At 39.2% G+C, this 72089-nt stretch overlaps 4 protein-coding genes and 1 long non-coding RNA gene across 5 annotated transcripts in view; 1 reads left to right on the top strand and 4 right to left on the bottom strand.

The window, feature by feature from the left end:
• The first annotated feature begins 9623 nt into the window (after positions 1 to 9623).
• LOC117289693 (snaclec purpureotin subunit alpha-like) lies at positions 9624 to 10336 on the top strand. The gene has a single exon (XM_033770932.1). The coding sequence runs from the start codon at positions 9686 to 9688 to the stop codon at positions 10223 to 10225; it is 540 nt and encodes a 179-aa protein (XP_033626823.1). The 5' UTR covers positions 9624 to 9685; the 3' UTR covers positions 10226 to 10336.
• A 13627-nt stretch (positions 10337 to 23963) lies between these two features.
• LOC117289162 lies at positions 23964 to 40793 on the bottom strand. Its single transcript, XM_033770159.1, has 14 exons — positions 40727 to 40793; positions 35112 to 35351; positions 33499 to 33756; positions 33039 to 33296; positions 32402 to 32500; positions 31017 to 31121; positions 29850 to 30113; positions 27970 to 28080; positions 26765 to 26848; positions 26048 to 26293; positions 25357 to 25428; positions 25295 to 25324; positions 24855 to 24947; positions 23964 to 24220 (listed from the first exon to the last, which is right to left on the bottom strand). Exons 1-14 carry the CDS (start codon positions 40791 to 40793, stop codon positions 23964 to 23966), a joined length of 2184 nt encoding a protein of 727 aa, XP_033626050.1.
• Positions 40794 to 46172: 5379 nt separating this feature from the next.
• On the bottom strand, positions 46173 to 53086 carry LOC117289161. Its single transcript, XM_033770158.1, has 11 exons — positions 53024 to 53086; positions 52322 to 52370; positions 51615 to 51740; positions 51231 to 51320; positions 50578 to 50820; positions 50244 to 50381; positions 49245 to 49334; positions 48468 to 48722; positions 47634 to 47762; positions 46744 to 46833; positions 46173 to 46402 (listed from the first exon to the last, which is right to left on the bottom strand). Exons 1-11 carry the CDS (start codon positions 53084 to 53086, stop codon positions 46173 to 46175), a joined length of 1503 nt encoding a protein of 500 aa, XP_033626049.1.
• A 13666-nt stretch (positions 53087 to 66752) lies between these two features.
• LOC117289721 lies at positions 66753 to 68737 on the bottom strand. The gene is made up of 4 exons (XR_004518966.1): positions 68726 to 68737; positions 67998 to 68063; positions 67447 to 67489; positions 66753 to 67263 (listed from the first exon to the last, which is right to left on the bottom strand). It is a non-coding gene; the product is annotated as an uncharacterized LOC117289721 (long non-coding RNA).
• A 2212-nt stretch (positions 68738 to 70949) lies between these two features.
• Positions 70950 to 72089, bottom strand: part of LOC117289160 (adhesion G-protein coupled receptor D1-like) — a 20519-nt gene continuing 19379 nt past the window's right edge. Inside the window, exon 24 of the mRNA XM_033770157.1 lies at positions 70950 to 71026. Coding sequence (XP_033626048.1) covers positions 70950 to 71026 — 77 coding nt within the window. The remainder of the gene's footprint in view (positions 71027 to 72089) is intronic.

Genomic DNA, 72089 nt, shown 5'->3' with positions numbered 1-72089 from the left:
GTACTCTTTGTATCAATGCTACCAAAATATTAAAATAATTATTGTGTGGATTTTGTTGAAAACAAAACAACTAATTATGGGAGGTATTTATTAATTTAAAGGTTGCAGAAATCGTAAATTTGGTTAAAACATCTGAGTGTTTTACTAACATTCGGCCGTCCATGTCAACCAAGGCGGTTTGTTTATCAACAAATGAAGGGTCTATTAATTCCACCCGTAGCCGAAATCATTTGATTCGAACACGGTCTTGTAAATTCATGCTTTAAATACGAAGTGGAAACAACATCGCACACTTAACCTTACACAGGAGACTTGCAAAGTAAAACCATGTAAAGTTAATCCAGGTTTTGTTTCTTCACATTTCTATTTTGCAATAAGCCAACTGATAATTTGATCTAACTGAGAATATAGACAGCTATCAATATCATGTTACTTCTTTCGTAACGATGAAAGGACAAAGTGGTTAAAAAAAGTTGGGCAACTAGTGGTGCATCAATTTTCCTAAGGGGCATAATAATTCAAAATGATAAGGGGGACACTTCTGGTAAAACAGGTTCTGCAAACATTGGATTTCGGACACGCGAGGCCAAAACTAATTGTTTTATATTGAATTCTCAATATCTTTAGCATTTTTGGTAAATTCTGAAGAAAATTATGTAACTAATTAATGTTGTTCAATTTTTGTTCACCTGAACATATTTTAAGCATTGTAGCGTTTTATAAATAGTATCAGTAATTAACAAGTTTTTCATCTTTCACTTAATATACAACATAGTTTTTTGTATATTCAACATATTATTTATATCATGTTGTTTTTCTTGAGAAAACAAAATTGTTGCTGCAAGAACGATCTTAGAAAAAAATCAGGGCACTTTTTAAAAATTTGTTAGCAGTTTTTTTTATTTCAAAACCCTTGGGCAAAACAATTTTCCAAATTTTAAAACACAAAAATATGTTGTCATCTTACTATCTAAGAGAAATACAAGCACCAAATAATAACAATGCATTTTGGGGAAAGATTACAAAAGAGATTCTATAATTTTGTGGATCAAGTGTAAGAGGGTTTATATATGTTTATCATTGTTCATCAAATCAAACCAAGATGGTGAAAAGGAGGGATCCACTGCTCCTCATAACAAGCCGAAGGGAAACAATAATTGATGAATACTTTGTTGTTCAATCTCAGCCGAAAAGAGATGAGGCGGTTTATTTCTACATGTCCTTTGTTAACACGATTATTTGTTCTCTTGTGAAACCATGTTGAGACTTTTAAGTCTTTTAAGACGTTTAATTTATTGCATATTATTGTCGAGATATTTAAAAATATCTTGACAATAATATGCAATATATTGCTTAAAAGAGTATGGAATTCGTTCATATTTAAACATGTTGCTTTAAAGTCATGATTGGTAGCAATTTGGGCTGTAATATAAATGTTAACCTGTAAATTTGAATAAATTAATTTGCTGAAATATTTAAAAATTATAATATATATATTTTTTTCTTGCGCTATCTTTATTGAATTATTTTCTTTCTATTTTGAGGGGAGACTGTAATTTTGTTTTCATGATAACATTTATACAAAGATAAATAATTCTTAAGAGTCAGTTCAGGTAAATAATTGACATAGTTGCTCACGGTCAAAAAATGATTTTTTTTTTATACTTTGTGGGTGGAAGGGCCTTGGGGTGCAAGTAAACAAAATTGCATTTTCAATTCTATATATAGCCCGTTGCCATGGTTACGGCTCATTTGGTTTTTTGGCCATTTTAGGCCGATTTTGGGGTCTGAAAAACTGTTTTTTAGCTCATATTTACAACTCCACCCCACCAAAATGCTAAATTATTTCAAAAAACCTTTTATATCACTACAAAGTATCATCCTTGGCCTTCCTTGAGAAAAAAAAATTATTGCTTTAAATATCACCCTTGTGCTATTTTTGCATCATGCATTACAGTATGTTTTTAGAACTTGCAAAATCGACATTTTTACCCTATTTTTGGACCCCAAAATGTCAACTTGCCAGGGGTCTCAGAAAATTTTCCTTTCGGCTGTGATTAGGGCCAACATTGGTCTTTCCATATCTGGTGTCAAAAACTTGGGCAATTGTATCCTGTTGTGACAGTACTGCCTCAAAACTAGACTTTTGTCCAAAAAACGTGAAAAACTCCTTTTTAAGGGTCTTTTCACATAATATCGACATACGTGTCCATGGTAAAAAAAAAAGGAATATTTTTCTTATACTTTGCGGATGGTAGGGACTTGGGGTCCAAATAAACAGCATTTACATTTCAAATCATAATATAACACGTTGCCATGGTAACAGTTCATTTGTGTTTAGGCCACTTTAGGCCGATTTTGGGGTCTGAAAAACTTTTTTTTTAAGTTAATATTTACAACTCCACCCCACCAAAACACAAAAATATTTCATAAAACCTTTTACATCACTACAAAGTATCATCCTTGGCTTTACTTGAGACAAAAAAATATTGCTATAAATTTTACTCTTGTGCTATGTTTAGAACGTGCATTAAAATATGTTTTTTTGAACTTGCAAAATCAACATTTTTACCATATTTTTTGCCCTCAAAATTTCATTTTTTTCAGGGGTCTCAGAATATTTTCCTTTCGGGTTTGATCAGGGCCAAAATTTGTCTTTTTATTTCTGGTAAGAAAAACTTGGGCAATTATATCCTGATGTTAACAGTACTGTCTCCAAAATAGACTTTTTTCCCCAAACAGAACAATGCATTTTGAATTGTTTTTTCTTCATAATTGAATTTATAGCATTAAAAAGTAATAATTCTATCAATCTTGCAGCTTTTCCTAAGCACTCTATAGGCTTAGTGGATTACCCAACATTGATCAGGAACTGTTGATGACCTTAATTTTAGAATTTGCCCGGCCCAGCCCCAATCATATTTCTTGACATTGCATAAAACAATGTTTTGTGAATAGCGCCTCTTTTTTTGAAAGTGTTCCCTTTCGGTTGTTATTGGTATTTTCATGTCTTCTGGGTAGAAACACTGTGTTTATTGTATCTTGTTGTGACTGATCATGCCTTAAGTAAAGTAATTTTTCCAAAAACAATGCATGCTTGTTAAAAATCTGGCACTGTTTCCATGCCCTTTGAGTAATGAATACAAAGTTTTTATTTAAACATAATGGTATCCAACCAAACCATAACCAATGCTTTGCCACCGAGAGTTCTTGATTTGGCTACTTTACCTATTGTACAGGTATGATTCCCATTGCAAGTAGAGTGCGATGAGCATTCTTTACAAGTTGTCTTTAATACAGTGCCTACTCTCCTTGGTCCCTGCCTGCTACCAAATGTAAAACTTTTCATAGAGATAGAGATCATAAACAATGTAGTTTCTGTGCTTGAGGCAGATGGTTTTGAGCATCCAATCATGTCCAACACAAATGTGGGAAATTAAAAATGTTGATTTTGCAAGTTCAAAAAAACATATTCTAATGCACGTTCTAAACATAGCACAAGGGTAAAATTTATAGCAATATTTTTTTGTCTCAAGTAAAGCCAAGGATGATACTTTGTAGTGATGTAAAAGGTTTTATGAAATATTTTTGTTTTTTGGTGGGGTGGAGTTGTAAATATTAACTTAAAAAAAAAGTTTTTCAGACCCCAAAATCGGCCTAAAGTGGCCTAAACACAAATGAACTGTTACCATGGCAACGTGTTATATTATGATTTGAAATGTAAATGCTGTTTATTTGGACCCCAAGTCCCTACCATCCACAAAGTATAAGAAAAATATTCCTTTTTTTTACCATGGACACGTATGTCGATATTATGTGAAAAGACCCTTAAAAAGGCATTTTTCACGTTTTTTGGAAAAAAGTCTAGTTTTGAGGCAGTACTGTCACAACAGGATACAATTGCCCAAGTTTTTGACACCATATATGGAAAGACCAATGTTGGCCCTAATCACAGCCAAAAAGAAAATTTTCTGAGACTCCTGGCAAATTGACATTTTGGGGTCCAAAAATAGGGTAAAAATGTCGATTTTGCAAGTTCTAAAAACATACTGTAATGCATGATGCAAAAATAGCACAAGGGTGATATTTAAAGCAATAATTTTTTTTCTCAAGGAAGGCCAAGAATGATACTTTGTAGTGATATAAAAGGTTTTTTGAAATAATTTTGCATTTTGGTGGGGTGGAGTTGTAAATATGAGCTAAAAACCAGTTTTTCAGACCCCAAAATCGGCGTAAAATGGCCAAAAAACCAAATGAGCCGTAACCATGGCAACGGGCTATATATAGAATTGAAAATGCAATTTTTGTTTATTTGCACCCCAAGGCCCTTCCACCCACAAAGTATAAAAAAATTCATTTTTTGACCGTGAGCAACTATGTCAATTATTTACCTGAACTGACTCTTAAAATGATTTGTAACAAACAAATCAATTTAAGAGAGATACGTATACTTTTACATCGATGTTTCCAAGTTTTGCAGGGGAAAGGGTCTACATTTTACTCTAGTAAGAGTCGAGCTCATTACAACTATACATGTCATGCCAAGCAAGGCTTCGACTTTGACACCAGGGGTATGTGGGGGTTTAGTCCCGGAGGAATCAGAAAATACTGAGGACCTCCAATATAAAAAAAAAATGAACGATCTTTATTTCTAATGCAATATAAGTAAATGTATGCTTATGAGTAACATAGTGGTGTGGGCGTAATCAAACATTAAAACATCCAGAAGCTGTCTCTTATTTTTATTAAAAGGCAGTGGACACTATTGGTAATTGTCAAAGACTAGCCTTCACAGTTAGTGTATCTCAACATATGCATAAAATAACAAACCTGTGAAAATTCGAGCTCAATCAGTCATCGAACTTGCGAGACAATAATGACAGAAAAAAAAACATCCTTGTCACACGAAGTCGTGTGCGTTTAGATGGTTGATTTAGAGACCTCAAGTTCTAAACCTGAGGTCTCGAAATCAAATTCGTGGAAAATTACTTCTTTCTCGAAAACTATGGCACTTCAGAGGGAGCCGTTTCTCACAATGTTTTATACCATCAACCTCTCCCCATTACTCGTCACAAAGAAAGTTTTTATGCTAATAAATATTTTGGGTAATTACCAATAGTGTCTACTGCCTTTAAAGGCAGTGGACACTATTGGTAATTACTCAAAATAATTATTATCCAAAAACCTTTCTTGATTACAAGTTATGGGGAGAGGTTGAAAGTATAAAACATTGTGAGAAACAGCTCCCTCTGAAGTGACGTAGTTTTTGAGAAAGAATAATTTTCCATGAGTTTGATTTCGAGACCTCAGATTTAGAATTTGAGGTCTTGAACTCAAGCATCTGAAAGCACACAACTTTGTGTGACCATGGTGCGACAAGGGTGTGTTTTTCTTTCAATAATATCTCGCAATTTCGACCCTCGATTGAGCTCAAATTTGCGTAGGCTTGTTTTTTATGCAAATGTTGAGATACATCAACGGTGAAGACTAGTTTTTGACAATTACAAACAGTGTACAGTGTCTTTAACAGCGAAGATAGTTACTAAAACCAGCAAACACATCATTAAATTACTATATGTATTTCTTAGAAGAAAAGAAGGAAAAGAAGACACCTTTTTTCAAGGGGAATGCTGGGTTGAAGGGGTCATTTCTTGCTTATCAAAGATGAAGTGAAGAGGTAAGCAGATACAACAAAGAAGGAAATGCGAATGCTTCTATTACACTCTCAGAACTCCTGGGTCAGAAATTACCCTGATTCAGGGGAGGGGGGAGGGGTGCCCTGACCCAATTCGGAGTCAGGGTGACCCAACAAGTTGTTTCTGAAAAGTGGTTTGGACCTGACTTGTGCTCCAGTTTAACCCATTTTGGGGGTTATTTTGACTCGGATTCTGGATCACACTGACCCAGAATTGGGTCAAGCGACGAGACCCAGATACGGGTCAATTATGACCAGTTGTCTTAGAGTGTACCTGCATACTTTGGGAAATCTTCTGCTTTCTTTCCGCATGAACAATGGGGGATGGGGGAATACAAACTTCGGCCAAGAAGGGCACGTGGTTCAGTGGTTCATAGGAACCAAAGATGCCAGCGGGTACCATCCGCAACCCTGGTCGCAGCATTCGCGAATGGACACCAGCCCTCTGAAACCCAAACAATGAAAACCAGCTTGCTGCCATATTAGTCGATGATGTCATCGTCAGCCAATCATCCGTGCAGGAAAACCATTCTGTATAATAAATGATTTTTTCTTCATGGAAGTTTTGGATTAACGGTGGACATCGCTGTATCCTTACTGGACTAGGTACGATCCGGTCTCGCTTTTAACATTTCCAGGTAGAATATGAAATAATCTGTCCATACATACTAATTGGGGACTGTTTTCCACATTCATAACGGGAAAATTTGCGGTGTTTTTGTGACTTGTTTTCTCTGGTTTTGAAGCCTTTTTCTACGTACAAATTTATTTTTTAAATATTTGAGTTGCACCGATTTCTTTTGAAACATAACGACAGATATGCTCTCCGTTTCAATTTTACTGGTTCATTATTTTGGTTGAGACTTTTCAGAAAAAGGCTGAAAATGACCGCATTCCAGAAGCCCTTTTGACTAATTAATATTCACACAGAGGCACGCACGAAAAATATGCACAGGAATTTAGTGACCTGCGGGTAGACTGTTCGCAAATAATTGATGCGAGAAGTATGTGCATCTAAGTGAAAACCACATAATTATTTATACGCGTTTTCCCGAATATTTATCTACAGGTAGAAGTCGATGCATAATGAAGAAATGGAGCAACTGGCAAACCCAGGGCCGTGTAGACTTGATGACAAGTCGTTAGGCGCTGCCTATTTGTCTGCCTTTCATGCAACAGTCACAGTGCGATGTTACACATGCAACAGTCGTAGGTAGCGCGAGGCAGCTCCTGGGATCGAGGGTGTGTGTATCGTCCCAGCAGCTACACCGCGCTGTAACTACATGTGGTAACCTTGTTGTGGTAAGCAACGTTTAAAGGAACACGTTGCCTTGCATCGGACGAGTTGGTCTATAAAAAGCGTTTATCACCGTTTGTTATAAAATGCATATGGTTGGAAAGATGTTTTAAAAGTAGAATACAATGGGGATCCACACATATTTGCCTCGAAATTGCGTGGTTTTCCTTTTACTTTGCTTACTAACGGTCGGCCATTTATGGGAGTCAAAAATTTGACTCCCATAAATGGCCGACCGTGTTAGTCGACGAGGTAAAAGGAAAATCGTGCAATTCGAGGCGTATTTGTGTGGATCATTGTATTCCACTTTTACAACATCGTTCTACCCATATGCATTTGATTAAAAACGGTTACAAACGCTTTTCAAAGACCAACTCGACCGATCCAAGGCAACGTGTTCGTTAAATGGTGCTTAGCTACTTTCGGGACTTGGAGCAGCTTATATGAAATTGACCCCTGAATGATTTTTCTCTTCCGAAATTCATCGATTTATACTTATATAAAGAACTGATAGAATGTTTCTCATGAAAATCGCCTGACGCATTGTAGTGCATAGGAAACGAAAGCTACACAAAGAATATTAAGTCACTTTCAAAGGGACTTGGAGAAATTGTGATTAATTCAAATTTTCAAACAAACTGTGTGTTTTTAGCGCTTAGCCTCAACGCCATGCCATTTAAAATAAGCTGGCTTACATGTAATAAATATGACAACATTTATTTTGATTTTGGAGTACGCAGCGCCGGCAACCCATTTTACTCGTAAAATGATGATTAACTATTATGTGTCTTGCTCAGGGGCACAATGGACCGATCCGGCCTGTCAATCAAACTGTGCGCGTTCACCCATTTAACCAATCACACCAATGATTGTGGTCGGACAAACTCGGTCATGCGTGCGCGTATTATTTGGCACGCGCGGCAGAACCGTGCAGAATGTCATTGGGAGTGCTCATTGGGAGTGCTCGTGTCTTGCGAGCGCGGTGGGCGGAGCTTAGTGGAAAGCCGGAACGGTCCATTAATATGACAGGGATTCGAACCCACACTCTATACTAATGACTTAACCACTAGAACGCAAATTCCAACCCTGTATTATAAAGTAGATACAGTACAATACGTCAACATTTGCATCGCTTGAAATGAAGCTCGAAGGTAAATGGTTTCAAATACTGATTTTTCTTCAACAAGGGATACGAATAACAAACATCTGTTTAAATTTGTCTACGTAACAGTTCAATATTTTTATTAGCAAGGAAAAACAACAACAGCTGTTTAGTTTCAAACTCTCCAACTTTGAATGTGTTATCTTAATCATTGGATTTTGTCTTTTCTTTCCCGTCACTTTTTTTTGTTATCAAGTTCTTCATGGAAAAATTAAATAAGCATTGAAGCTATTCTTACACTTGTTTTTTTTTTATATTGATCAGAATCAATTACTGACGTTAAAGCGCACGAGAAAGCAAAACAAAATAAACACATTGGAAATTCATTAAAACTTTCATTAAAGACACTGGACACTATTGGTAAATGTCAAAGACCAGTCTTCTCACTTGATGTAAATATGCATAAAATAACAAACCTGTGAAAATTTGAGCTCGATTGGTCATCGGAGTTGCGAGATAAATATGAAAGAAAAATACACCCTTGTCACACGAAGTTGTGTGCGTTTAGATGGTTGATTTCGAGACCTCAAATTCTAAACTTGAGGTCTCGAAATCAAATTCGTTGAAAATAACTTCTTTCTCGAAAACTACTCCACTTCAGAGGGAGCAGTTTCTCACAATGTTTCATACCATCAACCTCTCCCCATTACTCGCTACCAAGTAAGGTTTTATGCTAATAATTATTTTGAGTAATTACCAATAGTGTTCACTGCCTTTAATAACAAATGTCAAACGCTAGTTGAATGTGATTTATTAACATTAAAAGAGAAAAGGGGTGCTTGTTTGTTTTGTCAACTAAACATCAGTCTTTTAAAACAACTTTTCCCCCCATTGTGTTCTTTATTATGTTTTTTTACAAGTCACTTATAAAAACTACTGGTTTAATTGAGTTAAGCGTATAACAAAAGCCGAAGTTGACACAATGCAAATTCACTAACACCTGCGTTCAATATTAGCGTCAAACCTTAGGTATGATTTATTTGTATTATTAAGAATAGAAAAGAGCACCTGTTCTATCATTTGAAGCATTATACAACAACTTCAGTCTTTGAAAAACTGATTTCCCCATGATAAATTGCTTTATATATTTGACCAGTCAGTTATAAAAACAGTGGTTTAATGAAGTTATTAAGCGTATAATAACAAGCTGAAGTTAACACAATTGAAATTCGTTCTTGGCTATGATTAATTTACAATAATATTGGGGAAGAGAAAAGAGCACCTGTTTTTGTACATCATTTGAGACATTATAAAACAGTCTTTTGAAAACTGTTTCTTTTTTCACATGTAATTGATCAAAGTTTGTGTAATGAAGTTATTAGGCGTATAACAAAAGGTGAAATGGACACAATATAGAAGTTCATTAAAACATTCATTAATTACAGTTGTCGCCTTAGGGACTGGGACAATCATCGAAATGCTTTATAAGTCGCAGTTTGTTCCCAGGAAACAGACAAGTTCGTCTAAAGCAGAGATATCCACCCGTTCCTATATTCTGCATAGAGTTTGAATTCAGTTCGGTTAGTCTGCGATGGCATTTTGGAAGGTTTGTTTCCTGATGGGGCAGTTGATTGGTCTTGGAGTGGCCCAAACTGATGGTCCAGTCCCACCGGTTGAGCTCAGGGAGTTCGAAGAGATACGCAAAGCATCATGCCCAGAGTCGTATCAGGTGTGCGGTAAGTTCTGCTATAGAGTATTTACCGATCTGAAAACATGGACCGAAGCCGAAGCCCAATGCAGTTTTCATCAAGAAGACAACCCAAAGGGACCGGCTCATCTTGTGTCCATTCTGAACCAACAAGAGAACGACTTCGTGGTTGATCTTTGGCGTGCAACCAATCCACCAAAAACAGGTTGTTTCAATGCACCATGGATCGGACTCAGCAATACAAATGATAATGATAACATCGGTTTCATTTGGTCTGACGGGAAGCCGTTTGGGGACTACAACAATTTGAAGTGTCAGCCCAACACAAATCCCAACAAATTGTGTGTGTCTCTCCGTAGAGGCTTTTGGAAAACCAATTCCTGTGAGAGAAAGATGCCCTACATCTGCAAGGTTCCGCTGTGAATCAGTGACTGATTGCTGCAGAAGCCAACTCGACGGTGTCAGGACACTTCGTACCTTTGCCACTTCGTACCCTGGACACTTCGTACCTTTTGAAGGTACGAAGTGTCTTTGGACACTTCGTACCTTGGACACTTCGTACCTTCCCTTGAGACACTTCGTACCTTCCCGTGAGACACTTCGTACCTTCTCACGAGACACTTCGTACCTTCAGACGAGACACTTCGTACCTTCAGGATTTCTGCATAGTTTCTGAATTTCTGCATCAACTGAAGGGTCACATTGCTAGTGTCGCGACATGTCGCCAATAGACTTATTGCACCGATTGAGGGCGCTGGGAGTGGGAAAGGTACGAAGTGTCCGACATACAACTCGACACACCATCATGGTATCTCCGTAATCACTCAGAACTTTCTCAAGTTGCTTCCTGAATTATCAAAATATAATTGCTTTTAATAGTCAGTCACTTTAAGGCACAAATTGAGTCATCTTTGGTGTATTTATTTTGGCGAATTTTATTACATAAGCTTGAAAGGTTTCAACTGTTGGGTTCATTCTTTCTTAATATTTTAAGTATTTGAATACTTTAGTATATATTCAAATTTGTCACGTATTGAATGTATATGAAAGGCACTGGACACGTTTGGTTTAACTGTCAAAGACCAGTATTTACATTTGGTGTTTCCTAACATAAATGCTAACATATCAAATCTTTGAAAACTTTGTCATTATAGTTGCAAGAGAATAATGAGAGACAAAACACCCTTGTTGCATATACATTTGTGTGCTTTCAGATGCATGAGAAAGGCTTCAGATTTGAATATTCTAATGAGTGACTACTTCTTTCTCAAAAACTATGCAAAGGGAGCCGTTTCTCGCAAAGTAATTTTTACTATCAACAGCTCCGTTGCATGTTACCAATTTCAGGGAGCTGTTGACAAACAGTGTGAGAAACGGCTGCCTCTGAAGTAACGTAGTTTGTGATACAGAAGGCATTTTTTCAGTAAAATATTTTATTTGATTTCGAGACCTCACCTAAGGTCTCGAAATCAAGCATCTGAAAGCACACGACTTCGTACGACAAAGGTGTTGTTTCTTCCATTATTCCCTCGCAAATTCGACGACCAATAATATTGAGTTCAAGTTTTCACAGGTTTGTTATTTTGTCATCCAACACCGCTCTCATGAGCGCAATTTGGCGAACATGGGATAGACTAGCCTATAGACCTCCATCAAGGTGCAGTCATCTTGAATTTCCCCCATTGATATCAATATTACCAGACCGTAAGGTCTTAAGTATGCAAGGGTTGACTTTGCTTTCGCAGCTGAAGTAAAGTGTGAACATATTGCGACATCAGTTTGAAAAGGGTGGGGATAGTAATTCAATACACGAGTATAACAATATGAACTTATTTTATTAATGGAAAAAACAATTTCCAAAAAGAAAAACAAATATGCATTTTCTTAGACTGTACTATATCTGTCATCAACCATCGTTTACCAGTGCCATGATTATTAAGCGTCACTTGACCAGTTAATTCATATACATTGAATGTATGTTTTGGGTTTCAGTCATTTTGGGTTTAGCGGTTACATGTTTCCTTAGGCAGAAGGCCTAAAAAGCATTTCTATTTAAACTTGAATTCGCTGTTCAATATTAAGCAGATGATTATTATAAAAGCACATTGTCTATTAATATTGATTTGTTTCAAATGATAAGGAAAACAACGGCAGTTGGGGGTCGTGTAATTTATACATTGATTTCAAATGGACAAAACGATCAATTGATGCTTATTAGTTGGATTAGATGTCTATGTTTTATCTTGTTTTTATCTTTGTTTTGGGTTTTCTCTGTATTGGTTTTTTAATAGAAACATTTATTTTTATTTTTTTAATATAATTGCTTGGACCATACAATGTTCGAGTGGAGATCGTCGACGGAAGGGTACAAGTGGAAAAGCTTTCATCCAAACATAAAACGTGACGTCCTTAGACCCCAATCATGGGGCAATGCAGGATATGTTAAAAATAGGCAAGAACAAAAATAAATTCTCGAAATCTTTTTGACCCACCATCCACCCGACCCCAAACTTTGATTTTTAAATATTGAATAAACAAAGTTGTGCCTCACACGAACCAGATATTCGTTGTCAAAGGTATAAAACGCTGTTTTGACTGAGCGCCTGACAGCAGCCACTCAAATCAGCTCTGTGTTTGTTTGCTAATTTCTTAGTATATTGCTCAATTTGTGTTCTTATTTTTATACAACTGGATTTGTTACTACACCTGGAATCTACAGGACCTTTTCTGTGTATCCTGGAGTCATCTGAATTGTGAAAATAGTGTTTTTCTGTTGGAATTGTTCACTGTCTCAGTTGAGAATTCTGGTGTATAAAGCTTACACACACTTAAGGTGGTTGCATCCTGTGCAGTCATCCACCTAGTCCATGGACATTGTTCGCCCATCTGGGGACAATGGAGGTAAGTATCCTTTTCATTCTCTCCCTGCTTGCTAGACCATTGTACTGTACTGACTCATCTGTGGTCAGCTTTGTTCCATCAGCATCAATTGTGTCTGGTGCTTGCATCCTGCCAAAGACACATCTAGGCCTCATCCACCATCGAAGATATCTGAAATGCCCTGTTTCTTACTATGACAACTCCCCAGCCACTTTTCATTCGGAAATTGTGATTTTTGGTGACATTGCTGTAAATCCCGGCCCTGAAGGTGTCAATAACTCAAACTCAGCAGAAGCTAGTCCAAACTCTGCAAATTCCTACTCACGAAACAAGCTTCTCAGTCTCCGTTATGCCCCATCCACACGTGCTACAACTCTGCTGCCTTCCTGTACATTATCATTACAGAACCTTGGCCTTTTTGTAAATCCCAGCACTGTTTACCGACCTACACATCGTGGTAAAAAAGCTGGTCGCCGTAGAACTGTTCATAAACCCCCCGTACCCGAAGTTACACTCCCATCTGTTCCAGTACCAGTGACTCCTGCCAAATCTCAACTCAGCCTTTGTGTTATAAACACACAGTCCATCTGTAACAAGTATGACGATTTTGCTGATTTTGTTCTGCAAAAAGATCTGGACCTTGTTGCCGTTTCAGAAACATGGCTGAGACCAGACGACAACTTAACATGTCGTCAGTGTACCCCTGCAGGCTACTACTTTCATCACATCCCAAGACCTCACAAGACTGGTGGAGGAGTTGCAATACTGTACAGATCTACTTTATCTGTCTCTGTGAAAAGTAATGACGTCCAGTACACAACTTTTGAATCTCTTCATGCTGAAGTTTCCGGAAACTCTAAATCTGTTCGCCTTGTCATTGTATACAGACCTGAAGAGATTCAAACGGCCAACATGTGACTTTCTCAAGTTTTCTAAGGGAGTTTGAGAATTTAATTTTGGAATATCTGCTTCATCCATCGGAAATCATCATCACAGGCGACTTTAACATTCATGTTGATGACATCCACAACACCAATGCAAACCAGTTTAAGCATCTACTTCAGGCTTTTGGTCTTACCCAGCATATCAAGGAGCCGACTCATCGTCTCGGTCATTGCCTAGACCTTGTCATAACTCGTGAAATCTCCCCACCAATTGTCTCAAACTTTGTTATTCTACCTGGATTATCAGACCATTATGCAGTCATGTGTAACTTGAGTCTGTGCAAGCCCAAAGTCCCAACCGTTACTATAAAGAGCCGACAATGGAAACATGTGAATCCTACCGAAGTGTTCCGTGACATAGGCTCCCATTTAGAAAATCTAGAAGTTGATCACGACTGCTTAGATTCCTATGTCAGCCAATATGAGAGTACAGTCAGTGACATCTTGGATAAATACGCACCTTGGAAAACGAGATCAGTCAAGGTCCGAACTGAAGTCTCCTGGTTCAATGATGATATTCGTACAGCGAGAAAGATCTGTCGTCAACTGGAGCGGAAGTGGCGGAAAAATGGCAAATTGGCGATTCAACGACAAGAATATCGCAACCAATGTAAAGTAGTTAGGAATTTGATCAACCAGGCAAAGATCATCCATTATTCATCTCAAGTACAAGAATCTTCAGGAGATCAAAAGAAGCTTTTTCAAGATAATTGGTAAGTTGTTGCTCAAACCCAAAACCCCTGTCCTTCCATCCACTTACAATGACCAGGACTTAGCAAATGAGTTCCAGAAATTCTTTGTCACCAAGATTTCAGACATCCGCTCATCATTTTCATCAGTCCCTTACAACGTGTCGCAGACATTGCCACAACTTCAACCAGAGTGTAGACTATCTGTGTTTGAGCCTGCGACTGTTGCTGAGATTCAAAGGGTTATTATGAAATCTCCTTCAAAATCCTGTGAGCTGGATCCAGTGTCAACATCCATGATAAAGCAAAACATCGATATTTTTGTACCCTACATCACTAAGCTTGTAAACGAATCCCTCAGTTCCGGTTGTTTCCCCGATAGCCTCAAAGTTTCCTACATCAGGCCGCTCATCAAGAAACCAAACTTGGACAAGGAGATATTCAAAAACTACAGACCGGTTGCAAACTTAAAATATCTTGGAAAAGTCATCGAACGAGTAGTTTCATCACGTATTTCTGATCACATTCATACTTTCAACCTGTCCGACGTGTTCCAGTCAGCATACAAGCCTTTCCATGGGACCGAGGCTGCACTAGTCCGTGTGAGCAACGATGTTCTCTCTGCAATGGACAATGGTAACCTTACAGCACTAGTCCTGCTAGACTTGAGTGCTGCTTTTGACACTGTCGATCACAACATCCTTCTCTCTCGGCTCCAGAATCACCTTGGCATAGAGGACACAGCCCTAGCATGGTGCAAATCGTATCTCTACAATAGAACTCAGCATGTATGTATTGGCACCGCGATATCCGACCCTGTTGTTTTGAACTACTCTGTGCCACAGGGGTCGGTACTCGGCCCGCAGTGGTTTACGCTATACACTTTACCGATTCGTGACATCATCCTGAAATTTAATCTGAATTACCATGTGTACGCAGACGACACTCAGCTATACATCACGTTTAAATCTTCTCAAGAAAACGCCAATGCATCTATTGCAAGACTTGAGAAATGCATCCAAGAGATTCGACGTTGGACACAACAAAATTTCCTGAAGTTAAATGATGATAAGACAGAGTTCCTTCTATTTGGGTCACGTCAACAGTTAACTAAGGTTTCAGTGCCATACATCTCCATCGGTGATGCTCGGATAGCTCCCTCGCTGAAAGCTCGGAACTTAGGGGTTATTTTTGATTCATCAATGACACTTCAGCCACACATCAACAACATTGTTCGTTTATCATCATATCACATCAGGAATATAGGTAAGATTCGCAAGTACTTGGACAAAAGTGCCACTGAAAAGGTCATTCACGCATTTGTTACTTCTCGTCTTGACAACGGCAATGCTCTTCTCTACAGTCTTCCTAACAACCAGATTTCCAGACTTCAACGGCTCCAAAATACTGCTGCCCGCATTGTGACACTGTCTAGAAAATCGTGTTCTATCACCCCCATTCTGAAACAACTACACTGGCTCCCTATCTCTCAACGAATCATCTTCAAGTTGATGCTCATTGTCCACAAAGCTCTTAATGGCAAGGCTCCCCACTATATTTCTGAACTGCTTCAAGTTTACACTCCATCAAGGAATCTTCGATCAAGTTCTATGCTTCTCCTCATTGAACCCAAGTCTCGACACTCATGGGGTGACAGGTCTTTTTCTTCAGCCGCGCCACGCATCTGGAACTCTCTACCACTTAATCTTCGATCTTGTCTTTGTACTGCAAAATTCAAGTCTCTTCTCAAAACTTATCTTATGTCACAGGTTTTCAATGACTAATTTTGTTGTGTCTGTTTTTCTTTGTGTTGTGTTTTGTTTTTGTTTTGTTTTTTGGTTTTACTGCGCCTTGAACACCCAGCAGGGTGGATATGTGCGCATTTACAAGTCTTATTATTATTATTATTATTATTAAAACATCAGACATCATTATTTGTTAAAAATGAGAACTAAATTTCGACTTTGAGAGTACAAACTTCTTCTGATAGCGCCCTCTTCTGAATCTCCACCGGACAGAGAACCCTGGGGTGACCGGCGTTTTTTTTTGTGTCGTGTTAATAGTTGGGTGCATCTCTATTTGAAATTAACATGAGCTATTAAAAGGAGGTTGGTTCAAAAGAGGGCGCTATCAGGAGAACAGAATCTGCGCAGATTCTCTTGCCACTCCGTCAAGGGCGGGAACAGACAGTGCGAGTATAAACAAAACATGCTGCTGATGAGCTGCTTCATTGTAGTCTGAACATCTGACCTCACACTTTGAGGCTCCTGAATAAACGTTCATTTCAAACACAGTCGAACACTACATACCAATGGGTGCGTTCGATAAGCTTCCCCGGGTCGACCCCGATCTGCCCCCGCCTTTGAATAGCTTTGACGTCATTCCAGGGGTTTATCTGGTGTGGCGCTTCCGCCGTGTTCAGTTTTCAGGGACTCAGAACGGCACTAACAATTGACTACTTTCGCTTGCTGTGCGCAGGCGTCGCATGACGTATTTGGTCATTCGGAAAACTGAACACGGCGGAAAGTTGAAACCGCCACCTGGTCAGCCCCACGTACCCTGCTTGTGGAGCGGGTCTATTGGGGCTGGCCCCAGGTGCATGTCGTCACCACGAGAGGGGGTGTGTGATCGTTCGACTAGCTATTGTCAGAGGCTCACCCGAGTAGCTCCCGTGTGTCGACCCGGTCTGCCCCCGCCACGTTCGAATAGCTTTGACGTCATTCCAGGGGATCACCCGGTGTGGCGGTTTCAACTTTCCGCCGTGTTCAGTTTTCCGAATGACCAAATACGGTAACATTACGTCATGCGATGCCTGCGCACAGCAAGCAAAGGTAGTCAATTTTTAGTGCTGTATTGAGTCATCCGTGTTACTCTCCGGTAGCTGTCATGGCGGCGTCCACGAGTACAACGTGCGGCGATAGCGTGGATCGTATGAGAGAATTTGGTGTGGCACAAGCAGTGTGACCTGCTTACAGCTCTACGCATGAATACATTGTACGTGTAAAGATAGGGCAAGAGAATGTGACTAAACATAAAAGAATCGTAATAATAAACAATTTGGGGTCACTGAGAGAACTACAGTACTCGCCAGGGTACTCGAGGCTGTATTTTTGTCTGGCTACGTCACCCGGAAAACTGAACACGCCGGAAAGCTTAAACCGTTCCAACAACGTGGTGAAATGTCCGGCTACGTCACCCGGAAAACTGAACACGGCGGAAGACTGAAACCGCCACACCGGGTCAGCCCCAAGTTCCCTGCTTGTGGAACGGGTCACTTGGGGCTGGCCCTAGGTGCATGACATCACCACGAGAGGATGAGTGATCGTTCGATAAGCTCTTGTCAGGGGCTCACCCGAATGAGCACCGCGGGGTCGACACAGGGAAGCTACCATACGCAACCCTACAAGTTCAAGCGGGAACTGTAGTGCGCATAATACACACGTGGACGTAAGCAAGCTTTCCATTAATGTGTTTTGATTGGTCCAAGATGATGTTTGTCAGCTTCACCCACATCATCTCGGACCAATCAAAACACAGATAAGTAAAGTTTACGTCACTTCACACAGTCGCCGTTTCTAGTAAAACTAAGACATATCATGTGACGCGCTTTAAACCAATGAAAATGCAGAATATTTGTTTTATCAATATGTCCATGTATTGCTTGAGTGATTGTAAATGACACGTCGCCACTGCATGTTTATCGATTTCAAAATGTTATACCTCAAGGTTATGGCGGTTGCTGATCAAACACCAAGCATTCAAGATTGAATTCAAAGTTGTATAATTTAAATTTCACACCAAATACCAAGATGTGTTTCTGTACCCTTTTCTAAAAATTTGATAATATGGTATTCTAATTATTATTATTATTATTATTTATTCGACCAATACAAGGTACAACAAACAAGTTACAATAGCACAAGACAGAACATTAACGGGGAAAAAAACAATTATAAAAAAGCAAGAAGTAAGGAAAATAAATACAGAATTAAATAAAGGAATAAGTAAGGTTAAATTAAATTAACTTAAATAAATTATTTGAAAAAGAAAACAAAAGCAAAAAATAAACACAATAAGAGGGCGGCTGAGGGCGGAGCATGCAGGAGGAAAACAGAACCAAATGGGAACGACAACCAGAAGGGATAAAAAACAAAGACAAATCATGCGGGTCAGGGGTAACAAAAGTAAACCAAATTACTGTTGCTCGGAAGCATGCTGCCCCACACATGACCAACAAACACAATGAACTCAGAATCAACAAAAGGGAAGGGAAACCAAACGGGGATCGTTCACGACCTGCGTGCAAACAAATTGAACATCTATTACGCTGTGTGATTTAAACAATGATCCTTAAGGAGGCGGAGAAATGTCATAAGAGGACAAATTACAGCAGCTTCGCGAATGACGGGTGGTATCGTGTCCCACAATCTGGGAAATCGATGGGAGGGTAAATGGAACAATGAGTCGGTACGAGCTGAAGGATGGCGGAATGTGAGTGAGTCACGATGACGAGGATTAATGAAAACCCCGGTAAGAATGGATTCGCAGTGAGCAGTGCCATGTTAAACCTTGAACACAAAGGCACTGAGCAAGTAATTACGCCTGTTAGTTAGAGGATGCCAGTGAAGATGCTGCAATCTGTCCTCATAAGACATTACTCCGCGCCTTTGTAGCCGGATAGCAGTTCTTTGAACCCTTTCAAGCTGATTTTGTTGTGATAATGTAAACGGATGCCATGCTGGGAGACCATACTCTAAAATTGGGAGAACAAGAGATTTGTACAGTGAGAAAATTGCGTTAGTGGAGGACCCTCTAGCAACTGTTCTGATGAAACCTAATCACCAACTTCCCCATCCCCCTACAAGCTATAAGTCACATTAGCTTCTTAAACTACATGACATGTTACACGTGCTTTTGGCGTAATTTTATTAGGATGTTGGCACCCCCTCTTGTGGCCCATTTACTTCATTGGTTATCTGATTGAGTGTGATTTACACCGTTGGCTGCACTTTTTCATGGTTCCCGCGAAGGCCCACAGAATTGCAACCCAACGATAAAGTACCAGCGAAATGTATGGGGCACTAACACGGACACACACATTCATATCCATGGTAACACAAGACCACTCTATGATTTAACCATTACATGGGGAATTTTGGCGAAAGCCGAAAAAGCCGAAATAAATACATTCATAGTTGATTGTTTCCATTCTTTTTGTCATGCTAGTCAAACAATGTTGCAGTTTACTTGAATGGACCATCTCGATGTCATTCACAAATGTTTGGATTTCACAGGGCTGGTGTCAATTCGCGAATGCTGCGACCAGAGGTGCGGTTGGTACCCGCTGCCATCTTTGGTTCCTCTGTTTCACTGAACTACACCTTCTTGGCCGAAGTTCGTATTCCCCCATCCCCCATTGTTCATGCGGAAAAAAAGTAGTAGATCTCCCAAAGTATGCAGTTACACTCTAAGACAACTGGTCATAATTGACCCGTATCTGGGTCTCGTTTGGCTTGACCCAATTCTTGGTCAGTGTGATCCAGAATCTGAGTCAAAATGACCCCCAAAATGGGTTAAACTGGAGCACAAGTCAGGTCCAAACCACTTTTCAAAAACAACTTGTTGGGTCACCCGAGTATATTGGAAGCATTCACATTTCATTTTCCTTCTTTAGTGACTGTGCTTTGTTGTATCTGCTCAAATCTTCACAACATCTTTCTTAAGCACATAAAAACGACCCCCCACCCAGCGTCCCCCTTGCTGTAGGTTTTGCTTCATTTAAAAGTGTCTTCTTTTCTTTCTTTTCTTTTAAAGAAATACCTATAGTCATTTCATGGTGTGTTTGCTGGTTGTAATTACTACCTTCATCTGTCCAAAGAGTTGATTGTTAAAGACACTGGATACTGTTAGTAATCGTCAAAGACTAGTCTTCACAGTTGGTGTATCTCAACATATGCATAAAATAACAAACCTGTGAATATTTGGGCTCAATCGGTAGTCGAAGTTGGGAGATATTAATGACAGAAAAAAACCACCCTCGTCGCACCATTGTCACACAAAGTTGTGTGCTTTCAGATGCTTGAGTTCAAGACCTCAAATTCTAAGTCTGAGTTCTTAAAATCAAACTCATGGAAAATTCTTCTTTCTCTAAAACCAAAGGGAGCTGTTTCCCGCAATGTTTTATCAACATCTCCCCATTTTCTTGTAATCAAGAACGATTTTATGATAATAAACATGTTGAGTAATTACCAATAGTGTCCACTGCCTTTTAATAAAAATAAGAGACAGCTTCTGGATGTTTTAATGTTTTATTACGGCCACACCACTCTGTTACTCATAAGCATACATTTACTTATATTGCATTAGAAATAAAGATCGTTCAAGTTTTTCACAGTGTGCTCAGTATGATCTGATTCCTCCGGGAATAAACCCCCACATACCCCTCGGGGCTAAAGTCGAACCCTTGCTTGGCATTGTCGGTAGTTGTTAAGGGTTTGATTCCCACCCGAGTAGAATGTAAAAAAAAACAAATTCCCGCAGAGCTCAGAACGATGATGTTGTAAACGAAATTAGTATACGTTTGGCACTCACTCTCAAATATTTTTTTTAATAATATATTTTTTATAATAAAAAATAAAAGTACAACAGCTTTCGATAGTATAAATCATTTTAAGAATAATTATTGTATAAAGAAATGTTATTATGCAAGCAATATGTCATCCCCCCGAAAAAAAGACGAAGAAAAAAGCAGGGAATTTTTGTTTGTAATATTCCAATTTACAGGTAAATTTTCACTACAGTACAAATTGCTATCAAAACAGGATTGAAATCAAACGATTTCCAGTTATTTTTTAGCAATATAATGCTTATTTGTCGAGATATTTAAGTCTTGACACAGTTTCACAAGAGAACAAATAATCGTGTTAACAAAGGACATGTAGAAATAAAAACCGCCTCATCTCTTTTCGGCTGAGACTCAGAAAACCTAATATACATCATTTGTTTCCCAATTCGGCTTGTTTTGAGGAGCAGCGAGTCCCCTCATTTTCACCATCTTGGTTTTATTTTATTAACAAGGATAAACAAATTAAACCCTCTTTCATTTGATCCACAAATGAATAGAATCTATTTGTAATCTTTCCCCAAAATGCCTTGTCATTTTATTCTGTGTTTGTATTTCTCTAATGTATTTCTATTTTGGAATTTTAAAGTTTGGACAATTATTTTGCCTAGGGGTATTTAAATCAAACAGTGACGTATCTGTGTACAGAGAAAGAGTCCTATATAGGGCTAGTATAATTATTCGCATACTTTGTGCCTGATAAGAGAAAATTCCATGACATCGCATAATAAAGATTATCATATGTGATTGTCGATGTCCTCTCAGAGTCACCATACCCTTCGCATTATTATATTTAAACTCCGTGAAACAATGGTTGGCATCTATTTTCAAACTATGGCCGTGTCAGAAACGGTGATATCGGCTACAGCTATACGTCTACGGCTAGATGCGAACGCGTCTGTCAGTGTTCAAGAATAGACCCGCTGATCTGGCCGTAACTATGTCGAAGCTACAAGAGGACACAGATTTAGACTTGCGGAATGTTTTCAACGCAAATGGTATTTTAACTTGTTTATAATGCACTTGTTCACCATTTTAATGTAATTTTGGTATGTGTACACTTTTGAATTTTTCGTAATTATCGATTAAAAAATCAGGCCCCAACCGAAAGGTTTTGGAAAACTAAAAACACTTCTGCCGTTGAGAGCGCGCGTCAAAGGACAATGCCGCTGACGTCATCTCTTGGAGCATGCTTTGTTATGCCTCAACGCTGCAACAAAGCGGCTTTACAAATTGGAGCTCCCAGAGATGACGTTTTGAGAGTGATTACATAATAGGGCTTTTCGCAAATCTCTCAGAAAAACCCTGGATAAGGGCATTCAAAATGATTTGGATTTGATATACTATTGAAATCTTTTTATAGTCATATGACTCGATTTTCCTATTCTTGTGAATTTCAGCAAAGTTTACGACTTGACATATTCGTTCGTTCAAGCAGGCTTTTAAAAGTTCAATAAATGTATTAATTAAACAATACTAGCTGCAGCTTCCCTGGTTGTATCGTAACTTGGGTGTGGTCCCAGGCTGCACGACAGTTAACGGTTGTATGGCTTCTGACTGGCACCCCGAACAAAGATATTGATGAAAAAATAGGGAGACCGCCAGCATAAGCCTAGATAGCTCAGTTTAGTTGAGCCAAAGGTGCTCAGGAAGATTGACCAGGCCAGTTTAACCGAGCCAGAAATTCCAATGCGGACGCGACGACTCGGTTAAATCTCCCATCCGTCCGTGACCCGAAGAAGCTGTGTGCAATTCTGCCATTTGAGTACTCCTACATGTTATCGTTTGTAAATTCGTAAATACAAAAGGACAATACCTTCATCCGTTGAAGTAATAAACACTCTTATGATGTCCTACATAATTTAAAGCCTTTGGACACTTTTGGTAAACAATATTGTCCAAAGGTCCACACTTCGTATTTAAAACAACAAACCTGGGAAAATTTAGGCTCAATCGGTCATCGGAGTCAGGAGAAAATAATGGGAAAACCCACCCTTGTTTCCACACGTTTCGCCGTGTCATGACATGTGTTTAAAACAAATCCGTAATTGTCGATATCGAGAGTTGATAATTGTTTAAAATTTTCTCAAAAATTAAAGCATTTCATGGAATGTTATTTCAATAAAAGTGTTTTACCATTACCTTCTGTAAACCCTGTTAGTTATTTGTAGATCTGTAAATCTGTGAATTTTCGGTTTTTTTTGTCTGTTCCGAAAGTATCCAATGGCTTTGAACAAGGTTATCAAAACTGTGTTTGGATGTTTCTGTTTACAAAAATGTCTTAAGTAGGCCTACCTAATCAGTAAACGTATGCCTTTTAACCCTTATCTAAGTACAGATTGTTCACATCTTTTGATAAAACTCTGGTCATGAAATAAAGAAAAGTCTTAAAATACAGTTTCCAATGTTTAGATAAGTCATAGTATAAATTGTTTTCTTTATGGACGATACCCAATTCTACATCCATATGGACTGTAAATGGGGTTAACCCCTTTTCAGTCCCATGAGTAGATGGCAACTGCCACTGGAAAACAAAAACTAGCTGGTTTGTAACCCACAACTTGAAGTGGCATTCAGGCCTTGTGTTTCTGGCGACTTGCATACAAAACAAAAACCTATTGTTCGGTATATATATTTAATAACAACGACAGGGTGCAGCGACATAAATGGATGTCTTATCTTTTTTTCTAGGCCAGAATTTTGAGCATACAAACATTAATAATTTTAATTAGCGAAAATTCACATAATCTCTTGCACCAGCATGTTAATCCGAACGTCCCACTCTATATAGTCAGATTGTCTTTAAGATTGTTTTAAGCAATAAAGTTCCATTTGAAAAGTCAAAGTCAAGCCAAACATGTATATAGCGCCGTCTATAGAGACCACTAATCCAAGCAATGGAGAGGCAAAATCAAAACAAGTTGAACAAGGAGTGCCTATTTAAAGTAGTTTTTGGAAACAAAAAGGTCTTCAGTTGCAATTTAAATGTGTCTAAGGATAAAACTGCGCAAATGCCTAATGGTAGACTAATTTCCAGCGGGCAATGGGCATTGTGGTGTTGAGTGTTCTTCAACAGTCACCTCAGCAATGCTTAGAACTGAGTCGTCCATCAGGTCCATCTCCAAGCTGACGTACCTAGCTCTTAATGGCGGATCACATACAAAGGATATCATCGCTCCATCGTAGACTTGATCTGCAGTTACTATCGAGCCACATTGCTGGTTCTGCGTGTTGTAGCGTGAACTGATTCCAACACGTGACACGACGTCACTCGAGCGATTCCCTGAACAGGGGATGGTGAAACGGTAAAATAAGTGCATTGGAACAAAGTAGCTTGTAAGCCTATCGTGTAATGTATAGCAATAGGTATGTATTGGACATGCTGTGATTAATAATAATAATGACAGTAACCAACAATTATTAGAGGTTAAAGGCACTGGACACTATTGGTGATTGTCAAGACTAGCCTTCACAGTTGGTATATCTCAATATATCCATAAAATAACAAACCTGTGAAAATTTTAGCTCAATCGGTCATCGAACTTGCGAGATAATAATGAAAAAAAAAAAATCAAATTCGTGGAAAATTACGTCTTTCTCAAATTTTCACAGGTTTGTTATTTTATGCATAATGTTGAGATACACCAATTAGTCTTTGACAATAACCAATAGTGTACCTTGACTTTAAGGACACAGGTGTCACGACTGGAATTCGAACCCACACTCTGCTGATCATAAACACCCGATCTAGACCCGCTATAATGGTTGAACATTGAACACAATAGTTGACACCTTCTGATCCTTAGTTCACTTTGGCAACTTTGGATTTCCCTTGAAATCTTTCTTACAGGAAATGGTTGTGTCTCTTTGGAGAAAACTGCAATTATTTTAAAAATGTGATCTACTTGAAACCTTACCAAATGCTCCAAGCTCTACGCTGACACGCCCCAAACAGTGTGTGTCAGTCAAATCCACTTGCCACCATAGCTGGAGATCACCGCCCAAAGTGTCTAGCGATTTTTGAAAAGGAAATATTTCAATAGAGTGAAGCTCAAATGCAAAATGTTCAGACACATGTCAAAGAGATATTATGTTTGTGTCGTCTTGTAGCGTACTGCAATTTAACACTCTATGGAAATTATGACCCAATTCGACCTTTACTTACGGTTCAACCAGCATGTTTAAAGAGTTCCTTCAAAATTAACCCTGATTCCAAGTCGTGTTAAGCATGACCTAAATCCGGGTCACTGGCTAAAAATAACCATAAAGAAGTGGTTCAAACAGAATCTGATGAAGAAAGAAAACACTAAATGTTTTAGTCAGGATCAAGTCTGACCCAGGAGTGGTTAGATTGTACCTAGTATTTGCGATAAGCTCTCCTGGCTTTCTTACCAGTCAAAGAAAACGTATGTATGTCGCCATCTATAGCGTTGACTGCTGGGTACGTCGTTTGGGCGCTCTGTGTTGCAGATTTTCCCAAGACAGGAACATCTATTAGTAAAGAGGATTGTATGAAACACAGGTTAAAAGACACAAAACATTGTTTCAACCTATAATCAACACACATTGGACACCGCCAAAAATATAGACTTGACTCAAGTCCCATTCGCGTGCCAGTCTCAGAAAACTATTGCTTTGTGACGTTCTGCATCAACCTAATCCGCACGCAGGATTACCCTGCCCCTTACCCGGGACCACAAGGCTACAATTTTGACGGCGGCGTGTATAGGGATAACTAGCACGAGAACGGGACTTGAATCAAATGAAGGTACTGCTTTACCTTAGGATCGTAATTAACTACTACCGTGGAGTCAGTTCTTGAATTGTTCTCAACGTCTCGACTAGCTTGCTCTAGTCATCGTCGGGAGATTGTCTATAAGTAGCTTTAAATTATGATACCGCGGAGTAGATTTTTCATTGCTGAGAAGTCTCACGAACTCAGAAAAAATCTACTCCGCGATGTATAAACTAAAGCAAGACAAGTTCTCAAGAGAATTAACCGTAGGCATATACCAATAAAGTTGAAACAAACATGTGTTACCGCCAACCTTATAATAATTGAATTTGAACTCCATAAATAATTACAACTTATTTGTATGAATTATTCTACCTTGGTAACTTGAACATTCCAAATAGCTAAGCTCTTCCACTGCTACCTCGGCCACAACGACAGCATTCAGACCGGGATTGGGTAGATCTATGCTGATATACCTCGCCCACACCGGTGGGTCACATCTGAAGGCAACGACTCTCCTTTCTGCGTACTGTGCCTTGGTGACTTGCGAGCCGCACTCTTGGTTTTCAGTGAAGTTATAATTTAAACCAGCTCGTACATCAGCCCTGATGGTATCATATCCTATTTTCAGTGGACAGGGGAATAAATTATTGAATGAACAAATGAATCGAAAATGAGTTTGAAACCCCTCCCCCCTCCAACCCCCCCCCAAAAAAAAAAAATAAATAAAAATTAACAGTAGGCTACAATACTTTGTGTATATTTTTTGTATACAAAAATCTCCGAAATGATCTGTCAGTTCATAACTTTTTGAACTTCTCTGACTTTGATTTGAATTTGTTTGTGATTTCAATACTGTGGAAAAACAGTAAATACTCCAATAATTTCATTGGCGCGCGTTCACATTCACGCATTTCCCCTAAATTCAATCAAACAACGGTTTCTTTTTAGCTATAAATTCATTAAATTTCGTTTTCGTGCAAACATTATTATTATTATTTTTTTTTTCATTCCGAAGCGTTTATATCATTCTATTTCATTTCAAGGCAAACAAATAAAAAGTGGCGGACAATATTATTATTATATACATACCTATTCTGAGTGACACATCAATGAACCCCAAACAGTGTTCGTCCACCATGTCCATTGCCCACCATGGATGCGGGTCCATATAACCTAAAATATACATTAACATTGTTATAGATCATGGAGAAAATGTCAAACTACAATGTGGGGTTTCAGTTTCTGTCGGTTTCATACACAACTACTAAAAGCCCGAACCCATCACCCCCTGGCCTTGCACAGTATGACGTCAGAAGCCCAGACAGCGCCCTCATTGAGGTAAATGAAGATCTATAGACTGGTCCCCTGTCTTTTTAACTGCAAGGCATAAAGACATGCACTTGTCTCTACGTGTACACGACCAATGATTTTTAAACTTAAAAGTGAATAAACTAGCCAATATGAACTATAAGCTTTCAGTGTTGGGGTTGTGATTGGTCTGTTCCGAAGTGACGTGGTTTGATCAACCTGGGGGCCAATGTCATAGAGCTGCTTAAGCAACAAAATTGCTTAAGCACGAAAATAGCTCGCTTGTTTTACACATGTTACTGGCCAAAATTTCATGCCATGTACATTGCTTGTGACTGGTATTTAGCTGTTGTTTATTTAGCATAACAATTGAGTGGAGTCTTGGCCGGTAATCTGATTTTACTAAGCAAGGATTTGTTTGCTTTTACAAGCAAAATTGTGTGCTTAAGCAGCTCTATGAAATTGGGCCCAGCAGTTAGCTGTACTAACGATCGTCTGCTGCTGCGTGTGTATAACTTGTGTTAGGCCCCCATATAATGTTTTATATGGGTAATTGCTCAAAATAATTGTTAGCATAAAAAACTTACTAGATAACGAGCAACGAAGAGCTGTCGATTTATAAAACATTGCGAGAAACAATTGTTGAGAAAGAAGTCGATTTCCACTAACATATTTGAATTGAATAAGATACGCCAGCTAAGGTCTCGAATTCAAGGCATCAGAAAGCTCACAACTTGTGCGACAAGGGTGTTTTTTTTTTCTTTCATTATTCCCTTGCAATGTTGATGGCCAATCGAGTCTAAATGTTCACAGGGTTGTTATTGTTTGCAAATGTTGAGATCCACCAAGTTAGGATACTGGTCTTTGTTGGATATCTAAGTTGTCTAGTGCATTTTTAAAAATACCTTGACATAAACATGAGATGAGATAACTATATTACCCCCCCCCCTCTCTCTACATATATACCTAGGGCTTTATAGTCTTACCAGTGTGAATGAATGTGTGTACATTTCCATCTATAGCTGTCGTCGCACGATGTGGATCACTATAATTTGAACTCTGAGATACATCTTTCAACAATAGTGGAATCGCTTCAACTGAAAGGAATAGAAGAACGAAATTAATAATTAAAATGAAAGAATTCAGAACAAAATATTAATAGAATTATTTTGGTTTTACCCATATACCCCGATGCGTGTTTAAGTGCACTTTATTCTCAGTACTAATTTTCTGAAAAAAAAATAATTTTGAGAACAATATTGTCATACCTAAGAGAGACGTTGCTGTAGGATTAATAAAGGTGCTCCTTGGTGAAAAAACAACAACACATTGTCTATATAATCATCATAATTTGTATTAAATTAAATCTAAATAATTTCCTTATTTTTCTTTCAGTTTTTGCTTGATTAAAGCCATTATACACTTTCGGTAAACAGTATTGTCCAAGTCCCACACTTCGTGTATCACAACTTGTATATAAAAAAAAACAATCCTGTGGAAATTTAGGCTCAATCGGTTATCGGAGTCGGGAGAAAATAACGGGAAAACCCACTCCTGTTTTCGCGCGTTTCGCCGTGTTATGACATGTGTTTATAACAAATCCGTAATTCTCGCTAACGAGAATTTATATTGTTTTACCGTTTTCTCAAAAAGTAAAGCATTTCATGGGCTAATATTTCAAGAGAAGTCTTTCGCCATTACCTTCTGTAAACCCTGTAAATTAATTGTAAATCTATGAACTTTTTTTTTCTGTACCGAAAGGGTCCAATGGCTTTAAACCAACAATAAGATGTGAAGTACCATTAAGTATTAAACGGTGCTGACCTCGATAATACTCAACATAATAGGCCTATGCCCATGTTTTTTCGGCAAAGTCCCTAAAGCCTTAGCAATTGCAAAAACTACAAATATTCGTCCTTCAAGATAATTTTGGTCCTAAATATTAACGTAGATATTTGCGGTTTGTGCCCGATATTACAAATACCTACGTACATGTTTACGTAATTATTAAACACGATTTTGTGAACAGATCGTGAGTGATGTTCGATGTTTTCATGGAGAAGTCCTGAAGCCACTACTGTTCCGTTCTCTTTGCACATGGCCCGATTTCATAAAGCTGCTCAAGCACAAAAGTTTGTTAAGCAAGTAAATTCTTGCTAAGTAATATCAGATTACAGTCAAGACTCCACTTATTATGCTAAGTAACAGCATCTAAATACCAGTAATAAGCAATTTGTTTGGCATGACATTTTGGCCAGTAACATTTGTAAAATAAGCAAGCTATTTTCGTGCTAAAGCAAATTGTGTGCTTGAGCAGCTGGCTCAATGGCTCTGCTTACCGTAAGCAAAGAATCGTTGTTTGCGAGAGCAGAAAAATGGTTGGCGGGGAATTGGGGTTTGTGCGCGCGCGTAATCAACCTTACCCTAGGTATTCTACGTTTACACAGCTTAGCGCAGAAATTCCATTCAAGTCTTCTCACTTGGTGTATCTCAACATTTATGTATAAAATAACCAACCTGTGAAAATTGGAGCTTCATTGGTGGTCGAAGCAATGAGATAATAATGAGAGAAAAAAACATTGCGTGCTTTCAGCTGCTTGATTTCGAGGCCTTAAAATCTAATTGTGATGTCTCGAAATCAAATTCGTGGAAAATTACTTCTTTCTCGAAAACTACATTACTTCAGAGGGAGCCGTTTCTCACATGGTTTTATACTATCAACCTCTCCCCATCACTCGTTATCAAGTAAGGTTTTATGCTAATAATTATTTGAGTAACTACCAATAGTGTCCAGTGTCTATGAGGGAGTGGTGATTCGGTTGTAAGCAGAGCCATTTAAGTTTGGCCATGGGATTAGTGTATTTACCTTGATGCACCATCACACACTCCGTACTGGATACTCTATACTCTTCGACTGTGATTTCAGCAATCTCCAAGTATTCATCCGTAGTGTTAGGGTTCGTAGAATCTTTATACAGATGAACATACGACGCCCTCAACGGTGGATCACACCGGAATTGAACCACCCCATTGGTGACTAGCTGATCTGAAGCTGGTGACCCGCACTGCCGGTTACCTGTGTAGTTTGAGCTTAACCCAGCACGCGCCACCACACCAACAAAACGAGGATCTGTTATAGACAGGAATAATTACAAACAAATGATAGCCGTAGTTGAAAATTAAACAAAATACAGTGCTGTACATAAGTGTGTTTTAGTCAATATTTCAAAATAAATTATTAGATGATGAGGATGTTTTTACTCACACCTTGTTAATAAATACTGCACATTCGCGACCGCATAACCCGACCACCCGTACCACACCTTGGATTAGCAGCCAGTTTATAGGTTGGCCACTTTCTATAATAATCTTTTTAAATGTGACAATATCACAAGGGATTTTGTTACCCATTTTGGGCTCAGAATTTTATTTAAAGATGGTCTACCGGATGCTCTGAAATACTTATTACATTTTTCTGACATAAAAAAGAGAGATTATAACGAGTCTCTTACGGTGAGCTGATGTCTGACGAAGCTTCCGTAATTCTTTGCAGAAATCAGAAAAGCTAGCCCCTTTTCGCTCTATGAACTCGCCGTTGGCGGTGCCTTCGCATGTTCCGAACCATACGTCACAAAACAGACTGTTAAATATTGTATTAATTTGTGCACTGTGTGCGTTTACCGTTGTCTTGTTTGGATCGTCCCCAGTTTGCTTTTAATAGCAAGTACATGTGTTTGTGTCATGACGAACAAAATGTGCGCTTTTACTGGATTTTAGATAAGCAACAGAAACTAAAAATAATTCAATTTCTCTTCAAACAAATTACTGACTGCGCTCAAACATCATTTTGCTCTTACACAATATTTTCGCTTGAAATCATCGGTTTCCATTCTGACCAGGGAATTTTCCAGTGTCCAACTAATAATTAATGTTGGCGATGAATGAATCAGACAGTCCAAATTAAACTTTACGAAGAAAATGCATGTATTATTTCTAGTTGGTTTCTATTTCCAAAGTTGTGGCAATCAATTACCTGAATAGTCGTTACCAATGTGCCTTCTGCGAGTTACGTTGATTCTGGCCAAACAGTGTTCACCATTCAGAGCAACTCTCCACCATGGATGTAGATCATTACGTGCTGTAGAGTAACAAGTATAATATAACATTAACAGGATTCGGGTATTTTTTTTGTTAAATGTCCACAGATTTACATTTACAGGGTTTGAAGATAATGATAGTGGAAAGCTTCCCTTCAATGATATTAACTAAGGTTGTGTGGTTTTTGAGAAATGAGTAAAAAAAGTCACAAAATAATGTTGGTCTCATGAGACCAACATTATTTTAGCATGTAAAATTCCCTTAACCAGTTTTGATTTTACACCAAAACCATAGCATGACTGGTTAATACGTTTTACATGCTAAAACCGAGACGAAAATTATTACTTTTACTAATTTCTCAAAGTAAAATTTCAAGGGAAGCTTTCTACTATCATAATCTTCAAAAAATCTGAGGACATTGTGCTTTTTGTTAGGGAAAAAGTACATATACCCTTTAGCAGTGGCTTATTATTTATAGCACCCAAATCCGTCACTCAGTGACGCCCAAGGCGCTTCAACATGTAGATACAAGGTATTTGTGGGACCATGTTTGAATTACGAGGTCTACTCCTTTTACATAGCACTATGTTATGGTTTACAAGGTGCTGTGGCGCAATATGTTGCAGCCTGCCAATCCAGCCAGTAACATCAGGGCGAATCCCTTCTCTTTTCGATATTAAACGTGCACTGGGTTCTTTTGCGTGTGTTACACAACACACGTGACCAACGGCTTTACGTCCCATATGAAGGACAAAGCATTATGGTTAGGTGTCTTGCTTTAAGAACACTCGTCTATTATGTTGTCAGCAGCAGAGTGTGGTTTCGGGTCCCGGTCATGACACCTATTTTCCATTAGCAAAGGTCGTTAACAATAACCAGTTATTAATAAGTTTGGATGGAATAGATTCTGCTGCACCTCCAGGGTCATGGCGGCCAACTGCGGCCTACATAAGGGGTAACCTTGTTTCAATTGAAAACGCATTCATCTGAAGTCCGCACCATTCCCATCCTCTAGAAAAACAAGGCGCGCCTAACTTACTATGAAAGACTATTAACTGCATTATGCAAAACACAGAATTTTTTTCCATTTTTTTTTTCCATAATTATTTCGGACCATGAAGCAAGGAGGGGGTTGGCAGACCGGATAATTCGGATAAAACACAAATACGAATTTCAAACATAGGATAAAAAGTAACATTAATTGTTGTGTCTAATTTAGTTGTTCTTCTTGCTGAACCCAATTTGTACTCATTGTTTTGCTCGAACTTGGGTCGGCAGACAAAATACTAAGATTTTAAGGGAATATGCATTTGTTTTTACCTGTGTGTGAGAATGTATCATTTCTACCATCAATGGCTGCTCTTGCGATCATATTCCAGTTGGAGCTTTGCCGTGCAGATGTACCGTTTAGAGACACACCTTTGAAGTTAAAATTGAGTTCAATGTGGTAGTTATTATACTACTACCCATAATAACAATTATTATTTTGGGGGATAATCATCCTTACTCGCAACTAAGAACTGAATTGCTAAGGACGCGGCTACAACGTGTTCGAGAAGCAGGCATGCAAGGGCGCCTCGCGCTGCCATCCACATCAACCCATTATGACCACGAGGCACAGCAAAAGATCGAAAGTGTTTGATTTTTCTCCCGAGGAAGGAAAACCGGATCGTCTGGAAAACCCTCGTGGCATAGCAGAGAACTAACGCACAACTCAACTCACTATGGCCCTCTCATAGGGACCTCTCACATAATACGAGAACCAGACTTGAATCAAGTCTACTCCAGGTTCCGTTCTCTCGTCTGAAACCCTGAGCGCGTACGCAATAAAGCACGCGCAAATTGTCAAAATAACTGCGCGGCCAAGCTAGCCTGCTGAACCGAACCTTGAGCTTTGAGATGAGTGTCATTAATTTTATAACAACATTGTTTACATTTTCTTATCTTCTACACTAACCTCGTTTTACTACGTATATGTTGAAAGTACAAATCTGCGAATTTCCAGCTTCATCTTTGGCTCTGTAAGTGATGATATGAATTCCCTTGGTGAAGTTTGGACCCTTGTCTGGTGTCTCATTGACTACAGTAGGGTGAACCCCTGAGTTGTCTGTTGCTGTTGGCTCATTCCATTCAACTGCCACAGAGCTGACCCCATCGGGTATAGTCTTAGTTATGTCTCGAGGACATCCGGAAATGCGGGGTTTGCGTGCATCCTCTGAGAATCAGATACAGCATAATAACACAGCATTAATGTAAGGCGCACTTTACTGAAAACCGGTCAAAGGCGCCGGTCTAGTAGAAGCTTAAATTAAAGTCAAATTGCTGTCAGTATGTTGGGAAAGCAAGCAGGAATAAGTTTGTTTTGAGCTTCTGTTAGAAGAGAGTGAAGTCCAATTAATACCAACAAAATTTCTTACCAACTGAAATTTGAAGTTTGCATGTTGCTGAGTTTGCAGCTTCGTCTGTTGCTTCGTAGATGATGACGTATTTGCCGATAGCAAAGAATGATCCATTACCAAGTTGTGAACCTGACACCAGGGTGATTGTAGGTGGCACTCCAGAGTTTGCAGTAGCAGTAGGGAGCATCCATGAGATTGATACGCCATTAGCATTTTTGGTGATCTTTTTAGTGATCGCAGGAGGGCAGGTTATATTGGGAGAGATGCTTTCAACTTCTATATAAAACAATTGTAAATAATGTACCTTAATAAAGACAGTTTACAGACTATGATTGGTCAAAATCCGACTACGTCGGGATTTAACTTGTGATATAAATATTAATTTTGGGTTTTACCCATACACCGATGTGTGTAAGCACTGTATACTCAGTACTTTCCCGAGTCCTGTGACAAAATACAGCAAGTTACTCGGGTGGGATTCGAACCCACGACCCTTGCAATTCTAGAGCAGTGTCTGTCCAACTAGACTACCGAGGTTGCCCGGTAGCTAGAGGCAGTTCGAATCCTATGTTTTGGCAGCGGGGACCGGTTCTGAAGACTAGCAAAGAAATGGCCCCTAAACCAGCATACACTGGGTGCGTTCGATTAGCTTCCCCGTGTCGACCCCGGTCCTGCCCCTGGTACGTTCGAATAGATTCGTCGTCATTCCAACGGCTCACCCGGGTTAATCAAAAGTTCCCTGCTTGTTGAGTGGGTCACTTGAGGCTGGCCCAAGGCGCATGACGTCACCAGGGTGAGTGATCGTTCGATTAGCTCTTGTCATGGACTAACCCGAGTGAGCACCGCGGGTTGACAGTAAAATGTGGCCCTTGAACATGTGTACCACATAAAAGCAAACCAACAATTTACCGTTTTGACCATTTGATTTGCATGAAAAGGTATTTATTAATGGGAATAACAGTGTGAAGACCCAGTCTTCGCTTAGTGGTAATGACCTTGGTTGGGTTGGCCACTGTTAAAATGATTCCTCCATGGGTATGGTAACAACGTTTTGCCAGCTCATAAAAATTAAACACAACATGTTGACGACGAGGGCGCACTGCTATACGGCTTGTTTGATAGTTTGCACGAGAACTGGACTTCTGGGCCCAATTTCATGGCTCTGCTAACCGTAAGCACATAATCGGCGCTTACGGAAGTAGTGAATTCTGTGCTTACGGGAAGCGTATTTCACGGGTTAGGGGCGAATTTTGGCTTCTGTGCGTGCGTACTAAACGTAACTAGGCATTCGACGCTTACAAGGCTAGCACAGAAATTCGGCGCTTGCACGTAAGTGGGGAATCGTGATCGTAAGCGCGGAATTCGGCGGTAAGCAGAGTCATGAAATTGGGCCCAGTTGGTTTAAGCTCTTGGATCCGTTTTGGATTTGTTGCGTCAAATCCTGAGCCGATTGGACTATGTGTTTAAAGAACACTTATTTAACAGAAACAATATAACCCTGACACTCATGGACGACCCCCAGACCACATTGACATGAAAACAAGTATTTTCAGAACGATGAGCAGCTGACTGAGGGTACCAACATTATTAATATAATTCACAACAGTTTGATTATAATAGTACGATTTTACCTGGGCAGTTAAAATATCCCTTAATCTCTTCCACATCGTCTGTAAACATTGGATTATCGGTATACTCTGGTTCCTCGTTGCGGTGTGATCTCATCATGCTTACACCACCAGGCCTGAGGCTCGTACAGGCGCAACGGTCGACTCTCTCTGCTGGTTTAACCCATCGGAGTTTACCCTGGCGGTCTTGTTCTTGATCTAGGTAACACACTTTGGCAGCTACCTCTGAGCATCCAAAGTAAGCTGTTAGAAATATAAAAACAATATACAAATGATAAGAGATGTTAAATTTGCATCGGGGATAAAGAATATTAATTGTTTTTTACCCATACACCGATGTATACTCAGTACTTCCCCGAGTCCTGTGAAAAAAATATCACAGGCATACTCGGGTGGGATTCGAACCCATGACCCTTGCAATTCTAGAACAGTGTGGTGTACCAACTAGACTACCGAGGTTGCCCGGTAGCTAGAGGCAGTTCGAATCCTATGTTTTGGCAGCGGGTATTATAATATACAAATGCATTGTTCATCCCATAACGCCAATTGAAAGTTGTCTTGTAGTATAATGGCTCTATGAGGAATTGATTATTTTTTTTTTAACTGCTTACCAGCCACATGGAAGGTGGTTTTAAAGGATTCGGGTACTTTTTGTAACACAAAACACAATGTCCACAAATTTACACTAAAGTCACCTGGAAATAAAAAATATTCTTCGTCAAACATTAGCGTATAATATGTTTATGAACAATAAAATATTTATTTGATTAGTTGTTTGTGACGATTTGTATGTTGAAAAAATAGATAAAGTTGTTTTTGGGGTCACTCCACTTTGGTGTTACTCAGCCATTGTATAAAACAACAAACCTGTGCAAAATTGTACTCAATGGGAGACTTTTGGGACGCTTGGTGGCAGCAGATTTACCGGGTAAAATCCATTGTTCTTTGCATTCCAAAGTCTCCACTTGGTCGTCGAATGGAGTTAGGAGAGAATAGTGTAGTTGCCTTAAATTGAGGTCTCCAATTCAATTCAAATATTTTGATGAGAAATTGCTTCTTTCTCAAACTATCAACTTCTCTTCATTGCTCGCTAACAGTTATTTGTGTAATTACCAATAGTGTCCAGTGCCTTTAAAGCCATTATACACTTTTGGAAATAATAAAAGTTCACAGATTCACAAGTTCACAGAAGGTAATGGTGAAATACTTCTCTTGAAATATTATTCCATGTAACGCTTTACTTTTTGAGAAAACATTAAAACAAACTCAATTCTCGATAACGAGAATTACGGATTTATTTTAAACACATGTCAAGACACGGCGAAACGTGCGGAAACAAGGTGGGTTTTCCCGTCATTTTCTCCCGATAACACTTACTTTAAAGAACCTGTGTATAACCATATTGGAATCATCTGATGTACAGACCCCCCCCCCAAAAAAAAAAAAAAAAAAAAAAAAAAAAAAATCTTATTTGAGCGAACTGAAATGAAGAACACTGAACATCAGTCACAAACGTCTGCACTGAGCTCGGCCCTCAATGGCAATTTTACTTAAAGGAATACGTTGCCTTGAATCGGTCGAGTTGGTCTTTGAAAATCGTATGTAACCGTTTGTTATAGAATGCATATGATTAGAAAGATATTAAAAGTAGAATATAATGATCCACAGTTTGGGTGGTTCTGAAAAAAAACCTTGGTTTCAACTCGACGTTTCGAACAGTCATGCTCTGATTGTCTTCATTAGAATTTGGGCTCGAACAAAGAAACATTGATTGGAGCAGGATCTGAACCAACAACCTCCGCATTAACGTGTCAGCGCTCTACCAACTGAACCATCAAGCCAACCGCGTCCATATAATTTTTTTTTTTATCGGGGTCTCAGTCAGATGCCAAGTAGTACGTTTACTCCATTATAAAGAGAAATTATTTAAGAGACGGCAACTACTCAAGACGATTGCTTCACCTTCAAAGTCATCGTCATCAAATTATTACCAAAACTGCATGCAAAGCGATGGTTAATTATTGACAATATTGACTGGTTAAATTCGTGAAACACTAATAACACGGTGTCGAGATAGTTGGGTTAAAAGCTCCCCTGCTGAAGATGTTTGCCTTACGGCTTCGAGAAAAGAATAAAACATTTATTTTGACCTTGCGAGAGACCAAGGTCCCAATAAAGCGCTATACAAATGTTGTACATAATGGTTAAATTTATGATAAGAAAAATATTTGTCTTCTTCTTATAATTTTCTCATGTATGTGGATCACGCAATGACGGCAGTCTTTGGGAAATAACCTCCTCCACCACTCTTACCCTCCGACCCACACCCCTGAAAAAAACCACAACACAACATAACGCGACGCAACGCAACGCCACACAACACAACACAACACAACACAACACAACACAACACAACACAACACAACACAACACAACACAACACAGCACAGCACAGCACAGCACAGCACAGCACAGCACAGCACATCACGACACGACACGACACAACACGACACGACACGACACGCCACGACACGACACGACACGACACAACACATCACAGCACAACACAACACAACACAACACAGCACAGCACAGCACAGAACAGCGCAACGCAACGCAACGCAACGCAACGCAATGCGACGCGACGCGACACGACACGATGCGACGCGACGCGACGCCTCACAACACAACACAACACAACACAACACAACACAACACAACACAACACAACACAACACAACACAACACAACACAACACAACACAACACAACACAACACAACACAACACGGCACGGCACGGCACGGCACGACACGACACGACACAACACATCACAGCACAGCACAGCACAGCACAACACATCACAGCACAGCACAGCACAGCACAGCAAAGCACAGCACAGCACAGCACAGCACAGCACTGCACGGCACGGCACGACACGACACGACACGACACGACACGACACAACACATCACAGCACAACACAACACAACACAACACATCACAGCACAACAAAACACAACACAATACAACACATCACAGCACAACACAACACAACACAACACGGCACGCCACGACACGGCACGCCACGACACGACACGACACGACACGACACGACACATCACAGCACAGCGCAGCGCAGCACAGCACATCACGACACGACACGACACGACACGACACGACACGACACGACACGCCACGACACGACACGACACGACACAACACAACACAACACAACACAACACAACACAACACAACACAGCACAGCACAGCACAGCACAGCACAGCACAGCACATCACGACACGACACGACACGACACGACACGCCACGACACGACACGACACGACACAACACATCACAGCACAACACAACACAACACAACACAGCACAGCACAGCACAGAACAGCGCAACGCAACGCAACGCAACGCAACGCAACGCAATGCGACGCGACGCGACACGACACGATGCGACGCGACGCGACGCCTCACAACACAACACAACACAACACAACACAACACAACACAACACAACACAACACAACACAACACAACACAACACAACACAACACAACACAACACAACACAACACGGCACGGCACGGCACGGCACGACACGACACGACACGACACAACACATCACAGCACAGCACAGCACAACACAACACATCACAGCACAGCACAGCACAGCACAGCACAGCACAGCACAGCACAGTACAGCACAGCACTGCACGGCACGGCACGACACGACACGACACGACACGACACGACACAACACATCACAGCACAACACAACACAACACAACACATCACAGCACAACAAAACACAACACAATACAACACATCACAGCACAACACAACACAACACAACACGGCACGCCACGACACGGCACGCCACGACACGACACGACACGACACGACACGACACGACACATCACAGCACAGCGCAGCGCAGCGCAGCGCAGCGCAGCGCAGCGCAGCGCAACGCAACGCAACGCAACGCCACACAACACAACACAACACAACACAACACAACACAACACAACACAACACAACACAACACAACACAACACAACACAACACAACACAACACAGCACAGCACAGCACAACACAACACAACACAACACAACACAGCACAGCGCAGCGCAGCGCAGCGCAACACAACGCAACGCAACGCAACATAACACAACGCAACGCAACGCTTCGCAACGCAACACAACACAACACAACACAACACATCACAACATAACACAACACAACACAACGTAACAACAACAACAAAACAACAACAAAATAACAGCACAACATAACTACGACATTACGGGGAGCCTCCGGCCTCTATCAAAATTAACTTAATTTAACCACCAGCCTATTCTATTTCGCACGAAATTGAATGCTACTAAAAAAGGGTCATTCGGTTTAACAAAATAATCATTCAATTTAACAATTCATCGAATTTGCATTCAAATTCGCAGGAGTGTTTTTGAGGCGTGTGTTTAGTCATTCAATTTCATTTTGAGGCAGTCAATTCTGATATTTTGTGCAGTCTTAAAAACGCTTGATTAACTTGTTGCTTCCTTACACGAATGTAAAAGGCATGCGGTTAATTTGTTGGCACTCTTGAACATAATAATATGCCAAGATGTCTGGCCCGCCAACAGATGGTTGGTGAATATTTACAAAAACCAACAACTGGAAAAAAAACACAAAAAAAACAACAACAACATTCAAACACATTCAAGTCAGGTCTTGGTCATTTAACCATTGAAGGTCTCCCGAAAAAAATAAAGAAGAAAACAACTCTTATTGGGTCCAAGGTAAAGTCTACTAAATAAGGTTTGCTCGATTTAAAAGTGAAGGTACGAAACGGTTTGCCTTATACAGTTTATCTGTTTAGTCGTATTTCTTTAGTCGTACTTATTTGAATCCTCGGTGAGCGAAGCTGATTGCCTCTTTACGAAATTGAAAATGTTTAAATCAGCAAAATCTCTAGTCGAACCAGCTTTGCTAAATTGAATGATGATTGTGTGTCATTAAAAAGAATGAGTGTGCTAGGAACTTGAATGCCTCAAAACGAAATTGAATGACCTAATTCTGAATTTGAAACGCAGTAAAAACCGGAGAGGCAAAATAGCTTTAATTCGAACGCATGGAAATTAAATTGGCTGCTCATTTGCCGAATTTGACCGATAAAACCTATAGTTGTATTGTGTTAAATTGAATGGCTTAATTATTTTACATCTCTTGGGCTTAGAAATAACGCGTTTCCTATAATCACCAAATAAACACCCTAAAGCAACCATGGTGATGTGTTTAGAACAACAGTTTCAAAAGTACTCTTTTTACAGTGGTACTGGAAACTGGTTTGAAACAGCTTTATTGTGGATGAATTCAAATGGGTAGCATTAAGACAGTGGACACTAATGGTAATTGTCAAAGACCATTCTTATCACTTCAAATGCCAAATAAACGGCTTCAGTCCCGAAGTAGTTGAGTAAGAATTTACGGTCTTTCACCAAAAACTACGTTACTTCAGAGGGAGCCGTTTCTCACGTTATTAACAGCAGCTTTCCATTGCTCGAAACCAAGTAAGTTAGTGCGTACAATTATTTACCAACTTACCGATGCCGATTGATAACAAAACCATAGCAGACATGATCCTGTCGATGCTGTCCCCCAGGATGGCCATGCTGCTCTTAGTTCGACCACCTTGCGTCCAAAACTGACCACTCCAGAGATACCTAAGGGGAGTCTTGACTTAAAACAAAACCCCCGAGCAGAGCATGTGTGGGTTACGTCGTTGACCTTTAATTCCTTCTCTACCTTCCCCCTCGCAACGGCGCTACAAAACGGGCGAGTTCATTCGGTTCATGGAGGGAGACGACAAAATGCAATTTTGTTTGATTAGCTTTTGTGATTAGTGAAGTGAACTCTAATCACATCATTATAGCTATAAGAGTAATTTATAATGCAATTTATCCGATGAAAACGTGGCAGTACTGTTATGATAATGCCAACAACTTTCTTAGACCCCATAAAAAATCTCACTAATAATAAGGGAAAAAATGTGCAGTGACTCGTTCTTTCACGGCCGTTTAGAACCAGCAGGGTCGTTCCCGTGTGATAAAGGCCCAAGCCGAAGGCGAGTGGTTAAAAGGCGTAATAAAATAAGAAATAGTCTGTAAAACTTATCCGTTTCCGACGTGCTTGAGCTCTTCATGTCACTATTCCTGTACATGTACATGTACATGTACGGTGTTGCATTGTTATGACTGAGACGGCTATTTCCGACAGTGTCTGGCTCCGTTCGTGTGCGTGCGCTAAAAGTTTTGGTGCAACACGTTCTAACTTCTCGTTTTCCTTCTTCACACACAGCGCGGCCAACTAACCGACAGCGCCCGTAACAAGAAACGTCTTGCACCAAGACTAGCGCGGAGTATTTGCTCACAACCGGTTATAATCACTGGTCATTTTCGAAGGTTTAGACACCCCCATGTGACGCGCTCTCCACAAATAGGAATAGCGAAACTGTCTGAGGTATTTATGAATTGTACCGCAAAATTCAAGTCTCTTCTCAAAACTTATCTTATGTCACATGTTTTCAATGACTAATTTTGTTGTGTCTGTTTTTCTTTGTGTTGTGTTTTGTTTTTGGATTTTGTTTTTGGTTTTACTGCGCCTTGAACACGCAGTATGGTGGATATTAGCGCATTACAAGTCTTATTATTACTATTAATACTATTATTATAACAATTAAAACATTATAAGTAAAACAATAACAAACATTACATAAAAACATCGCACAAAGGGTGCCAGACTAGGCTGCAACAGCAACCGATTGACCACAGAAAGCTGGTCACACTCTGTCACAACTCTAAATTTACTAGAACATCTTAGATGGGGGGGGGGGGGATACTGGTGCTGATGGTGGGTTGGTTTGTGTGGGATGGGGGGGGGGGGTGGTTTGATTATTATTTAAAACGGCTTTAAATCACACATACAACCGTCTGATGAAATCAATTTTTTCCCCATTTCAAAATACCCTCATTGTGTCTGAAATTTCTTGGACAGTTGTTATTTGCACCTTAAGAACATTCGATGAGGCTTATTAGAAATTTCATCGAAGCTATATTAAATAAGTCTATCTGGTACAAGTAAACAAGGACCCGCAGTGGTTCTTGCCAAACTTAAGTCCGTCCATGTTTTAGCTCACAGTCAAACAGAGTTGCCAGCGTTTCATTAGCAATTAGTATGGTTGAGCACACAATAGAAATAAAACATACAAGATTGATCAATTTCCAGCGTTACAAAACAAGCAGCCAGTCGAGACTAAATAAATGAATATTGTGTCAAATAAAATGACAATGAGACAATATAGCGATGATGGTACAGGCATAATAAGTGAGGTCAGGTTCGCGCTTAAATACGCATGAATCTTTAGACTTGAATCAAATCCTGTTTTCGTTTTCGTGCGAGAAGTCCTGTTTTCGTTTTCGTGCGAGAGGTCCCTTAGCATATCCACCGTCAACAAGTAGTTATTGTGGTCCCGAGAATGATTCAAGAACTCTCACTGGATTGAGTCAAGTCTATTGCATCGTCGGCACTCCACGGTGTGGTTGATATACGATACCGAATCCTCCAAAATCCTCCACTCAGTGTTTACACCAATACCTTTGGACTTTGATAAAATGCAGCTGCTGCTTTCTGTTTCCCATTGCTGACAAATTGCCGTGTGAGTCTGATGAATGAAGACTAACTAATAAACAAAACATGACCTTTGTATAACGAAGGTTACATCATCTGTTATTGTTGTTGCAACGAAAGCTTGATGCCGTTATTTATGTAATTAGATAACAAGTGCTGCCGCTACCATCCCTGTTCACGAACTGTATAAAACAATTTGTTGTTATGAAGTCAAGATTAATGCCTGTTTCGCGCCCCCCCCTTTCACACAAAAATATGAGAAAATAAATAAATTAAAGTAACCTTGATAGTAGGATAGGTAAGGCAGCACTTAAATACTAATAATTTTTTAAAATACTGGATATGAGCTTACGTAGCAACAGTTACTTAATCTGCTTTGCAGGTTATAATGTTTTTTTAAGCAATTAGTAGTAAGTGCTGCCACTACCTTCCTCGTTCCCTAATGTCACAACACATGTGTTGAAGTATTATGAAAGATGCAACTCCCCAGTCAAGGTTGGTTCCTTGCAGCTTCTTGCACATATCCCGCCCTGTGCCTCGACTCGTTGTTGTATAATTATTGTTTTGTGTTTATGGACACTATTTGTAATTATTCAAAATAATTATTAGCATAAAACCTTACTTGCTAACGAGAAATGGGGATAGGTTGATAGTATAAAACACTGTGAGAAACGGCTCCCTCTGAAGTGACGTAGTTTTCGGAAGTTATTTTCCACGAATTTGATTTCTAGACCTCCGACTCAGAAATTGAGGTCCCGAAATCAAGCATCTGAAAGCACACAACTTCGTGTGACAAGGGTGTAAAACAAAGTGTTTCTTTTTTCATTATTATCTCGCAACTTCGACAACCAATTGAGCTCAAATGTTCACAGGTTTTGTTATTTTCCATATAATGTTGAGATACATTTAGCCACTGTAGCTTGTGTTTGTAAAAAAAAAAACATCAAAAGAAAACTCGATAGTCATAAGTAGGTCTACGCATTTGTTAATAATTATATCTAGTTGTTATAGATCGTTATTAATTTTCCCTTCACAGTTGAATTGTCGAAGCTAATGATGATGAAATAATTTAGCTCTTACGAAAAAAACGCTCATAAGTAAACAGGAAATTGTTCATAATTTATGATGATTGTCGAAAATAAACGTCTTCACATTTAATCAGTATGAGCATTGAGCAAGATTAAAGCCTTGAAAAGCTATTGTGTCCATTTCATCCGTGCACAAAAATATTTGCCATAAAAACTACCGTAGCCGTTTAACGAGAGGCATTTATTGTTCCCATGAGAACTTGTACTTTTATACAAATATTACCAAAAGGGTAAAAAATTGTGCATACATATTAAGCAATCTATCTTTTAAAATGCGAACTACGATTCCAGTAATTTACTGCAAGAATCTTGAGAAATATTGGTTTTCAGCAAACTCGGGCGGTGCAGGGACTAAAGGGCTAAGTGAGAAGACTGTTTTTTTTTACATTACCAATAGTGTCCAGTGTCTTTAAGTGTATCTGTTGTGATGAAAGTGTCGTCAAATTACACTCTGAACAAAATATACTGAAGTGTTAAATTAACACCAAGGGTGTTGTCACATAAGACATACCATCAAAATCATCAAAATATACACCATTAGGATGTGGTAATAACACAATGACAATAAAAACAATTACATTGGTGTTATTTTATCACGCTTAGATATTGACTCGTATTCTCTGTTAGTATTATAATGAACACACCTAGGGTGTACATTTTAACGTCCCAAGTTATCGGTGCGTAGAGTGAACTACAACAAAGGGGAACTGTGCTCTTGCGACCCCCCCCCCCCCCCGATAAAAAAAAAACAAAAAACAAAACAAAAAAAAACGCCAGCTTCACGTCAGTTGATCGTGCCAAGAACCCCTGCTGCGTCATTTGCAGATCGCTAACTCTCCTGTTTTGGACCAAAGGAATGGAACACTCTAACCCCATCAAGGATGCTAACACTATTACAATTTTCAAGAAACTCCTCAAATGTTTTCTATTCCAACAAGTGTATCAACATTAATTTCATCCATCTGTCTTGAGCGCCTTTGAACAACTTTGGTTGTAATTGGCGTTGGCGCTATATATAGATTCCCTCTGATTGATTGATTGATTGATTGATTGATTGATTGATATACGTTTGAGACATGTATAGTTATTTTAAGCCAGACAAACGGTACTGGCATTGGTTCCGAGGCGGTGTAATTTGGGGACTGCAGTCTACTTCACAAATGCAATCGAGTAACACAAAGAACAAATTGCAATATCAATTCAAAAGTTACAGCATTTAAGTTTATATTTTATTTGAACTTTACGCTACTATATCATAACATTCGATTAAGACAAAAGATAACATGTAGTCTACTGCTGTCTTCAATACACAGACTAACAGTAGTTTTTGTAGGGCATTCATGATGACAGGTGAACACTTTGATATTACCATTAAGTTGTTGCTTTATAATGAGAGTTTATGTCTAAGTTGTGTTAAATACCCTTAAAGATGCTATGTCAGACTTTTGGCCCCAAACATTAACAAATAATTTTTTTTGAGTGAATGGTATTTCAAAGAGTATCACCCGCTCTTATGAACAAAAGTTTAACTTTTACTTTTAATGGTCAGGAACCATGACACAAATTAAAATGTTTATTATAAAACACATAATAATTGATCACGTGATATATTGTCGGGATCCCAACAAAAACTAATTTTGAGCACTTTATTTCACTGCTTCTAATAATTGGCGGACTTTTTCAAGCAATGGCTCAAATGAAAGCTTGTAACTTTCTCGACCCCCATCAAAATACCTATTGAATTTTAAATCAAAATGTTTGGGTCAAATCGGCCAAAAAATCTGACATAGCATTTTTAAAACGCTTGGGTCTGAATGAATGACCTTGGTCACATTGAGGTCTGACTATTTTGGGTTTCAGTGACCCGCAATCTATGTCACACACTGACGCAGAATTTGAGTCAAATTCAAGTTTTATTAACTAGTTTCCGGGTCAGACTGACCATGGAGAGGTAGAACCTTTGACCGACTAAAGGAACAGGTTTAATCGCAATTTTCTTCAAAGGTACTTTTGGAAAGTTTTGCCTTTCACTGTATATTTTATACTAAAATAATGTTTTGTATATTTGTTAAGAATGCAACCAAAGTAACTATAACATCTATGCGACCAAGAAAGGGCAAACACAACCGAATGGGTATGTTTTAATCTCACGATTGAAACAATACGGCGATAAGATAGCTACTTTAGCTTGAATTAAAGAGTAATTGTATTAGATCTGTTGTACTCCATCCGACATAGGGTGGTCTCTCCATGAAGGGCGTGGCGTTGCTCTCTGATTATAGGACTTGTTCCACCGTCACTTCACACAGCTGTAGGTACTCTCCTTCTTCGGACTGAAGATCAACGCTGACATAGCGCGCCCTCAGCGGTGGGTCACACACGAACTCGATGGTTGCACCTGGTACTGCGGCTTGTTCGCTGGTAACAGACGAGCCACACTGCTGGTTGTTGGTCACCTCACCGCCGCACATTCCAGCACGTACAGCAGCCCCCGTCAAACGCCCGTCTGTAAGGAAATTAATGATCAAGTAATTTGGTGGTTATATTTTCAAGAGAAATGAATGCAATTGAACCAGATAGCGACGTCAAGACTCCAGACTACCAACGGTAAACTAGTGTTTAGGTAAAACTTGCGGCCTGCAAATGAGGCAGTGAATGTACCACAATGTCATGCACAACTTTTCTCCGTGAAAAGTCTCCAGACTACATATAGACCCCGGATAATAAGAATCGTTACGACTTAGTACTATTCATTTTGATCCACTCCCCTTTAGAGCAGAGATATGTTATTTTACACGACCCGGGAATACAATTCGGTGTGTCTGTCGAAAATAGAAATTCACTTACTGCAGCAGTCCCCGCGATTGAGGATGGTGACCTTTGAGATGGTGTACGCATCTTCCAGATCAACTCGCCACCAGGGGGCGTTCTCTTTACCTTGGGTAATGAAGTAAAAAGTTATTGTAATTATTAATAAATTGGGAAAAAAGTGAATAGAAATTATACATGTCTTTAAAGGAATGACTGAAATGGTTCAATTGTATACCGGTTTGCTTATAGTCAATATAATATGAGTGAGCGTCAAGTGACTGGTAGGTAAGCACACCAAATTCAATTCGGGAACAAGACAGGGTACACTAGGGTTCCTGGTTGGGTACAGGTGCCAGGTTTGAAAGTGCCATTTAAACATTAATCCGGAGGTCGTTGGTTCGAGTCCAACTCTAGTCAATTTGTCTTTGTTCATCTCGAATCATTTAACATTAACACAGTCAGTTTTCCTTAATGTTGTCCATATGTGTTTGAATGTGTTTATAAAACCAACTGGATGGGGGGGGGGGATACACTTAAATTAGTGTAGAAACAAACAATAGTGGCAATATAATTATAAGGTGCCAAATAGCGGGTGTTACTGAAGGGCCCTTTTGGGGGTTCTGACAACAACATAACAAAGTACCCCACAAGGCAGTTCCTGAAACAAAGGGGAACAATAGGTTGAGCAATTGCGGAACCCCGAACCTTTTCCGTATAGGATGTGTGTACCACAAAGTCGTTGTATGTCTGTAAATACGTTAAAATAATAAGATGGGCTAATCAAATTTGAGTCAAAAGAGGGCGCTGTCAGATGACTAATACATTTTACACAATTCGTTGTAAGGGGGCAGCGGCAGGGTGGACACACTCCCCCCCAAAACAACACCTCTATAATGACTTTTATCATGATGGGAAATGTGGAATACCTGTGTGTGAACACTTAAAATTAGTGTTAAGCAGGCTATCCTGACTACCGTCTACAGCTTTATCTGATGTTAGTTTTCCATTGAAATCGCTACTTTGTTTCGTCGGTTTTCCAACGATGTCAAGTTCCGCTTTAAAAGACAAAAGAAAAGTAAACATTATTGGTCTGCTGCTCAACGACCTAAGAGGAAAGTGCCGGTGTCCCAGGAGATTCTCCGCCGGAGATTCGATTCGGTCCTCTATCTGGGAAATTAACATGGGTTGGATGAGGAGGATCCAAAGAGGGTACTATCAGTAGACGTTTGTACACGGTTTGCCGAATTTCTGGGGACAGATTCCCCTGCCACACCGCCAACATGTGCTACCCGCAGTAATTCTTGCAGTATTGTGTACATTGCATTGCATTAACAGTGTGACTGTTTTTTATGTTTTTTTTTTTTTTAATTTGCGGGATGCCTGGATGAGATCACATAATTATTGTTTACGGCACTGGATACGTTTGGTATTTTCAAAACATTACAAATTAATTTATATTGGCATAAATATTAACTTGTTAACGAGCAACGGGGAGCTGCTGTTGGTAGTATAAAACATTGTGGGAAACAGCTCTCTTTGCTGAAGTAGCGTAAAATATAACATTTCTCATTAGGCTTGAAGCCTTTTTTCTGCATCTAATAAAAAACACACATACTTTGCAAGAGTCTGGAGGTGATTTGTAAATTTAAACGTTTTGGCAATTGCTATCTATTACTCAATAAAACAGAGCTAAGCTTGAGTGACATTTTTATCTATCATTTTAAATGTTTAAACTTTAAGCACTTCAAAATCGTACTTACCCCTACCGATGTCTAACGCTGGAGAACATTCTTCCAAAGGAAGTTCTTCAACCGTCACTTCGCAAAGTTGCAGAATACCACCTGAAGGAATGTTGACACTGACGTATTGCGCCCTCATCGGTGAATCACAGTTGAACTCGATGGTTCCGCCCAATGGTGAGGCTTGTGCAGCCGTCACAGCCGAGCCACACTGGTCATTGGTTAGGACGTCACTGTTCAAACCGGCCCGAACGACGGCATTCGTCAAACGGTTACCTGTTTGTGGAAAGCAACAATAACTCAGTTAGCTGCTTTGATACGGGGCCCATGTCCTCATCCGCAAGGATATATAAAGACAGGTACTTGATTGGATACAATGGGTGCGTTCGTTTTGCTTCCCTAGGTCGACCCAGGTGTGTGGCGGTTTTTTTTTTTCCAGGACGAACGTGGGTTTTTATCTGCACACGTTCGTCCTGAAAAAAAAGCCACACACCGGGGTCGACCCGGGGAAGACGGGCAGTGACATCAGCTTTCCATAGCTGTGTTTTGATAGGTCGAGGTGATGTGACAAACATCACCTCGGGCCAATCAAAACACAGCTTAATTGTTGTTGTCGCTGCAGTGTCCACATGATTGTACAATAATGTTTTCGTATGATGGTTAAGATAGGATTCGACTGTGTGTGAAATAAATGTAGGTGAAAGGTGCAGAAGGACGTGGCGTAGGCTTGAGGCCATTCTCTGGCGTTATTCAGGAGCCTCGTAGTGTGACGTCATATATTCATGTTATGGTACTTACTGCAGCAGTCTCCACGGTTGAGAATGGTCACTTTAGCAATGCAGTGTTCTGCTCCAAGATCTACTCTCCACCATGGGTTGGCTTCTTCATCTGTGATCCAAACAACAAAATACAGGTTAAAAAGATATTGCATTAAAAATCTTCCCTTGTTGGGTCCAGATTTTAACAAGCAATTCTCTTCCGGGGTCCTATGTCTCATTGTCTGAAAAACACATATACAACGGGTCCTCGTATGCCAACCCTTCAAACACCATTTTGGAGCAAAAAAAAACAACAATTAGACTTGAAGTTCGGTTGTGGAATTGTAGCTATCATTGTACGGCAATCTGGATAGAGAAGGCAGCAGACTATGGAGATTGAAACGCGAATCGATTATTCGAGAGTTGCCTCGGCATAACATTTGTTAGTGTACGGCATCCGTGCATTTAGCAAAACACAAACATCATCATCTTGGCGTGAAATTCTAGTAAGAAGTATCATTCGTAACTATCGACCAGTTCGTGACCTATTCAAACACAATCACGTGATCACATACATACATACATACATAGAGTGCGTTCGTTTAGCTTCCCTGGGTCGACCCCGGTGTGTGGCGGGTTATTTTTCCAGGACGAACGTGGGTAATTATCTGCACACGTTTGTCCTGGAACTGGGTCGACCCAGGGAAGCTAAACGAACGCACCCAAGCAAACACCTGACTTTGAGGATCAGGTGTTTGGAGTCTAGTAGTTGATTACAACTATTATTCTCCGTTCCATAGAAATCTCTTGAGGGGTCTAGATTGAACAAATCATTCTCCTAAGTAGGGTTCGTTGTTCATGCATCGTCTGAAAACCAACCAATGGGCCCCCGTAAAGCCACGCATCATTTTGGCACACAAACAATTGTCTTGAATTTCGGTTGCAAGGAAAGTAGTATTACATTCAAGAATTAACCTAATTTTAAAACCTGACTACAAGCCCCCGCCCACTCTGTGTCGGCAAGTAGTGACATACTTACGAGTGTGAGAGCAGACACCGTTCGGGTAGAGTCTGGTGTCCTGACTGCCATCTACAGCTTTATCTGACGAGTATTGGGCCAGGTATGTTGTACTTTGCTCGGTCGGCTTCCCAACGATTGGCAAAGGTGCTGCTTGGACTATATTGAACAAGAAACAAATACATATACAAGACTCTGGAGGCAGATTTTTTAAGTAAGTGTTTTGCCTTTTTTCTTTCTTTGTACAATTTTACTGAATATCACAGACAGGAAATCAAGGTGGAATGAAGTTTTTTTGTCTATCACCTAGCTTTTGTGAAAGTTTGGAACGTCGAAATGATACTTTGAAACTAACCTACTGGTGGGGAACACACTTCCAAAGGAAATTCTTCAACCGTCACTTCGCAAAGTTGCAGAACACCACCTGAGGGAATGTTGACACTGATGTATTGCGCCCTCATCGGTGACTCACAGTTGAACTCGATGGTTCCGCCCAATGGTGAGGCTTGTGCAGCCGTCACAGCCGAGCCACACTGATCATTGGTTAGGACGTCATTGTTCAAACCCACCCGAACAACGGCACTCGTCAAACGGTTACCTGTTTGTGGAATTCAACAAAAACACAATTAGCTGCTTTGGTATAGACTGGGCCCCCGGTCCTTATCCGCAAGGATGTAAAGACAGGTACTTGCTTTTAAGCACCAGTGGTTTCATTGGTTACACTAATTGCAACGATAAACGGGCAGTGACATGAGCTTTCCGTACCTGTGTTTTGATTGGTCGGAATGGTGAAACACCAGCTGACAAACATCACCTCAGACCAATCAAAACACAGCTTAGTTTTGGTGGTCTGTGCATGCAGTGTACACATGGTTCCAAATGTACAGTAAAGTCACGTACTTGCAAGTAATGTTGGTAGGTAAAATAGGATTCGTCTGATGAGGCCATTCTCTGGCGTCTTCAGGAGCCTCGTAGTGTGACGTCATATGTTCAGATTATGGTACTTACTGCAGCAGTCTCCACGGTTGAGAATGGTCACTTTAGCAATGCAGTGTTCTGCTCCAAGATCTACTCTCCACCATGGATTGGCTTCCTGATCTGTGATCCAAACAACCAAACATAAGTTAAAAAGATATTGCACTCAAAATGTTCCCTTGTGGGGTCTAGATTTTAACAAATACTTCTCTTCTGGGTTCCTATGTCTCATTGTCTGTAAAACACACACAAAACGGACCCTCGTAAGCCAACCCTTTATACACGATTTTGGCACAAACAATGACAATCTGGATAGAGGGCAGCAGACACCATACATGTTGAATATATAGGTTGAATTTTAAGACCTGACTTCAAAGCCTCCACCCCTAGTGTCTCGGTAAGAGGTGACATACTTACGAGTGTGAGAGCAGACACCGTTTGGGTACAGTCTGGTGTCCTGACTGCCATCTACAGCTTTATCTGACGAGTATTGGGCCAGATATGTTGTACTTTGCTCGGTCGGCTTCCCAACGATTGACAATGCTGAAAAAGAAAAGTTTTATTCGTAATTACCACTGGTATTACATGTCGAGTTCGAATATGATTTTAGTAGTTTTTTTTTAACCAACGGGACACACAAAGTCAAGCTTTAATTGTTACTGTGGTTATCATTTTCGACCATTCTCACCATTCTCACTATACTTGTATTGTTATGTAAATTCATTATTTTGTTCTTCCATTTACTTTGTTACTGTGTGTTCCCGCTGTTGGAGTACAGTTTGAGTTAACACACAGAGTTAATAATATGTGTCGTGTTCATCGGGGATAAAGGATATTAATGTTGTCTTTTACCCACACACAACGATATGTGTACAATGAGTGATCTTCTAAGTTGTTCTCTTCATAAAACCATAATGTTATGGATATGTTGCCATGCACAGGTAAAGGAAGTTCATGGATAAGTTGATGAACGTTCATTATGACCTACTAAAAAGTTGTTATGTCCCCCTTTTTTAAACTAAAGTAATACAAACAATGAATAACAATTAGCCATCAAGTCAGTTTTATAACAAAAAGGCAATGCAAAGTCTTTGGGGTCAATTATGATTGTTAAGAATACATACGTGTCAACACATCGTTCGCTGATACAGGAAGGCTCGGGTTTCCAGAAGCCTTTGATACACAAAAATAGAGTTTCAAAAATGCGTCGGTTAATATAATTAAATAAGAAGAATTAACAATGAAACCATAATTATTCTAACTAAACATTTCTGATGCTTGAGAATAACATACGAAATGGAGCACATTCGTTCGTTTTAAATAATAAGTCGCATTATAATTAGTCTTCAGTTACCTTTTGTGCTTAGAATCAATTGTTTTGCTTCATCATATGCATAAATTGGCTGCAAAATCGCTACCAAAGTAATGTTAATTGTATAGGAATGTTGTTAATTTTAAGAACCTATTGTTTTGCCTAAAAAATTGTATGTAATCAATTCTACTTGTTATTTATCTATTGTTTTCGGGGGGGGGGGTGTCAAACTGCTTGAAATTAGTTAACAATTCCATTCCATAGAGATCCCAGTTTATAGAGATATCAAAGATTTACATACAATATATACATCATTTTCGAATTTATGTTCTGCTGCTCTCTTTTTATGGGAATTGCTCTTTTAGATCGTGATTTGGGGGGCTATTTTATGCCTGGGTGCAGTTGTGTTTGCCCATTTTGTATTCCTCTTTTTAAGTATTTCTTTCCCAAGTTTGAACCCCGAATGAAACAAAACAAATAAATAAATAAATAACTATCATGACGACTGACTTACCGCATTTACCGTCACAGAGGCAGCATAGGTGACCACCAACCACAGAAGAAACACTCGCGCCATTTTGGTCACAGCTAGTTAGCACTGTGCACTTCAGAGATCGTCGAAGCAGTTGTAAGATCTCACGAACAGGGTTCCATTTTTATAGTCTTTTTGCTTTGCGAATTTGTTAAGCTAGCATTGGTTATTAATAAAATATTAATAGCAGTTTTTAAATCGATGTGTATCAAGATAATATTAGCCTTAATGGCACGATTGACAGCTCGCCCAACCCTCAACTGACAGGAAGTTGGTGCCTCAATAAATAATCAAATTAGACAATATTGATTAACAAAATATATTAGTCGATGACAATCAAGGGGTTAACATGGTTTCGAACAAAAGTTTATCAAAGGTTGGCTTAAAAAGTAAACATGAATTATATGAAAACTTCACCTGGAGAAACGTTGATCAATCTACCCTAAACAATCCACATTTAAGCAGCATACTTACTTGACACTTTCAAACCATTACTTAAAACCCATCTGTTTTGTCAAGCTCTATATATTGTAGGCCTAATTATAATTGTTATTATATTTTATCTCACCGATGGAAATTATGCTGAAATGTTGGTTAAATAATTTGTGGGTTTGTTTTCGAAGGGAGTTGTTCAGCATACTATAGTTATTGGTACATGGTGTCAACAAACTTTTCCCAGTTAAATTGATAAATTATTATCGATTTTCTCGATTGATTAGAATTTGTGTTTTACTTTCTTTGAGCTCGTTGTTTAAATTTGTGTCCGTTTTGGTTGTGTTTGCTGTGTCATCACTCAGGATCTACATCCTAAACATGTTTGTTCCACCTGACGTACATTGCTGTTTATGTCAATACGGTAAAAAGTTCGAGTCTGGAATCGGAATCCCCAATTTGGCAGAAATAATACAAAGTAATAAGTGTGCCCGGTGTGTTTTACCAATTATGGTACTCATTCATAGACACTTGAAAAAAAAAAATGTTTAAGAACAATTTGTCAAATTTATTTTGAGGAAACGAAGCATTATTTCGAAGGAATAGTTTTTTTTTAATATATGTTAGAACACCAACATGGTGCTGTTTATCCCCCATTCGTTGGTGAAATTAACACCGTGTCGGTGTTGTCACATAATTTTAACACCCCATTTTTGCGGTGTAATAGAAATGAGTAGTTAAAGGAACATGTTGCCTTGGATCGGACGAGTTGGTCTTTAAAAAGCGTTTGTAACTGTTTTTTTTTTAAATGCATATGGGTAGAAAGATGTTGTAAAAGTAGAATATAATGATCCACACAAACATGCCTCGAAACTGCACGGTTTTCCTTTTACCTCGTCTACTAACACGGTCGGCCATTTATGGGAGTCAAATTTGTGACTCCCATAAATCGCCGACCGTGTTATTTCGCAGAGTAAAAGGAAACCACGCAATTTCGAGGCAAACTTGTGTGGATCATTGTATTCTACTTCTAAACCGTCTTTCCAACCATATGTATTTTATAAAAAACGGTCACAGACGCTTTTTATAGACCAACTCGTCCGATCCAAGGCAATGTCTTCCTTTAAAACTTCCACCCAGATAGGCCAAGTTATAAGCAGGGCAGTGCTTTTTATAGACCAACTCGTCCGATCCAAGGCAATGTGTTCCTTTAAAACTTCCACCCAGATAGGCCAAGTTGTAAGCAGGGCAGTGCTTTTTATAGACCAACTCGTCCGATCCAAGGCAATGTGTTCCTTTAAAACTTCCACCCAGATAGGCCAAGTTGTAAGCAGGGCAGTGCTTTTTATAGACCAACTCGTCCGATCCAAGGCAATGTGTTCCTTTAAAACTTCCACCCAGATAGGCCAAGTTGTAAGCAGGGCAGTAGAATATACATCAAGACAATTCCTGAAAGATTATAATCTACCTAGCAAGTAAATACACACATTGTGTTACCGCAAACCAAATTTATTATCCAATAACAATTCCCACAAACAAAGACTTCGTTAAGCCTCATTATAACCTCATTTGGGCGCATGTATTGTTTTATTACTGCATATTGAACACAATCATGCAGCAAATGTCAGTGTATTACCATTCATAGCAACCAATAAGATGTGATGGCTCAAAGTCAAAACGATGGGTATACTCATCACTTGATGTAGACTTGTGGACAAGTCGTTCAAGGCCTAAAAGTGACATTTTTCCGACTCACTCCGCGATTCCCGCGAAACTGACGATATTCTCGCGAGTCTGCTGTTCATGGTTTCGAGGGACTACTCTCGCACTGTCGGGGGAGTTGTCGGCAGCCAGCAGCTTCGCGCGAAAGCAGTGATCTCACGAGAGCAGTTTTCGATCACGTTTATCTGAATAATTACGAAACCACCCTCACGACTCGACTATTTCATCGCGGCAGACCATAGGTCTAGACTTGACTCGTCTCAGTATTGAGTCAATGTTTTGGCTAGCTGTACTCAAGTTGCTTGTGATAAAAAAAACTGATCACTGTTTTGTCGTCCACCGTGGTCCTGAAGACACTTGTTTAGAATGTTTCTCTACCGAAACGTTGGTGCATGTCTTCTTGTTTTGTGGATGATTTTCTTAGGTAAGTATGCAAAACTGTTGATAATTATCAACAAAATCTTGTTCAAATTCAACTAAATCGTGAAGCAAAAACAAGCAGCGATCCTCATGTTTTGTGCTGACAATCACCGATAAACCCACTGGACACCTTTGTTAAAGCCATTATACACTTTCGGTAAAAAAAAATAAAAAAAATAAAATAAAATTCACAGATTTACAACTTATTTACAGGGTTTACAGTAGGTTATGGTGAAAGACCTCTCTTGAAATATTGTTCAATGAAATGCTAATACTTTTTGAAAAAAATTAAAACAATATCAATTCTCGATAGCGAGAATTACGGATTTATTTTAAACACATGTCATGTCACGGCGAAACGCGCGGAAACAAGAGTGGGTTTTCTTGTTATTTTCTCCCGACTTCGATAACCGATTGAGCCTAAACTGTTCACAGGTTTGTTATTTTATATATAGTTGTGATACACGAAGTGTGTGACTTGGACAATACTGATTACCGAAAATGTATAATGGCTTTAATAACTGTCGAATGCCGAAATGGGTATAATAGTGGATGCAGCGATCATATCCGTCACTCAGCGACACTCCTGGCGCAATAAACATACATAATATTCCCTGCAACTTTTTGCCTCTTTATTGAATTGAGTTTAGCTCTATTCGTTGAATATGTGGTATTTAAATATGTTTAGTATTTTTAGGTATGTTTAATAGTTGCTGAGGTTCTTGACTTGAGCGAGGTGCTGGTAACCTTTTACCTCAAGTATTTTTGTGTTTATTATATGTTTCAAGTTTAAGTTACTAACTTTTAAAACATCTTTTGCTCCTTGTGGTTTTGTTTGGTTTTAGCTATTATTTTTCTTGTGTTTTGTTAACTGCTGTTTCTATATTTAGTGATGCTTTTTAAATTATTGTTTTTATTTCGTTTCGAGCGCCCTGAGGCCTGGCATAAGGCACTTTATAAACACTGTTTTATTATTATTATTAAGATGTGGGACTACGTTTGAATTATGAGACATAATCATTTAATAGCACGATGTAATGTTGTAAAAGGTGCTCTGGCGCAGTTTGTTGGCGATCAGACCAGGAACACCGAGGCGATCCCCTTCTGTTACGATATTAAGTGCACTGGGTTCTTTTACCTGCGTTATACAATACACTGGACCAACGGCTTTACGTCCCATCCGAAGGATGAAGCACCATGAGTGTCTTGCATCACAGGTGTCACTACTCTCGAACCAACACTCTGCTGATCACCAGAGCTTGAGTCCTGTGCTCTTAACCAATAGTCCATGACACGCCACGAAAAGGGCATGGTTTGAGTTATGACCTCAAGATGACTCCAAGATAAATGTTTTGTATGGATGATATGCTGTTCAAAGGTTATAAATGTTGTGCAGGGAGTTTTTTTTTTCTTCTTCCCCCCCCTTGTTTTCCTGCCAGCTTATGCATGTTCACGATAACTGCATGTACGATACACGATCCCCTTTGTACTTCCGTTTAATGCATGATATTGTGCGATGTCTCCATCAACATCCTGTAAAAAGTACAACTAAAAGTTATTTTTGTTACTTGACAGGTTGTCTTGGCAACGGACCGCTTCGGTAATGTTATGTGTGCAATCACCATGCACGATACGGCGCGTTGTATAATAATGGCAGTCGCAACGCCCGAACACATGCGGATAGTACACTACCCGCATGCGGATAGGAGACGAATGCGGATGACTTGAGCACAGTAGGCGCACGGCTTGCGTTGAGCGGTGTGACTGTGTATACGGGTGGGTCGTGCGATGTGATTACCACACTTACGCAGTGTTTTCTATATGTATAAGTACTTTACTTATATGTAGTTAATGATTGGTTTATTATTGTGAAGCGCTTTGATGCCTTGCATAATTGTTGTGTGATGAAAACTAAACAACAGTAATAACTCATCTTCTTTAGTTTGTGTATTGGCAGGCTGTCATAGCAACGAATCGCTGCATTAAGCTTATTATTAATGCAATACACATATATTATCCATTGTTGTTCAGACCAGTGGATTAATGTCATTATAATGAGAAGAGTAACAGTTAAAGGAACATTTCAGAATTATTTTTTTGCTAACAAAACAGTTGCTGGCAGTGTAAGCACTTTATGTAATCTACCATAATATTATACATAAACTGACAAACCTGTAATAGGTTCTAGAAGTTTGAGATCGATCGGCCATCTGGGTCACGAGAGAATAATGGAAAAAATTATCTTTTTTAACACAACCATTATGATGTTATTTTGTCAATATAGGACACTTTGTTGTGAGCGTTAAAGGAAAGGTATGCTACTTCAATCAAGAACCGGACGAGAACGGCAAACTTCGCTGGATCAAACCTTTCGAGCGTGGGGATAGAGGTTCCTGTAACAGTCTCCGTCCTGGTGGCGTTACAATGGACAGGCGAGAGCACTCCTTTAAACCAGTCCACACGGATACACCACTATTCACTGACAATCAGGATACCATACAAGAATACTTTGACTGTCAAGGTACGTTAGCTGTGTCGACCTTTCATGGTGTGTGTTAAACGAACACGTTGCCTTAGATCGGTCGAGTTGGTCTTTGAAAAGCATTTGTTACCGTTTGTTATAGAATGCATATGATTAGAAAGATATTTTAAAAGTAGAATATTATGATCCACACAAGTATCACTCGAAATTGCGTGTTCCTTTTACCTCGTCGACAAACACGGTCGACCATTTATTGGAGTCAAATTTTTGACTCCCATAACTGGCCGACCGAGTTAGTTCGCAAAGTAAAAGGAAAACCACGCAATTTCGAGGCAAATGTGTGTGGATCATTGTATTCTACTTTTAAAACATCTTTCTAACCGTGTGCATTTTATAACAAACGGTTACAAACGCTTTTCAAAGACCAACCCGACCAATCCAAGGCAACGTGTTCCCTAATAATAGTTTTTGTACACTGTCTCAAAACTCAGGGGACAAAAATTATATCAAAATTATCAGCTTCCAATTTGTAGTAACTCAATTCTCGAATTCTGTGAACAAAAAATCCACAGACAAATCATTCGTTTGTGATTCGAACCCACGCGTGGCCCTTGCTACTTGAGCATATTTCTCACAACCAGAACTCGGAAAAGTAGGCCTACTAAGTATCATTCTTTTGCAGTTCTGGTCAGTGTTGTTCCTGAAATTACTTTGATGTCATCTCTCCATTTTCTTCTCTGTCGACCTCTATTCCTTCCCTCTGTCATTGGTTGTCAATCCATTATTCGTGTTGCCCATCTTCGGACAGTACAATTAAAAAACAAGCACAGGCCGGTTCGGGAAGGGCAAAAGTATAAGCAAAAACTTCTTCAAAAAAGAATGTGCACCCGAGATCTCCCAGACCTGTTATCATTTCATCGGGCAGTGTGTCCAGCCCATCTCAATTTAGCTTGTTTTATGGTCCGTATGATGTTTACCAACTGGGTAAGCAATGCTTAAACACATTTGCGTGAGGGTTAACACAAATTATATCGTTGCGGTACCCGCTGCCAACAAATAGGATTCGAACTGCCTCTAGCTATTGGGCAATCTCGGTAGTCTAGTTGGTAAGACACTGCTCTAGAATTGCAAGGGTCGTGGGTTCGAATCCCACCCGAGTTATATGCCTGTGATATTTTTTCACAGGACTCGGGAAAGTACTGAGTATACAGTGCTAACACACATCGGTGTATGGGTAAAAAAAAAATATTTATATATATATAATAAATAATAAACCACATATATATATATATATATATATTTAATACAAATTATACTCTTTTGAATACCGCATCTTGAAACTTTGTTCGCAGATGATTACGTTCCTGCGTCTATTGCTTGTCCGACCTCAATCTCGGAACGGGTAACGAGCGGTAACTTTTCGGGTGCTGTGATTGCATGGGGACAACCAAGTGCGACTAAGAGTTCGGGCATTCCTCCACTTATCACCCTATTGTCTACCAGAGACAGTGGCTCATTCTTTCCGTTTGGGGTTCATACAATTTCCTACAAGGCCGTTGATTTGAAAAACAACATTGACAGGTGCGAGTTTACCGTTACTGTTGGTGAGTATCTAGCCATTTTTTTTTACAAACTATAGTTGAATTAACTTGTCTTTAAAAGGCACTTGACACTATTGGTAATTACTCAACCGAAAGCTACACATTTTTTATTTAGTTAAAACATTTCATAGAGCTGCTAAGCACAAAAATGTGCTTAACATGACATTTCTTCCTTGACAAAACAAAAGCTGAATACCAGTAACAAGCATTATGTAACAAGCGGAAATTTGGCTGGTAATCCTGTTTTTATCAGTGAAGAAATTTCATGCGTAGCAGCTCTATGCAATTGGGCCCTGTTCTGTCATCAGATGGATTTAATTTGATTATTTTTCAGTTGATGGTGTCCAACCACGTTTCACAAACTGCCCACTGAAAGTCAATCAGGTGATTGATAATGGCAATATAACTGTGCTAGTTGAATGGGATGAGCCAACAGCAACAGACAACTCTGGGGTTCACCCTACTGTAGTCAATGAGACACCAGACAAGGGTCCAAACTTCACCAAGGGAATTCACATCATCACTTACAGTGCCAAAGATGAAGCTGGAAATTCGCAGATTTGTACGTTCAATGTGGTCATCGCCATAAAAAAACGTGAGTAAACGTTTCAAGTAAAATTTATTTACATCAGCGCGGTCGACAATATTATCATGTAAATGAGATTAGTGCCCAATTTCACAGATCTGCTTACGCAGAAAATATGATACTAAGCAATAGTAAGCAGGTCACATAAGCTACATGGGAAATGGCATTTAGCTTTACGTAAAAAACGTCGGTTAGCAGAATTTTGTTGTGCTTTGCTATTTGCTTTTAAGCACACTGTTGGTAATTGTCAAAGAGCATTCTTCTCACTTGGTGTGTATCTAAATAACAAACCTGTGAAAATTGGTCGTCGAAGTTGCGAGATAGTAATGGAAGAAAAAACACCCTGGTCACACGAAGTTGTGTGCTTTCAGATGCTTGATTTCGGGACCTAAAAATCTAATTATGAGGTCTCGAAATCAAATCCGTGGAAAAATACTTCTTTCCCGAAAACTACGTTACTTCAGAGGGAGCCGTTTCTCACGATGTTTTTACTACCAACAGATCCCCATTACTTGTTACCAAGTAAGGTTATACGCTAATAATTATTGTGAGTAATTACCGACAGGATTCAATGCCATTAGGCAGCTGTATGACATTTTGCCAAGGTCTGTAGCCAAGACGCACTCTCGATGGGTAGGTATAGCTGGGCCTACGTGTACGTCATTGTGGGGTATTTTATAAAAAAACGGAATAGTGGACCCCACAAGAGAATTATTATGTTCAACCAGGACTCCGTGTTTAGAATGGAATACTAGAAAAACAATGGCTGGTCCCCACAAACCGGAACCGTATTAAGGTTGTTAGCTAAAAGATGATAATGCTATCTTGTCATAGTTTCGCAATGAGTTGTAACCTTTGATCTTCATTTGGAATTTTTAAAGCTAGGTTGGGAAAGGGTCGTGTACACCAGGACTACCTTTTGATTTGCTTTATAGTGGCAGAACGCATGAGTTTAATTTAAGAAAATGTGACCTGAGTTTCGGTTTTACCTTATGTACACAAAAGAGTCAAGTACAAAAAAGTATTAGGTTGTCATTGGAATTATCCCATCGGTTCAAAAATACATTACCCAGTAAAACCACCAAACTCACCTGTCCACCCACATTTTTTGTGTGCTTGTCTTGCAGTCTGATTAGGACATAAATACTATCTTTTTTCTTCTTCTTTTTGTCTGCCATAGCGGTTGAATTGATCGGCAAGGTTGCTACGCAGAGCTCTACTTACCGCTCCGAGTACACTAGTGATAAAGCTATTGATGGGAATATAAACACTTTCACACATACCAGTAAGCTATTGTTCTTTTATTCTTAACAGCCGATCTGCCAGATCAACTGATGCCTCATTATTATCCTGGCGAAGAATTTTTAATTCGAAAAATGTCCCTTCTTTTGGTAATTTGATGTCCAATTTGTGTTAACGTACACAAAAGACCTTAGTGCGTTTTCGTGCATGTTGAACTCGGACTGAAACCATAAAACCTCACTCTGTGTACCAGAAATAATTTTAATAATTAAATAACTAAATAACTAAATAACAAAATGTTCGATGGTGCCCTTTCACGTGTTCTGTTTTTTCCTTGTTTTTAACACATTTCAAAAAATCTGAATACTACAACAACTACTTTTAATTAGGTCAATATAAATGATCCGGGTGCAAACCATTAAAGTTCAGAAGTATAACAACTATTATCCTTGTAACCTCGGTAAAATCATGTTGAACATTCTCTTAGTTTCCATTTGATTATTCATAAATATTTTTTTTTTTTTTTTTTTACAAACAGTGTTTAAAACAAAAAGTAACAAATAAATTAAATAATTTATGCTCATCCGTATGTGACGAAAATAAATTCCTCCTGGTCCATTGCCTAGATTTTTATTCTTTTCATAAATAAACATAATTTTGTGTTGAAACCACATAATGTAATCGCTATTACATTGAAATAAGTACATTTTGAAACCTCTCACGGTTGGAGTTATAATCATGGGAGGTTTTCAGAACACCATGTGATTATCTCTTTCGAGGTGTCGGTTCTGAGAAGAACCGATGGCATGACAGCTCAACATTTTGATCAGTATGCTCTGACCGTATTCAGGATGGTGCTGGACTATGTTGCTAGGTCCCCCTTAAGGTGAATAGGCCCTACTGATTATAGTATGTTCTGAACGTCTTTAGAAACGTTTAGTTATCAACAATCGGTTCTTTTCAGAACCAACACTACTCCAAAGAGATGTTCCCATAGATTTACGGCAAACTTCACACAAATGGCAATACTTCTTGACACGTTTCATGGTCAATGAATTTACAGGTTCTCTCATCTTCCTTCTCTCCACCCCCAGAGGTGAATGATCCGCATCCTTGGTGGAAGGTTGACTTGGTAGATAAACACTGCCTGGGTGCCGTCACTGTTACATTGAGGTTAAACTGCTGTGGTAATGTGTTTCTTATTCTTGTTTCATTTTTAATTACGAGAACATTTAATTGATGAAAATTTACAACGGGAAGAAAGGGGATATGTTTTAGCAAAGTATACCTGTTCTGAGCTGTGTAGAAACCAAACTCACAAGCATAATACGCGGATCATTTTTTTTATTTTTATTTTTTTTTCAATTCAAGAATACATTTCATAAAAGAATAACAACAGTTACATGTATTACGGAGTAATGCAACAAATATCTTTAAGTATCTTATAAGAGTAAACATGAATAAATATTGATAGAGTACGGGGCCGTTTTGATAAGCATTATAGCTTGTAACAAAAAACAGCCAGACAGACAAGAAAACAAGACCACCAGACAGACAGACAGACAGACAGACGAACAGACAGACATACAAACAGACGAACAGACAAAGGGACAGATGGACATAATACACGCCACAACGAATTCGGACGGATTCGAACCATGGCCCACGACCTAGATGCACCGGGTATATCGGTGGTCTAGTTGACAATTTCAGTCGTTCATTTAAGTTAAAAATTTCTACAATTTTTTGTTTACTAAATTATGAAGTTGGCAAAATGGCTTGCTTACCGAAGTTATGCCAAGGCTGGTGGCGAAAGCTCAAACTAATAACTGATAAGTTCTGACCAATCTTAATTAGTGCCAGAGCATTATAACCATAGTTTGTAGGAAAACAACCAACATAGAAATTGTTAACTTGCAGACCTGTACAACATGTGTGATCTCTTTTATGGGATTGTTGGCTCTTTAGGTCGTAAACTTTTCATTCAAGGTTTACCTGGCTTGACCGTACTCAAGAAATTCATCTTCTGTTTACAGAGGTATGTACAAATACCACCGTGGCTACATTTAAAGGCAGTGGACACTATTGGTAATTGTCAAAGACCAGTCTTCACAGTTGGTGTATCTAAACATAAATGCAAATAACAAACCTGTGAAAATTTGAGCTCAATCGGTCGTCGCAGTTGCGAGATAACAATGAAGGAAAAAACACCCTTGTCACACGAAGTTGTGTGCTTTCTGATGCTTGATTTCGATACCTAAATTTCTAAACTTGGGTCTCAAAATCAATTTCGTGAAAAATTACTTCTTTTTCGAAAACTACGTCACTTCAGAGGGAGCTGTTTCTCACAATGTTTTATACTATCAACCTCTCCCCATTACTCGTAATCAAGAAAGGTTTTATGACGATAATAATTTTGAGTAATTACCAGTAGTGTCCACTGCCTTTAAATATGATTCGAAACTTGTTATGATGGTGGAAGTATAACAAAAACTGGGGTAGGCGAGGTTTGCGGTAACACCATGTGAATACTTTGGGGGTAGGGTTGGTTCTGAAAAAAAACGGTGGTTAACGACTCAACGTTTCGATCAGTATGCTCTGGTTGTCTTCATGGCTATATTTGTTACTTTTGTTTTTACTCAGGATGGCGATTCAATGCCGCTACTGTACGCGCCGGTGAGAGCTCCATCATCTCCGAGAACCAACCATGCGGTTTACCAGCGACAGAGGCCCAGTCCAAGCAGGGAGCGGTGATTGTGTTTGTCTGCGACCCACCTGTTGTAGCCAGATATGTAAGTGTTGACATCGATATTACACACCCTAGTGTTCGAGATGGTTATCTACAGCTTGCTGAGGTAAAAGTTGAAGAGGCTACGAACAAAGAATGTGAATAATCATTCTTCTACTGACTATTAGTTGGTTGTTAGTTTTTTTTTAGTTTTTTTTTATGGAAACATTCTTTTTAATGACTATAATGTTATTAACGTTGGTTTTACCAACAATACTTACATCTGTGTGTTAGCACTGTATACTCCGTACTAACTTAGGCTTTACAGGCTTTGTCACAGAGCTCTGGAAAGTACTGAGTTTATAACATTTTCAACAATAGAGTGACGTCACAGAAATAACTTAATACCAAGTAATTTTGGTCGTTATCTTTTGAGATTTAACCAATCTGCAACCCTACCTTTAATGAGTTCAGAAAATTTACCGACAATAACATTTAACTTACGATGGAATAATTTTTAATGTGTATTCACAACTTTTTCAACATTTAATGCACGACGGGTTTATCAGAAAAAGTCTTCGACTGATCATTAGCAAACGTTATAAGTTAGTTAACCATAATTATTGTTTGACAAACTGAACCATGATGTATTTACACTTGTTCATTGGGTCACCACATTATACAAGAACTATAATTCAAACTTTACTGAATGCGTAACATATCAAACTTGTCTTTAGAACAGATGCGTTAATTTAATTCCCACCTAATTAAACATTGACCTTAGGTTAACACAGGCGCTCTCTAAATCTAAAAATTCCTGGATTTATCTTAATAACTGATTGATTGTGTGATTATTTTTGAACATGTGTGATATAGTTAGATAAATAACTGTATAGCGCTGCACTTAATTGTAATTATCACTCTGACTCGTTGTGTTTCGATTGAGTAAGTTGCGAATTGTGGTGTAAGATTTATAAACATTTTGTGCAACGAATCACACTGCAAAAATTGGGTTGTTAAAATTGAAACTAAGGTAATGTTAAGTAGGATTTGAAACTTTGTTGGTGGAATTACGACATGGAAAGGTTTGCGGTAACGTGACCATGGATTGATCTCTATGGGTTGAGGGTGAATCTAGAAAGAACCGTTTGTTTCAACTCGACGTTTTGATCAGTAATCCCTGATCGTACTCTCCAATAGACGATCAGAGCAAACTGATCGAAACGTCGTTGAAACCAATGGTTCTTATCAGAACCACCCCAACCTATAGAGATCGTAATTATATTGTGTTACCGCAAGCCTTTCCAAAGGGTAATGTTGCCATGTATAGATACATGGAATAGACAAAATCAGCTTTTACAACATATAGGCTAGGGTATATTGCACTCTCTTCTGCCAAAACACTTACATTTGTGTTTACCCTATGGTGTTAATTTAGATTTTCTCATTGATTTTTATATGTGTAAATTTTAAAACCCTAGTGTGCAGTGTTAGAACTTAAAAACTATGTTATTCTTACCCGTAAGCTTTTAAGATAGTTGACAACTTGAAGAAGAAAAAAAAGAGACAATATAATAATTATCGATGTATGTTGTTTGCGGTAACACCATGTGTGTATCTACTTGACGGGTAGAGTTTGTTCTTAGAGAACTGTCTTGCTTTATTCTACTGCCGCGGAGTAGATAATGGGAGGTTCGGGAGACTTCTCAGTTCTGAAAAGAACTGTCCTGCTTTTTAACTATTACCAGGGTGGATGGTATAGAAAATAGACTGGACTACTACTTTAGCTCATATGATCTCCTTTTACAATTTAAGTGTAGGTTGATGTAAACACCTTTGATGAGAACAACGTATACCTAAGTACATAAAGTCACACCAGTTCCAACACTGACGCAAATATTGTTCATCACAGAGCCTATACTACAGTTATCAGTTCAAATGGAATAAGATTTTGTTAAACATTAATTAGCCTCTCAATTACAACATTACACAATCTGTGAAACAAGACTATCGAAATAGGTTTAGTATCATATACACGGTAATCAACACGTATCTAACAATTAATTATTATTTGTATATTAAAGACAGTGGACACTATTGGTAGTTACTCAAAATAATTATTAGCATAAAACCTTACTTAAACTAGTAATGGGGGGAGGTTGATAGTATAAAACATTACGAGAAACAGCTCCCTCTGAAGTGACGTAGTTTTCGAGAAAGAAGTAATTTTCCATGAATTTGATTTCGAGACCTCAAGTTTAGAATTTGAGGTCTCGAAATCAAGCATCTGATGAAAGCACACAACTTTGTGTGACAAGGTGGTTTTTTGTTTCATTTTTTTTTTTTTTTACCCATACACCGATGTGTGTTAGCACTGTATACTCAGTACTTTCTCGAGTCCTGTGAAAAAAATATATCACAGGCATGTTGCTCTGGTGGGATTCGAACCCACGACCCTTGCAATTCTAGAGCAGTGTCTTACCAACTAGACTACCGAGGTTACCCGGCAGCTAGAGGCAGTTCGAATCCTATGTTTTGGCAGCGGGTACCGCAACGATGTAGTATAGTTTATACAGTTAAGTTCAAATGTTTACAGGTTGGTTATTTAAAGTATATGTTGACATGCATCTAGAGAAAAGAATTGTCTTTGACAATTACCAATAGTGTCCACTGCCTTTAAAGCTAAAGTTCGAGCGATGCATACAGAAACGAAAATTTACCTTCCACGTTTTTTATAAAAAAATATCGTAAAACCCTTAATATTAGAGACTAAAGTGTATCATTCCTTATTCCCATAACCGTACAAACACTTATTTTGAAATTGCCATATCATGGTTGTCAAAGGACACGGATATTATGGAAAAAAAAGTGCAGCAAATCGCGTGTCTTTGTTACCGCACTAACTGCCCAAATGTATAGTGACGCTTCAACGTTGGGCTGGTATAGTGGCGTGATTCACTGGCGTTTGCGCTTCTGATTAGTGCTCAAAGGTGACCCATTATGCCACATCTGTAGAAAACATAAAGAAAAAAAAAAGAAAAAAAAAATACAACAAAATATATATTTACATACAATTTTGTGTCAGAAAGGTTAATGAATACAATTAGTTTGATTGCATATAAAATATAGCCGTATAGTGAATGTACAAATTACATTAAATGTTTCTCAATGATGTGTTTGAGTTGTACTTACACATTGGTTTATGAGCCTGTACTATGTTGACCCTCTGCACAGGCTGCATGAGAAACAAGAACAGAATAATACAAATAAAATAAACAGGCGATTGAATATTAATCTGTTTACTTGTGGTCTGACACTTCTATAGTGACAGTTTTTTTAAACTTGTGTCTTGAACAGGCTATTTTGAAATTAGCAAAATATGCCAAAGTATGTTATATCCAAAACTTTAAATGTATTAATAATATTAAAAAGCACAATGTTACGTTCCCCTCATTTTTTCATTGTGAAAATGTTTTTATTCCATTGAATTTGAACTTCATCACCCTGATACTTCAGTAGTTTAGGAGACCGCAGTTAATTGTTGTTTGACTTCTGACTGGCACCCTGGCCGCACGTATATACCACATACTTAAAAACATTAGTCTTGAATTCAAAACATTAAAAAGTGAAATACAAAGATTGACAACATGGTTTTCAATCAAATCCACCCATAAAGAAACCTGATTGGTTGAATCGCTTGTTCACATGATGAAACCTTACTGCATATATTAACATTAACTTACGACTTGAATTTCTTTGACTAAAGCGAGCTCCAAGTCCGGATCATCATGACAAAGAAGAGCACGTACCTATTGCAAGGACACAAGACATTAAAAGTTCCCGATTATTACTTCAAAGACTGGGTTGTTAATTTGATTCTTCCTGGTGTCTGTATGTGAAAACACCAACATGGTGTTATATTTGTCCTCATTACTATATCGTTGGTGAAATTAAATCCGTGTTGGTGATGCAACATATATATACCAAGAGTATTGGTCTTTGACAATGACATTTCAGTTTTTTGACAACAATTACTTGTAGCAGCATCTAGAAATATAGGCCCCTTTCGAATCCACGGCTTCGGCTTTGGATTCGGCTTCAGGCTCTGCCCGCTTGTCTTTAGTCCCAAGCACGTACGCAAAGCACGCGCAATTTTCAAAACAGCCGCGGGGTCAAGGTGGAGCTGAAGCCGTGGTTTCGAAAAGGGCCGTTGCCGCAGCATATTCCTGAAGACTTTCAGAGCAATATGATCGTTGGATTAAGTTAACTTTTCAACCATCTGTACTTTTGTAAAAACCACTTCTCAAAGGAGACGTATCCACATTGTGCTGCCGCTGCTCTCATTCAATTATACTCCCACCTTGCAAAGTTTCAAATTCTACGTTGAGGACTTGCAAAACCAAGCCAGATGGTCCCCTTAAATTACAGTCACTTTAGTTTTATTGACGATAAATTTATAATTGTAACTTACCTCAGTGTTCCCGAGTCCTTGCAGAATAAACACAAAGAACCCCTTGACAAAATAAATACAAACAAAAAGTTCAGTTTAACTTTCTGAATAGTATCCAAAGCTGGACCATGGTTTTGTCCTGAGAAGAGTTTTTAATGTGAGGCTAAAGTAGTTTTATTAAAATAAATAAAAGTTAAAAAATGCTTGAGCGCAAAAAAATTGTAAATTCATACAACTTTTGTCTGCAAAGTCCTTGCCGAAAATTATGAATATAATTATAAACACTAACCAGTAATGAGTTTAAGATCACGAAGGTGTAGTATGTCCACAATGGGCCATCGTAGATCGCCTTCCATCCCACTATCCACGTATAGCAGCAAACAGCAGTGAGAGAATGCACGTCGCTATGACACTGGATCTGTAATAGTTTCATTGCACAAAGGTCCAGTTACTATAGGATGAAAGCTCCGAAAGACCCAACAAAAATGTCACAGAACACCACTACACTATTTACTCATTTTAAGATTCATACTGATGTTGTTTTAAGTCTCGTATCTTGCTGTTTAGTTCATGTAACATGTTTTGTTACTTTCACTTGGTCGCCAAAAATTAAAATGTTCTCATGGTGAAAGCCATCAGCAAGATACTGGTAAATCATTCAATGGTAGAAATTCAACTAAAGAATGGCCAAATGTACGTCTTGAAGAAGAAAGATTGACTGAAAAAAACCCCGAATGAGACGAACAAAATTATGTGCGCGCGAAAAATGCATTAACTGCTACAGCTAAACAGAAACGCTAATTAGTTTGATTAAATTTTGCAAAAACGCATTAATTTGAATGACATTGAATATGTTTTTTCTTCTAAAACTGCCCGGTACCGAAATCAATTATGCACATTAAATTGCAACACCACAATTTCATTGTCTTCGCAACAAAGAAGAACAAACAAGTATTTTTTTAAACAAATGTACGAAGTATTTTTGTTTACCTGAAACCTGTTTTGATATCCTGGTCCCGGACTGTGCTGTCTGTATTCATTATCACCATGAGCAGGACTATCAGAATAACCTAAATCGATCGAAAAAATGTGAACGATTGACACTGATTAATAAACTCATTAAAACATTCAAATTGAGCAAAATGTTGCCTCGTATTAGTTTCGTCGTTTACATAAAGCAATAAGTGCTACAAAAGTTTCGTTTCACAGCAGCTAAATGGAAGGTTGTGATAAGTATGTTAGTGTACATCCTTCTCCAATCCAATCCAACCACTTCATAAGTCCCTCCCTACCTCACCATTACCCCGACCATCCCGAGTATCAGCAAACAAACTCTACCCCACCCACACCCACTCCAAGCCCACACCGGTCCATTTCCCCACTTCATAGACCTTTCACGGTGTGACCATCTTGAGTTTACTCCATTCCAACTCATTGTAGCCAAACTGAGGGTGGACGAAATAATAGTCTGGTGCCATGTTTGCGCAATGAATGTTAGCATTAATTACTGTTATGGAAACAGGGAATAAGACCAAGAGGGTGACAGCATGATAAATGTCTATTCCGCACATCCCTATACCCATTCCGCTATGTCTACACCCTCTCAACCTATTCCTCGTTGGTTGTGTACACGAAAACAAAGCGAGGACGTTCTCGCTCTGTCAAACAACCGGATCCAAGTCCTCGGTTTCAACACGCAGACACGCTTACACACACACCGTCGTGTTCGACCATTACGTTAGAGGACACATATTGTACGTTCTGTTGTTACTTACACAGAAAGCCAAACAACACGGAGCACAAAATGACCACAGCATTCCATTCTCCTCAACGATCCAACACCTACAATTAATTACACATAAAGTTGAAATATGCGTCAATAATTGTGGCAATGGGTGTTTTCAAAAACGTTACACGCTAATTAATGGATCTGCGAACATTGGAGGTCCAACTAAGGTGGGGCATGAAGCAAAGTGTGGATTAATACTCACGTCCACACAGTTTAAATTTGTTTAAACATTCTTTTGAGGATTTGTTTGAGCGAGCTTTAGGAAATGCAGTAGTTCATTAATTTTAAGATTCAACTCTTACAAAAACAAACAATGCTTAAAAATCCAAGTCAAACCGTTATAAATAGTGAGAATTCATGTGTAATTTCTTCGTAAATTTTCCATTGAACTGTTTTCAATATTTTGTTTGTCTTCTCTTTCCCCTGTTGAAGTCGTAAAAAATCAACAAAATTTACTCACAGAACGTATCTTTGCGGTTTGTAGACATTTAGGGAGACACCAAGAACTGATCCAACTGTCACTGCTGGAATTACTGAAAAAGAGCCAAAAGTTCATACATAAATAATGCAAACGACACTTCGCGAAAGAGATGCTGAGCTAGGGAAGGGTGGTTGGAGTTTCGTGTCTAAGAAACAAAAAATGTGTTTGATTTAGTACACAACCAACAGCACAATGTGAGACTTTTGGGACGCTTGGTGGCAGCAGACTTACCAGGTAAAATCCATTGTTCTGGGTCATGTGAGCACGCTCAGAACTACACAATGGAAATTTACCTGGTAAGTCTGCTGCCACCTAGCGTCCTAAAGTCTCCCATTGGTTGCAACAGGAAGTTTCATCATGTGAAGAAAACCAATACAATATTGTATGGACTAAAAACCAACTCCACATGCAAGGCTCGCTTGTCCCCAGCGTTGCTTTAACCAAAGGCACTGGGATGGGCAAACGTATCATGCACTGGGTGCGTTCGTTTAGCTTCCCTGGGTCGACCCCGGTGTGTGGCGGTTTTTTTTCCCAGGACAAGCGTGTGCAGATAATTACCCACGTTCATCCTGGTAAAAAAAAAACGCCACGCACCAGGGTCGACCCAGGGGAGCTAAATGAACGCACCCACTGCCATGGGTTTAATAATGCGCAGTCCCATCATGCATCACACTCACAATGCACCATTATTTCTATGCACTGTACGCATGACGTACTTCCTGAACAAGAATCTGTGCAAGCGATTAGCCCATCCCAGCGGTCATGGATAGACTGGCCGCTGGGGCCGAGCGAACATGCAAGGTTCCACTCTAAGATCGGATTCGAACCTGGGTCCATAGAGGCAGCGAAATAAACCACTGAGCCAACCTGATGTCCAAATATATCAGAAAAGATGCATGGGTAAAGATGTTGAGTTTTGGCAGGAGTTAAGGAGCTCGGCAGTAAATACAAATCGATTTGGTTGGCATACATTGTTGGAGTATTTACCAATATACGACCCTACCTTTGAACATGCTATTGATACTTCTTGTTAATTACTCAAAGCAATTATTAACTTAAAAACTTACTTGGTAACGAGCATTGGAGAGCAGTAAAACATTATGGGAAACAACTCC

This window comes from Asterias rubens, chromosome 4 (assembly GCF_902459465.1).
Source record: "Asterias rubens chromosome 4, eAstRub1.3, whole genome shotgun sequence".
NCBI classification, from domain to species: Eukaryota; Metazoa; Echinodermata; class Asteroidea; order Forcipulatida; family Asteriidae; genus Asterias; species Asterias rubens.
This window is presented reverse-complemented; position numbering and strand designations above follow the sequence as displayed.

What these genes read in the sequence shown, in the direction of transcription:
- LOC117289693 (XM_033770932.1), top strand. Translation starts at nt 9,686, where the DNA reads ATGGCATTTTGGAAGGTTTGTTTCCTGATGGGGCAGTTGATTGGTCTT.
- LOC117289162 (XM_033770159.1), bottom strand. Translation starts at nt 40,793, where the DNA reads ATGGCCATCCTGGGGGACAGCATCGACAGGATCATGTCTGCTATGGTT. An exon ending in CAAACTTCAAATTTCAGTTG is followed by an intron (nt 33,297 to 33,498) that starts GTAAGAAATTTT and finishes TCTGATTCTCAG; the next exon opens with AGGATGCACGCAAACCCCGC. An exon ending in CATATACGTAGTAAAACGAG is followed by an intron (nt 32,501 to 33,038) that starts GTTAGTGTAGAA and finishes TTAACTTCAAAG; the next exon opens with GTGTGTCTCTAAACGGTACA.
- LOC117289161 (XM_033770158.1), bottom strand. Translation starts at nt 53,086, where the DNA reads ATGGCGCGAGTGTTTCTTCTGTGGTTGGTGGTCACCTATGCTGCCTCT. An exon ending in CCTCTGTGACGGTAAATGCG is followed by an intron (nt 52,371 to 53,023) that starts GTAAGTCAGTCG and finishes TGTGTATCAAAG; the next exon opens with GCTTCTGGAAACCCGAGCCT. An exon ending in CAACCGTGGAGACTGCTGCA is followed by an intron (nt 50,821 to 51,230) that starts GTAAGTACCATA and finishes TTCCACAAACAG; the next exon opens with GTAACCGTTTGACGAGTGCC.